The 72089-nt window shown below is 34.6% G+C and overlaps 3 protein-coding genes across 4 annotated transcripts; 1 reads left to right on the top strand and 2 right to left on the bottom strand.

Moving 5' to 3' along the window:
- Positions 1 to 6255: 6255 nt before the first annotated feature.
- Positions 6256 to 10363, top strand: LOC139894545 (probable RNA 3'-terminal phosphate cyclase-like protein). 2 transcript variants are annotated; one of them, XM_071877899.1, is made up of 4 exons: positions 6256 to 6516; positions 7317 to 7514; positions 8244 to 8335; positions 9920 to 10363. In XM_071877899.1, exons 2-4 carry the CDS (start codon positions 7397 to 7399, stop codon positions 9950 to 9952), a joined length of 243 nt encoding a protein of 80 aa, XP_071734000.1. In that variant the 5' UTR covers positions 6256 to 6516; positions 7317 to 7396; the 3' UTR covers positions 9953 to 10363. The 2 variants fall into 2 exon arrangements, with proteins under 2 accessions (XP_071734000.1, XP_071733999.1); XM_071877898.1 differs by having other exon boundaries at positions 7365 to 7514.
- On the bottom strand, positions 10239 to 20777 carry LOC139892831 (myosin-11-like). Its single transcript, XM_071875961.1, has 35 exons — positions 20655 to 20777; positions 20432 to 20577; positions 20173 to 20329; positions 19973 to 20031; positions 19717 to 19876; positions 19490 to 19639; positions 19089 to 19225; positions 18831 to 18977; positions 18399 to 18500; positions 18092 to 18251; positions 17789 to 17826; positions 17513 to 17639; positions 17261 to 17431; positions 16502 to 16633; positions 16300 to 16409; positions 16126 to 16186; positions 15866 to 16043; positions 15504 to 15709; positions 14978 to 15097; positions 14751 to 14849; positions 14093 to 14314; positions 13861 to 14000; positions 13619 to 13727; positions 13481 to 13525; positions 12839 to 13093; positions 12590 to 12748; positions 12279 to 12482; positions 12013 to 12153; positions 11842 to 11912; positions 11645 to 11744; positions 11275 to 11331; positions 11107 to 11163; positions 10945 to 11025; positions 10753 to 10832; positions 10239 to 10628 (listed from the first exon to the last, which is right to left on the bottom strand). Exons 1-35 carry the CDS (start codon positions 20760 to 20762, stop codon positions 10496 to 10498), a joined length of 4422 nt encoding a protein of 1473 aa, XP_071732062.1. The 5' UTR covers positions 20763 to 20777; the 3' UTR covers positions 10239 to 10495.
- Positions 20778 to 35919: 15142 nt separating this feature from the next.
- On the bottom strand, positions 35920 to 39839 carry LOC139892833 (uncharacterized). Its single transcript, XM_071875962.1, has 2 exons — positions 39417 to 39839; positions 35920 to 36493 (listed from the first exon to the last, which is right to left on the bottom strand). The coding sequence occupies exons 1-2, from the start codon at positions 39738 to 39740 to the stop codon at positions 36023 to 36025; spliced, it is 795 nt and encodes a 264-aa protein (XP_071732063.1). The 5' UTR covers positions 39741 to 39839; the 3' UTR covers positions 35920 to 36022.
- Positions 39840 to 72089: the final 32250 nt, after the last annotated feature.

Consider the following 72089-nt stretch of genomic DNA (forward strand, 5'->3'; position numbering starts at 1 on the left):
CACTACTCTACGATTAGGTACACTGCCTATAGTGTTGTAGCAAGGTTTAGGTATATCCCATAAATAAATAAATAAAACTTGTGTAATTTCGTCGTATTTCGTAATAAACAATAATAGTATTTCGTATACCTCCACTCGCACATCAGTTCCTCATGCTTGTTGTTAACAAAAGCTTCAATTTGTATATAACGAAGCTTTACAAGAAAATCGTTAGTAATAGTCATGCGTAACGATCATACTCGTATCGCCAGATGTTGACTCTTTCGACTTAACGCATCCGCAACCACGTTCGCTTTACCTGGATGATAAAGTATCTCACAATCATAGTCCTTTACCACATCCATCCAATCTACGTTGACGATAATTCAAATCTCGTTGATCAAAAAGATGTTTCAAACTCTTATGATCCGAATAAATCATACACTTGACACCATACAAGTAGTGGCGCCAAATTTTCAACGCATGCACGACCGCCGCCAATTCAAGATCATGAGTCGGATATCTCTTTTTTTGTTCCTTTAATTGTCGAGAAGTGTAATCGATGACTTTACCTCGTTGCATTAGAACACACCCGAGCCCATTTAAAAAAGCATCACAATAAACCGTCATATCTTCTACACCTTCCGGTAACACCAAGACCGGATCTTGACATAATTTCTCTTTTAACAATTGAAAAGCAATTTCTTGCTCGTTCTCCTAATTGAATCTCACATTCTTCCTTGTCAACTTCTTCAATGGAGAAGCGATTTTAGAAAAGTCTTGGATAAACCGACGATAATAACCGGCCAATCCGAGAAAACTTCGGATTTTCGTAGGCGTAGTCGGTTGTTCCCAACTCTTCACCGTCTCTATCTTCCCCGGATCCACTTGAATACCTTCTTTGTTCACAATATGGCCAAGGAATTGCACTTCCCTTAGCCAAAATTCACACTTGGAAAGTTTAGCATACAACTTCTCCTTTCGCAACGTCTTCAATACTTCGCGCAAATGACGTTCATGTTCCTTCATACTTTTCGAATAGACAAGTATGTCGTCAATGGACACAATTACCGACTTGTCCAACATAGGTTGGTACACTCGATTCATAAGATCCATGAATGCTACCGGTGCATTCGTAATACCAAAAGGCATTACTACAAATTCAAAATGCCCGTAACGCGTTCGAAAAGCCGTTTTCTCGATATCTTCCTCACGGACCCGCATTTGGTGGTAGCCGGACCGTAAGTCAATTTTAGAAAAATAAGTCGCGCCTTGGAGTTGATCAAATAAATCGTCAATCTGAGGCAATGGATAACGATTCTTGATCGTCACTTTATTCAACTCCCGATAATCGATGCACATCCGCATACTACCATCTTTCTTCTTCACGAATAAAACCGGAGCGCCCTATGGCGAAGCACTCGGTCGGATAAAACCCTTTTCAAGCAACTCTTGGGTTTGATTTAACAACTCTTGCATCTACGTTGGTGCTAAACGATAAGGAGTTTTAGCAATGGGAGTAGCACCCGGAACCAACTCAATGCGAAATTCAACTTGCTTTCCGCCGGAACACCCGGTAATTCATCCGAAAAAATGTCTTCGAATTCATTAACCACCGGAATTTCACGAATAGATAGTGGCTCTTCACGAGTATCAACTACATGGACAAGAAAAGCCATGCCACCACTACTAAGAAAACGACGTGCCCGTGCATAAGTGCATAATGGCACAAGTCTTCTTCGTTTCTCGCCATGAATAATTAATTCTCCCCCACTTGGGGTCTTTACGCGAATGGACTTTTCATGGCATGAAATATCGACTCTATAACGATCGAGCCAATTCATACCAACAACAATATCAAACTCACCCAAAGTCATCGGAATGAGATCAATTTTATAAGTTTCGGAACCAAACACAACATTACAATCATTACACACATCAACCCCTAGCACCGTCTTACCATCCGCTATTTCGACTTCTACCTGATGACTTAACTTAGCTAGCGGTTTATTAAGTTTAGGAACAAATCTTGGAGACACAAACGACAAATTAGCACCGCTATCAAATAGTATCCTTGCCGGATTAGAGTTCACCATGAAAGTACCTGAGACAACTTCATTTGATTGCTTGGCCTCATCATTGGTCATCAAATAGTTTCGTCCCCTAGCCGTACCCGCCGCTTTCTCTAACCTCTTTACTTGATCACCATACAAATCGAGACACTTCATCTTTCGGTGCCCTTCTTTTTGACAATTGAAACACGTGATTTTGTTTGTAGGCGGCTTTGGGCATTCACGAGAGATGTGACCTTTTTGCCCACAATTATAGCAAGTAGGGAGAAAAATTCCGGAACCACCCTTCTTCACACTATTAACACTTTCGGAACCTTTCTTGTTTTTCTTGTTGGAAAAGTTTGAATGACTCGAACCTTCAAATTTTCTCTTAGAGAACGAGAAATCGCTTCTTTTTGGAACCTCCAATTTGAAACCCCGGGCCAACTCAAATAACTCTTCAAAAGACTTAGCCATTCCCCGACTAATCTTACATTTCAACTCATCGTTTAAAGTGCAATAGAAATGTAGCATCAACATTCGGTCATCACCAACATACTCCGGACAAAAACGAGTCTTTGACAAGAAAGTAGACTTGAGAGTAACCAAGTCCATCGAACCTTGTCGCAAATCGCGCAACTCATCCCGGATTGTGTTTAGGTCGGCTTGAGTTCGGTATTCAACAAAGAATTCCTTTTTAAACTCTTCCCACGACAAGCTCATGCATTGTTCTTCCCCATACAATTGAATTTTATCATCCCACCACAACTTAGCCTCTTCACGCAACATGCTAGAACCGTACCTCGTTTTCTTCTCGGGAGGACATTCCGCGGTACGGAAAGCCCCCTCGATGTCGGAGATCCAACATGTACTCTTCAACGGATCTCTTACCCCATTAAACATAGGAGGTTGAGCATCCTTGAAATTTTTGTAATGGAAGTCTCGCCTTCCATGTCCGCCATTCCCATTACCCCCTTCACCACGAGGATAAATGTTTCTAGCCTCGAGTGCCTCTTCGATCGCGACATTCATTCGCTCATTGATTAACTCGGTTACTTGCCCATCAACCGATTTTTGGAAGACCTTTCAGACATCCGCAAGAAATTCCGCTTTTTTGCTTTTTAAAGATGGCCTCAACTTTGGCCGTGAATTCGGAGTCCTCGCTCGGGCCTCCGTCATTGGCGTCGTGTCCGTTTCTCATCTTCATTCTATAAAACGGAATAGATTAAACAACGAAACGATAATACATGACACATACATACCACACCGTCCCATCTTGCTCAACAATCGTCATACATCGCTTGTTTGACATGTTTTGAACCCGTAACAATGGTAGCTAGTCATTGTTACGCGAGCACATCGCATTAACTTACTAATACAACGTCTATCTCGCTTGATGTTTGCAAATACAACACAAAACAATTAGCGCAACGTTAGTTCACATAAACCTAGGCACTAATCAATCCCAGTCCGACCCGTCTCCTACAAGTCCCGCATAAAACGTATACACAATAAAGTCTAAGTCTAGGCACCAACTCAAGTCGCCTAAATCCCTTAGACCATGCTTTGATACCACTTGTAACGACCCAACCCGTTATCCAACCGCAAACAGATTTTTTTTTTTTCACAGAGGAGGGGTGCGCGGCGCGCAGCCCCTTAGGTGCGCGGCGCGCAGGTTGCCTGACAGCCCGCTCTCCAAATTTTCCAATTTTCGCTTAAAGATCTCCGACTTCCCGACACTTTTAGATGAAATGCTTTTCACAACACATTATAATAAGTAAAACTAACACGTTTCAATAATAAAATAAGTTTTACAAAATCGGGCCCACATCGTCCCGAATTACGGTTTCGTACAAAATATAAGTTTCGACCAAATTAGTTTAAATTCCAAACGACACTATAGCATGATGTTTGGGAGTTAAACTACCCAACTCTTGGTCAAACTTCAAAAGCTAAACGTCCAAAAGCTTCTCCTAACATTACGAAGCGGGATCACTAGTCCAAACGAATACCATTTTCCTTGTCCACGCCGGAGCCTATAAAAAGGTAAACAACGAGAGGGTAAGCAAAACGCTTAGTGAATGCAATAATTATACACGTACATATATAATCTACTTACTTGCAATCACTTACACAATTACCTCATACACGCTAGCATTTAAATTAACATACCATCGCAAAGTATAACGCTAAATCCGATAACACAAGCTAGCACAACAATAGCATATAACACGAACAATATAATATGCTACACTACAACTACACAACCATGATTAACTAAAACACAAAGGAAACGATTCTCGCGAATGAACCGTTAGCCACGCAGACGCCACTAGTATGCATCACTAGTCCCTTAGGTGGTATCGACGCCCGAACTTTAAACCCACCCGTCACGTGAAATGTGGTATCGAACGCCCGAACTTTAAACCCACACTTCACGCCCGCACACATACATATGATATGGTATCGAACGCCCGAACTTTAACCCATATCACATGCCATACATGAAGATGAGGTAGCGAACGTCCGAACTTTAAACCCTCATCCCATGCCAACACGATGTGGTATCGCATACCCGAACTTAAAACCCACATCGCATTTCGCACAAGTAAATACATTACATACACACATGTATAATTATTTCACTCACCTTATCGCCTTTTGGTGAATGATAAATCGAGCTCGCAACCTTCAACGTAACGCACCTATTACATTATGCACAATATTAATCATACATTCAAGTTGGTGAGCCAACTTACTCACCACTCAAGTGTCATTTTGACCCATAGTGCAATGTGACCCATTTGCACCATTAACTCTAACACTAGGTCGGGATTACGCCAAACCCCTAACATTAATTCGATTATGGTCTTAATACACTTTTTAACATAAGGTTATCGCATTTTCACACTCATTAGACCACTTAGATCACCAAAGACTCCATTGACCCATCTCAAGGTTAACACACCCATTTTGGGTCATCAACACACCCAAATAACACCCACTTACTTAATATCAAAGTGTGCTAGTGGTTAACTAACCATTTAAGACTCATAAACACCAATTATCATTTTGAAACCCTAGGTTAGTCATTCTTGAGTCCTCATGACTCAATCTTACCCAAAACCCCCAAAATCACCAATAATGAGTTTTATGTTCATCATTAACCCAAAACCCTAACCCTTAAACAAATTAAAATAAGGAAATTAAGATTAGGACTTACCACCACAATCACAACGTAGTTAGTGACTAGATGAACAACTTTAATACTCGCGTTTTGCCCCGAAATCAACTTCTTCCTTCTTGATTTGAGCTTTCTCTCTCTCAATGAGTTTCTCACTCTAGAATTGAATGGGAGAGAAGATGATGTTGGTGGATGTGAACTAAAGACTCCAACCAGCCTTTTAGTAGCTTTAAATCCGGCCTCAAGTGAAAAGATCAAAATGCCCCACGTTTAGATTAAATTAAAACAGGAATCTGTGCACAGGAGCAGTGCGCGGTGCGCACACTTACCCCTGCGCGACGCGCACAAAGGTCTGGGCAGACACTGACCTCTGTTTAATTACACAACGCTTCCCACACTTTATGTATACTATTTACACTGTTGTACAATAATATTCGGGTCTTACATGTGATTTTGTGTAATGAAGCTCAAATTTGAATAAATTGAGTTATTGTGGTCGTTTTTTTGTGGCTGGAAAATTCGTTTATGGTGTGGAAGTTGAGACTAACCACATAGCATATTTTGAATCTTCATAATTTACAGAATATTGTGGTTGCCAAAATTGTGGGTGGAGATGGCCATTTTCGAAATTTAACTATTGTCGGAGAAGGCTTTGATACCAAGGTAATTGTATTATGTTAGTGTGTGTCAAAAAAGTTATTTGAGGGAAGTATATGTAGAATATACATTAACATAAACTTTAACTAATTGTCTAATAGAAACATTTATGCATTAATCCACTTAGGCTGCTGCACCAGAGTAAAATTAATCGCTCTACATGTAAACCCGAACAATATAAGTAAATAAATAAATAAATAAATAAAAACATAAAAGGACTGATAATGAAAGAAAAAAGATAAATATGAGAAATAGTTAATAACTGAGTACATAAAGGACCCATTTGTAAGTTATACATTTTTCAGGGTATAAACCTCAATTCTTAAAACATCAGAGTATGCAAGGGTTTAACGCAAAACAAAAACCGCACATTTGATAAATTCCGGCAAGCAGCCGCCGTTAATCACTAATCGACGGCCGCCGGAAAAACGGATAAAAAATGGGGAAGATATCATACATCAAGGTTAAAGGAAGTCAAAACTTTAGGCAACGATTACTATTATCAACTTTATCTTGAACCTCAATTTTTTAATCGAGGAAATTCGTACTGATGCCACGTCACCTGGTCTTCTTTCTCATTAAGTCTCCTTCTCCGTCTTCTCGAAACCGTTTCCGATGACTGCCACGTCGAAATGAACGAAACTGGTATTTTATTATACTAATCTTTTGTTATTTAATTTTGTTTATTGCATCATTCTGTATTCTATATTCTATATTCTGTAAGGAGCCCATCTCGTACAATGTTACATAAAATTAACCACTAATCTTTATTAAACATCTTCCAGCGAAGCCCTAGTTCTATAGGATTATTAAGTTACTGATTTTTATTTGTTAAATGATGTGGACTAGCATAAGTAGTACGGTACAGTTTATAGGTATGAGAATTTTGTCTCGAATATGACGTTTTGTTACCTATCTTGGTGGTGATTTTGATACTTTTCTTGGCACATATCCAGCCCCACAGGTTGGCCGTGACAAAACAATTTCTTTAATTTTTTTCTTCTTAAATTTAAATACTTCGTAAGCAATATCTTTATCCGTCGAATAGAGAGGGAGGACTTTCTCTACTTCTTGGAGTGTCATCACTCTGGGTGGAGAAATGACTTCTCTTTATTCAAAGATAGTGGAAGAATTGTCTACATCTCACCTCTCCATACACCACACATGTGGTATTAGGTTTTGTTGTGGGTAAAATTTTGATAAATGGGTATTGGTATTCGTATTGAATATGAAAGTTTGATCATGTGAAGTGAATAATTATATTTTGGGTAGTGATGAAGTGATTGTTGAAATCGGTGGTTTGGGGGTATCCGCCCCACCTAGATTTAAAAGGTTAAAATTTTACACAAACAAAAATTACTAAAAAATAAGGTTTTTTCAGTGTTTACCCCTTGCTGAGAATGAAAAATTTATTAAATTTTTACACCTGCCTTATCTGTATTTAGGTTCAAGATCCGCCACTGGCTGAAATTGATATGGTGATGAATATGTAGGAACGAAGTTGAAATACAAGCCAGGGATAGTGATGGGTGGGAGGTATTTGGAGCATGATTGTGGATTGAGTAGGTCAATTGGGTATTTTTTGGAACCTTTGATCGTGCTTGGTTTGTTTGGTAAAAACCCGCTTTCCATTAAACTCAAAGGTACATCACTCTTGTTTTGATTTAGTTGTCAATGTTTTCTTGTTTCTCCCCTGTTTTCTTATAATATGATTGGTTAAAGACTTAGATTATTTGTTTAGTAAGTATGTTGTGAATGTGAATATGAATATGATACTGTTTAACGACTAATTCACTAACCAAGATAATTCTTCTTATGACCATTAACATGTGAATTCGTATTTGAAATATATCGTGTGATTTACTCTTTATTATATATATAAACATTGTTAAAATGAATTATTTCTATATGATTGTCATTGAAAGGTACCATTTTCATAATTACTTGAATCACTTTTTCACACTTTTGTAACAAGCTAGTATAAATAGACGGGTCCTTTATAAGGCCCTCAAGTCAATGTTCTCAATCTGTCTAAGGACTCCCTAAATCTTTGGTATTTGGTTTCTGTTATGTCTCTCTGGGTAATGATAAATCCACCACACTTTTTAATATATCCACACACACATGCATAAATAAATTGTATTGTATAACTCATTAATGCAGGTGCGTGGTGGATCTATCAAAAAGTGTGGTGGATAGATCACCACTCTATCTTTAATTTAATGTAAGAAAATCTTGAATTTGTTGGGGAGATTAATAAAGATTATCAACACACGTTTAAGGGATTACAAATGATCCAAGAGACCCGTCTGTTGATACATTTATATCCACCACCTTACATTTATTGATGCGTTTTGGAGTTCCTTCACAAGGTTTGGAGTTGAAGATTGAAAGCCGTGAAGTTGTCCCCAACGGTGGTGGACAGGTTACTTTATCGGTTCCTATTATTCACAATAGTTTGAAGGTAAGCTTTTTTAATCATCTTTATGATCTACTCCCTCCGTCCCACTACAAGTGTTCACGTTACTATTTTGGATGTCCCATTTCAAGTGTCTACTTTATATATCAACTAATCAGAAGAAGTATTCTGGAGAGAGAATATTTCTAATTGGTGGAGAATGAAGTTAGTGGGATTTCTTAAAACTGTGTGCAAAAAATAAGTGGACACTTGTAATGGGACGGAGGTAGTATGATACAAGTATATATATCTTTTGTATAGTCATCTAAATGGTTGTGGGTTGAAGGCAGTCATATGGACTGATGAAGGTATGGTGAAAACGATACGGGGCATGAGTATCAGTTCAGTTTGAAAATACAATGATACATGCTGCTCGAGGAATCTTTAACCGATTTCTTCTGGATGTTCACGTATTTACTTATCATAAAGCCTGCGCACAAGCTGGAAAGTAAGTATGTGTTATGACAATTTGCCTGACGCACCACCCCAGCTGAAGCGAGGATATAATTGTTTGAGACAAACTTGCGAGAAATAATATAATGCAAAATAAAGTAACTGATAACACGACAATTTAATGTGGTTCGGCAAAACCCTGCCTACGTCCACCCCAAAAGTCTCCTTTATTCTTATAATATAAAAGAACCCGGTACAAAAAAAAGTACACTACGAGTTAACCCAAACCCAAGCCCCTTAGATTTTAGTATAAAATCTAAGTTTCTCGTACACTCTTTTACACTCCTTACAAGAATAAAACTCTCAACCTCACAAAGAAAGGTTCCCGTTGATGTTACTGATCAACTCCCTATCTACTTTGTAATATCCTCACAAATAAACACACTCTGTTGATAATCCCTATCAACTATGTTTTTCTCTCATTTGTGATACTTGATCCTCTCTCTTTGGATCACTTGATCCTTTCTTGGATGCATATAACCTTCTGCATGAACCTCTATTTATAATGCACATTTACATGCATATTCGTTGCTAATTATCACCCATACCTACCCCTTGTGAAAAGCTATAAGAAAATCAGCCTTCTTTCTTTGACTTTCAACATGCACGACACCAAAATGGTTGGGAAACACTATTCTCAATTAGTTAGCCACATGCATTTCATGCAAATGCAATTTTCAACTTTTCTAGCAAAAGACAATTCCAATTTGTCTTAATAAATGTTTGTCACTTATTTGGACCACCGTCCAACAGTATGTGTATGTTTGGATCTGTTTAATATAATTTTGCTGGCTTGGTAGAGGTGGCTGTTTCAACCAATCTATCTTAGAATGGGTTGATTCTGTTTGGTGTTTCGTCATAGATGGGTTAATTAATAAGTTTGTGATTAAACTTTTGTAAATAATTTGCAAGTTTTTCATTTATCTAAAAAGTTATTGTCAATTGGGGAACTAGTCAATGTGTCGACCTTTTACCTGACTCTAACTGGCCCGTTCTAATCCTACCCTACTTGACCTTTTACCAGGCCGTATTTTCTGCCAATGTTGCTACTTTTAAATTGTTCATCGTGTGCTAGTCTGGTACTTTTATCTGACATATTATCTGCCAAATGACAATTTCCGTGTATTGACATGACAGTTCACCTGGTTATGGAAAATCATTAGTTGCTGAAACAACATTTGGGTGTTTTTTATCTGTCGATACCACCATTTCTCATACTCGCGGGAATGATGACATCATGGACCTTGATGAAAAGATAGAGCTTATGCCTGCGGAGGATGTGGGGGAGGAAATTGCCTAAATTTTACTTGGTGAGATTGAACAAGGTGGTGTCGTAGACTCAACACATCGGTTTGTATCTAACTTTGCAGTGTTGCAGAACTCGAGATGACTTGGCGAATACTTAGGATATCGTTCTCAGTTCCATTTTCGTGAGAACTGAATTGTGTTCTTGGGGAAGTTGCATATGATTATTTACAAAATTCTGTTGATCTACATTTTGTGATTTTGGATCACTACAATTGTGTATTTGTGTTGTACAAAGCAATGCTACTTTCTCTACGTTGGTTAATCAATTTTGTTCACAGCGAACATTCTTTTGGTTTGGCGTTAAACCCGCATTTAGACTCCAAGGAGCATGTAAGACAAAAAGTAGGGAAAGTCATCAGGAATCGAACTAGGGCATCGTCTCTTGGGCTTTTGAATGGCTACCGCCTAATGTGTCATGTCGGCTCGTGGCAACAAAAAGCTAAATCCTGAGTTCTCACGGATTAAAGGTGGAGGCTCAACGTCTGAGATTTCTATTTGTTCCATTGACTTCGATATATCATCAACCGAAAATGGAATGCTGCATTAGTAAACTATGAAAAACATTAGCTACATTAAGAAAAAAAGGCATGAAATTGTACATTTGTTCATCATCATATAATCTACATGAAATTAATTGAACTTATTCTGGGTAAAAAGGTAACCTGGAATCATCATCCAACAGGAATGAATTGCTTACAACATTGTTTTCTTCTGTCATCATCACTCTCATGCTAGATATAACCTAAAAGCCAATATCGCAAAGTACAAAATACAATAATTAAAACAACCCAAATTGACCCATTCATCAGAAACAGGAAAAGAATTCCACTAATAACATCTATAAATGAACTTACATCGGGTGACACACTATGTGTGCCGTATTTATCATCCCAATACATTGTACTGATCCTGTACAACTGCTGTACACTAAGAACCTGTAGAACAAACGTACAGGGGTTGAGACCTAATAGAAACAGAGTAAAGAAAAACTGCATTGCAAAGCATATGTCACTCACAGGACAAAGGCCGCGGCTTATTTCCTCAAGTGTTTTCTTCGGCTTTTGATGAATCACCTGAATATCAATAGTTATATGTATGATTATAGTAGGAATAGCACTCTTTAGCATATCACAAAATTATCAATTAAACCAGATTTAAATTGTGAGAAAAAAATAATAGTTTACCAGAAACCCAATAGCTTGCCGTATATGCTTTAGCTCCTCCCATGCTGAACCTGCATACTGCAGTTCATTTTGTTCAGAAAATAGTAGAGGTGACAAAATGGGTCGGGTGGGAATGTTGGGTTGCAAGTAAAAAAGAGGAACATTTTTGTATGGGTCGAACTAGTCTGTGCAGGTCGGATCAGCTCACTAAAAACAATTAATAATCCAGGAGGTTTTATTAAAAAATAAAATTTGGTATACTTTTAACACATTTGATATGTTTCCTATTTACGTATTTATTTATCTCTCTTACAGTCTTACTCCATTTGACACATTATTAATACAAATATAACCCAAATGGACCCATAAGGAATGCCAGACTCCATAATACCTCATCGGTTGCATTATAACACCACTCTTTTAATTCAGCAAGTCCAGCTTTCACATATTCACCGTTGCTGAATGAACAACATTCACGCCTCAAAAGAAGACTGCAGCCAGAAATGGCAAAAAGTGAACCATATTCTTACGTTCATAATGCATCCAAAAATATACTGTACATAATCTTGGCAGATGAAGTATACCTACCTATTAAACAGTTGAACATTGATGAATGAAAATATCTGTGTAAAAATTTTTCGGACCAAAAATGGTGGTACCTGAATAAAACAACACAATCAGACAAGTAAACGATTAAATGTGGATAAACAAAGGCGCAAAAATAAATATGAAATTTATCTTAAACGTATTGCCACTAACATGATTTCTTTTTAATGTGTTTAAGAAATCTCCGAGACTCTTCACAATCCCTTGCCAATGAGCAATTAAAGCTTGTTGAGCGGCATTATTAACCGAGCGTGATGCTCCCTTTACTAGGCTTGCCCTCGACGTTCTTGGTGCCTTTGATTAATTATTAATCAGTACATGAATTAGTATTTAATTGCATGCTATAACCTAAATCTATTGTTTTGGTAGTTTAATTAATAAAAAGAAAAAGAGAAAAAAAAAAAAAGCAATAAGATTACCTGAATACACAACCCAAGCAATGGAGATATCTCTTTCTTCAAATTATCTCGAATCAATCCGTATATCTTTTCGACGTAAGCCGTAAGTTGCTGCTTGAAAAGCAAAGCAGGGTACTTAGCTTCAACTTGGCTTACGGCATCTAACGCACTTAGGCTTCCATTAAGTACCGAAAGGTTCAGTCCTTGAGGAGCTCCACGAAAACTCTAATAAGAAAAATATTAAAACTCTTTTAAATTATTCCATTCAAATAGTTAGGTTATTATCAAAAATAATTTAATTTATAAAAAAAGAGAGACAAATGTGGAATTACAGTATTCATCCTGCCAAAAAGAGTAGCCGATGATCGACGACGTTGTGGGCCCAATCCAGCTGTGGCACCACCTGCTTTGAGAGTACGTTGAAGTAGAAGCAAAAGAGTTGAAGCATTCGATAACCAATACGCCAATATATCATTGTTATCTTGAGATTTCTTTTCATACAAAAAAAAAAAAATTGAAGATGACTTGGCAAAACAAACTTGTAAAACAAAATCTTAACATATTGGGAAAACAGTTTGAACCTCAATTGCTTGACCAATGGTTTGAATGATGCGGTCAAAGACAGTTGTACGTTCAACTTCGAAGGATCTCCATTGAAGAAGGCATTTGTAAATAATACAAGCTGCAATTGGTCTGTTCCCTGAAAATCCTATATGTTGTGCAATGCATTTAATAAGCAACTCCTGATTCTCTATCTGTTTTTCGTTAAGCGATTTTTGTGGTTTGTCATCCATTTCTGAAAAATCCCGTTGGTTCATCGACGGACTATGCAAATCCTAAAAGATAATCAAGCAAACCATATGATTAAAACCAAGCAAGATAATTTACAGTTGAAAAGCTACATTGTTATGACTAAAGGTGGCAATTTCGACCCATTACTTATCATTAGATTGATTTAGGCTGTCCTATTTCCAAAGGTTCAATCATATAAACTTAACTAATTCGTTATATAGAAGGACTTATACTTTTACACTCTCTTTACTCATATGATTAACAACAAATTATTTATTAAAAATGGACATCTTTTTGTGGGTCAGCCCAACCCGTACCAAAATTGACCTTTTTTTTTTTTTTTTAACCTGAACCAGTTTTCACCTGTCTAACCAGCCCATCTTGCCATCTAAAATTACTGAATTACAGATTTTGTTCAAGAGAAACCATACAATAGTCGGCTTTGTCTCTGGATATAGATGACCGCTATCAGACCTCTGCAAAGTTAAAAACTAATATAAAGCACCACCAATTCTTTTTAATCTATTATGTCCCACATTTATCGAGTTAAAATTTTATAAAACAAATACCTGCAGGATAGATTTTGAACGTAAGAGGAATTTATTAGGTGCCATAGACACAGCTTGTTGGCGGAAAACTTTATTCTCCGATTCCAAATTCTGGAGCTTTTCTTCCAACCTGCATACAATTGAAAACTTGAATGAATGAATGAATATGGATGTAGAATGTTTATTTGTTCCTTTCGAATGTTTTTTTCACTATAAACGATTAAACGTGTAAAAAACTGTGAAAATATACTGAAACAGTGAACCTGCTAAGAGTATCCTGTAACTGTTGAACTTTATTTTCTGAATCGTCCAACTTTTTGCGCCTTTCTTCACAGCACTCTTGAGATTCAGCATACTTCTTCTGTAGATCAACCGAGTTTTGCTTTTCTGACTCCAAAAATGCCTACATGAAAGAAAAAAAAAGTTTTGCATTTCAGACATTAAAAAGAACACCAATCAATTATATATATTTTTTTAATGTCGTTGAAATATTACCTTTAATTTAGTGACTTCGGTAGTCAAAGATTCGATTTTTTTAGTATCTTCAATGATAACTTCTTTTTCCTGAATAACAGGAGGTGCTTCGGCAATAGCTTTCCTAGCTGCTTCTTTTTCTTCGATTATTGTCGCATTTGCTTCATTGAGTTTTCGTTGCAAATCATCCAAAGAATTTTGGAATTTACGCGCCTCATTAACTTTTGCTTCTTCCAAGTCAGTCTATAGATATAAGCTCAAGCTTAGCCATTGGAACGTGTAAATCATAACAGTCTTTAAAAGTTGCAATGATTTCAAATCATTATTAGATTATGTGGATTAAGGGTTTGTTTAATCTCCAATGATTCAATTAGTTATAGCTAAAATTTAATAGATTTAATGGAAACGGTCCGAAAGTCACATGAAGTGTATTTCTTATGAGTATACACTCCAAACTTTTCGTATTATGGAAATTACTATATGATTGGACCAAAAATTTAAGAACTTGGACAACAAATGTTTCCGGTCAACCCAACCTATTCTAGAAAAATTACTCATTTTGACCCATTACCCAACCAGACCGACCCACCTGAATTATACACGTCTACTCATATTAAAGAGTTTAACAATAAAAGTGGGAATGATTAAATTGATTAGATATCATTATCAATATCAGTACCCTCAATCTTTTTTCCAACTGTAAGCGCAATGTAAGATCTTCCAATTGTTTTTCAAGCTTATCTTTTGCTTCTTTAAGTGCGCCCGTTTCTCGTGCAGCCTGCAGAAAGCTAAGCTGGATCATATCTAATCTAACTCTATAATGTTAATCAAGAAACTTTTGGTTACTGAATGCAGGAACAAAATATCATCAGTTTTATATCGAAAAATATATTAAAAACCTCGTACCATTTTAAGTTTTCGTAACTCTCTCCTTGCCAGTTTCCCCCTCCATCTGCATTGTGTAACTACAGCTCCCTTCTTTAGCCTTTTGTAGTGTGAACAATATCTGCAACTACGCCATCGAGTCTGAAAAATATATATAAATTTTTAGCCTTTTAGTATATAAGCTACAGAATTTAAGGTGGTAAGTTTGAACCAATTACTAGTAAACGGGTCCCTTTGGCTATACTTTGGCTGTAACTTGCCAAAAGGCTACAGCTTATATAATTGTTTAAAATGGAAATGAGTGGAAAAGAGAGAGAGTGTGTGTGTGTGTGTGTGTGTGTACACATAGTGTAACTACGTGTATATAATCCATTAAATGAGAATGACAATTTTTGTGAGTCAACGCGACGCAAACCTGATCTAAATAGTATATCCTGTTTGACCCAAACCTTTTTCTTACCCGTTACTCAGACCTTCGTGAATCACCCATTTTCCCACCCATATGCAAAAGGAACGGTTACACGTATGCCAGCAATATCACAATAACCTGTATTTTAACTGCGGCTTTAGATTTGTTGCGCAATTTGAATTCCTTGCGAGCCTTTTGTGCACGTATGATCATCTGCACCTTAAGTGCAGACACCCGCAGCCTACGATAGGTCTTCAAAGCACGGTATCTACGTAAGTTCTTCGCGATCGTTATAGCAGCTCTTATTCTTCTTAGGTTCTCAAAACTTTTGCAAGCCAATCTACCTAAAAGTCATTGCAGTTACACATGTACAAGTTAAACATAACACAAAAGCAAAAAGGTCAAACGTGTTTAGGTTGACCTAAACCCGAAGTACCAGTTACGTAACCCACCCATTTTACCACCTCTAAGATTAAGTAATATATACTCCAGATATTCACCTCTAGAATAAGATTGTACTACAATGGAGGCCTTCCGAAGTTCAATAAACTGTTTGTGAGCGATATGAGTTCGTATCAAGCCTTGTATTGTTTGTGCTGCACTACTTAGGACTTCGGTCCTTCTCGCATCTAATTCTGCCATCTGTCCAGCCCTCAAAAATACCTTTGTTCTACCAATCTGTATAATATTAGAGTTTATTCGTACATATAGAGATATATGAAAAATATATACGTGTCTGTATGCATGCATACTAACTTACCTGAAAGCCTTTGATTCCTTTCTTTTCTAAAATCATTCTGCAAGCAACTTTTTCATCAAAGCTGCATGAAACAGTAAGAAATGTTCTTAAAGATATAAACTTACTCATATTGACATGAAAATAAATATGTATAAAAAAAGGAAAGATACATTTAAGGGTGAAGAAAATTTCTACCATCCTGTTAAGGTTTCAGGTGCGAGAAGTCCAAATCGGTTTATAAACTCGAAGAACGGACGCCGAGTAGGGTAACCAGCACAACTAATTCTGATTGCCTCCAAAACACCCTAAAAATTGGGTCATAAACACACACTAGAAAATTGTCTTTTTTCCACCTTAAATGAATAATAAGAACAAAAGGATCAATAAGTGTACTCACACCACAACGTAGTTGTTGCAAGATGTTGATATTTTCAAATATGGCAGGTTTCAGTTGATTATTTGGTTTTACACATCTAATATAGTGAGGTTCCGTTGCATTTAGTGTTTCCATCAGTTGTTGCAGTTGTAACTGCATCGATCAAAGAATGTTAGTGTATTCCATTGCAAGAAAAAATTATATTGAGGTAGTAATTTCAACCCGTATATATACTCATGCATTTGTATGTAATTCATTAAAGTATTGTAATCATTTTCCGAACACTAGATTACAACAACAACAACAAAACCCAATACCACATAAGTGGTGTATGGGGGAGGTGAGATGTAGATAATCCTTCCCCTATCCGAGAATAAAGACAAGTCATTTCTCCACCCAGAGTGAAAACACTCTCAAAAGTAGAGAAAGTCATCCCTCTCTTTATTCGACGGATAAAGAGATTGCTTCCGAGTAGACCTCCGACCAATAAGTAGGAAAAAAAAAATTAAAAATAAAATAAAATTGAGACGCCATGAAAATGGTAAAATCAAATTTCTATGAGTTTTAAATCATGCCTGAAATTTAATTTAGGCTCTAAAAGTCAGTCTAGTCGCCAATAAATCGACGCTTGTTGTCGACTCAATAACTAGAGCCAAATTTCCGAACACTAGATAATTATAGGAAAATATATAATCTTTATGATCATTATAGAAATTCTAAAAAGCTCATGAATTTATGAACAAAAAATATTAAATCAACACATTAAGTAAGTTACTATACCTTAAAACGAGACCCGATTGATGAAAATTTGGAAGATTTTGGAGATTCTTCAAAAATGGGAGGGAAAAGGGCAGCTACAAAGGGACATTTAGAATCGCCCAATAGATCTTGGTGTTCTGGTACAACATAATCTTTATTTTTGTCAAGAAATTGATTAGATTTGTATTGGACCTGAAATTACAATTTACGATTTCAAGTGTACAATCAAGCATATATTTTTACAGCATTTAATAGCACAACTAAAACACATACCTCTCCAGCATAATGTGCAATTGTGAAATCTGTACGAGATAACTTCGGCTTCACAAAGCGTTTGTGATTTTTGAAGGTCTGATAAAGCTTGTTTGAAAATGTTTCATGTGTAGACTTTGGGAACATACTGAAAGTATAAAATCCAGTTGTGAGTGTAACATCCATAATTGTAACGAGTCATAAGAATTTAAAATTTTTTCATAAATGTAATAGGCACTTCGTAGACAAGAAATTGATGTTGAATTATTACAAAAATAAAAACAAAGAATATCTTACCAAGCTTCGTCTAATAACGCAATGATTCCACCCGGTTTCTGTGATACAAACACAACATAACAAAGTTATGAATTTGAAATGGGTCAGGTGTTATAATGACATTTACTATTAACTGTAGGAACATATATGAAAGCTACAATATAAACGTGCCCATGTCATTCTTACTTAACTAATTAAACAAGTCAATTGTGTCGCTCCAGCTTGATCTTTTAAGAATATTGGTTTTAAATATTTGAAATACATTAGTTATGTTCGAAACTATTATGAAATAGATTATGTAAATGGAACTGATATTGATCACACCTTTTCAATGAGATCAAGAACATCTTGGTTATCAACAAACTCAATGTAGCTCCAATCAATAGCCTCTTTTGTATACTCTTCTTGCTCCATCTTAAACACATGCTGGTTAAAGTGTTGTTGCAGTTTTTCATTTGTGAAGTTGATACAAAATTGCTCAAAGCTGCATGTGTAATTTTGTTGACAGAAAATAAAATAAAATTACATAAAGTTCAGAACTTTAAGCATCTTAACTATCTAATTAACATCTGGACTTTTAAATTTCAACGTAGCTTTATTTGGAGTATGAACACAAATGATTCGTTATCACCTGTTGTTCTTGAAGCTTTCAAAACCGTAAATATCAAGGACCCCAATCAGATTTTTAGAGGTACGATCTTGTCCAATTGAGACATTAATTTTTTCCACCAACCTGAAAATATTGAGGAAAGAAAAACATCTTTCACTTTAGAAGTTCATTAAACAGGTTTCCTATGAACAAGTCAATTCAGGTTATATTTTAGCTCTAACAAGTCAACTACAAAAGAGCTTAAAGGAAATGGGTCAAATGGGCTGGAATTATGTCATTTTTGTAATCATATATTCGCATTTGATCACTAATTGTTAATTAAAATTTAGAAAAGGGACCAACACTCTTTGTGGTCAACCCAAATTGACTCGTAACAAAACAAAAGGTACCCACGTTGACCCGTCACCCAGTTCGCCCATTTTGCCACGTCTATTTTTTAAGACAGTTTCTTACCAATCAAATAATCTAGAATATATTGTTTTAGCCAACCCATCCCTGCTTACTGCTGCACTTAGGGGATCGAGACTTCGTCTTATAATTTCTTCAGGAGTAATCATCACTCGTTTACACAATGCATCTTCCAAGCCCACTGGATCACACCTAGAGAAAAAAAACGTTTCATAAACTCATCCGCAACTCAGTATTCATAACAACGTTTAGGACTTTCATAACATTGTTATTATTAAGGAAAAAGATATATATTATATATACCTGAGAAGTTCTGCAGTCATCTTTAGATGAAATTTAGCTTTATCGTCTTTTAAAACTGAAGAATCGACCTCTTTTCCTTTAGTGAATTCGATATTTCCAAGATGAAGAATAGCAGCAGTAACTCTAAAAATTGCTTCCTGTCAGAGTAAGAGAAGGTGACAAAGTGGGTCCCTTGGAAATATAAAATCAATTTATGTTTATATTTTCAAAATGACAAATAAAACCATGTTACTCAATTTTTGAAGATAAATGTTTAGGAGATCATATGCATTTTAATACACTTTGGGTGACTTTCGGTTGCCATTTTAGATCATTATAATCCATATCAACCCGATAACCCATAAACGGGTCAATATTGTCACGTTCAACGGTAAAAAAGAGGATAATTGAAACCAAAGTACCTGCTCATCTTTGCTTATTCCAACAATATCCATAGCTCTCCTCGTTGCAAGATATTCACGAGCATCATTAACATCAGCCAACTCATAGCATTTTGACTGATTTAGATAATAAAAAGATCTCGGATTTCCCAACTTATACTTCTCAATTTCCTAATTAAATTAAATAAAAAATATCACCACACTTGTAAATTATCATGCTATATGTTTTGGCATATATGAAATGTTACCTCTTGTGGTGCTGCACATAGAAGGTAAAAACAATGATAGTTACGCTCGGGATCATTTATTTGACAAACACGAGACCTTTCTAAAAGATAAGTCCTGATAGCTGCTCCTGATATTCTCCCGTGCTTATCAAATTGTATCTCAACAAACTTTCCAAAACGGCTGAAGCATTATTAAACAAAACAAAAACTTAATATTAACTTACAAGTACAACATTATATGCAGATGTTGAAGCCCAATAAAACAAATAATTATAACCTGGAATTGTTATTTCTGACAGTTTTCGCGTTGCCAAACGCTTCAAGAACTGGATTTGACTGCATTCAACAGTCATGAAATAAACTTAATCAGCATGATAAAATGAGGTTCGGTCAACTGTTAAGTGTCAACTGTCAAGTGCTATAAACTACAGAGTAATCAAGTAGTTTTAACATAGAACTATACGTCATTTATCATACTTCTAGAACTTGTTGTTCAACCGTGCGACCTTCGGTAGCTTTCCGGCCACCCAAATAAGCAAGGTACCGCATAAGCATTTTCGTTGTTTCCGTTTTACCTGCCCCACTTTCACCACTAACTAGAATCGAATTGCTTTTTCCCTCCTTAACCATAGCCCTATATTCATTAAATAAAAATAATGATAATCTAAATTATATGTTTTAGGTCGCCACACACTAATAATATAAATTTTCTGATATTGATAATGATAATGTTGACCTGTATGACACATCAGCAACTGCAAATACATGGGGACTCAATTCTCCAAATGGTGCACCCTTATATTCACCCATCATATGGCTATCATACAAATGAGGTAACTTTTGGAACGGGTTTATAGCAATTAGAATATTTCCAGTGTATGTCTGCAATCATTTAAAACAAGTGAGTATCAAACGAAACAATAACAGAAAATAACACGACTAAGTTACTTAATACTTACGTATATTTCGTTGAGTTCGTATCTTGTTCTTAAGTTCTGCAAGACTCCTGGCTCATGTAAATATGATAGTTTTGTCATGTCATCAACACCGCCAGGTGGAGCTTCCATATCCTTTGGATATACGCTCGATAACTTAACAACAACCTGAAAAGCAAAGCATAAAAATTTACCAAATGAAGTTACAACAACATTCAGGGTGCATTTGATAAAACTGAATGATTTAGCGCTGAATGGTTCATAATCTGAAGCATTCAGAGTCTCTGAATAAACTTGGTTCTGAATGAAAATAAGCTGTTTGATAATCATCTTGAATTAACGATATGAAATGGGTAAAATTATCTTATTAACGTGTTAGAAGAATAAACAATTCAAAATACTTGTTTGTTAAGTGTTTTGGATATGATTTGAGGAAGATATTACAAAACATTAAAGTGCTATGGTTCACCAATGAATGTTGAACCATTCAGCATCATATGTCATTCAGAGGTCAGAAACAAACGCACATGATGAATGGTTTAGCATTCAGGGTCGAACCATTCAGTTAAGAGATGAACAAACGCACCCACTGTCAAAATTAAATATATCAAAATATTATATATTTACTAACCTTTTTGAGGTCAGAAGTCTCGATCTCGGCTTCTTGGCCGGTAATTTTAGTAACCTGCCCATCAATCCATGCATCGTTTGGATCTTCAACCCAAACATGGGATCCAACTATGATATTCACCGAAGTGCTCTGTTTCACATACACAATGTGAGCTAAATAACGACGAACATTAACTATTTATGCAAAATTTATACTAACAATTGGTGGTTAAAGTTATCATCTAAGGGATGTTGTAAATTGTACTTGTATCCCATCAACAAGTGTCATACATAACCAAAAAATGTAATGTTTTATATCTTCCTAATTACTTTTAAGATGGCTTAGTAAGTGTGTTTAAAATAAGCACCACTTTAACAACTTATGAAAAGTGATTTTTTCTTCTCAAATAAACAAAAAATGCACATACTATCCAAATACTTAAAGTGATTACTGCGTTTTAACAACCTATACACCTTGTAATGTATATATAAACATTGCTAATTACATTAACATTTACAGTATATAATTACCAACATTTATATAAATTCTGCATGTAAGACATTTATGACTACACAACATTCATATCAATTTTATAGCCCTAATTTATCCAGGTACCTCAATAATCATAAATTATTACAAAATTCTAACAACAAATAGAAGGTACAAAAATAAAAATAGCAGAATTGAATGCACTACCATTTTCAATACGTCAACAAACCCTTACAGATGATTTCCGTACAATTCTTAATTATCGGACTTCACTTTCGCATTCATCTGCATTATTCACAATAAATTCATCGTCAATTTCCTGATTTCTATTTCATTTAAATTGTTCTAAAATTTGCAACAAATTTTTTTTTTTTTTTTTTTTTTTTTTTTTTTTTTTGTATGAATCTATCATCGTTGATTGAGGAAATGACATGGTTCAATGATACCCCGTGAATTCGGATCTTGTGTCTCTCATACGCAAAATTATCGGCGATTCGTGGCGCCATTAATATCAAATACGAAGTTTTGTAATGTGTTTTTACGTAGGTGTAATATGAGTTCTTTCATACTGCAAGACCTTTTTTTTTTTTTTTCCGTTCATCCTCTACCCCTAGTTTTATCTAGTTTTGCAATCATAACCCTTAAACCATGAAGCAGTGCTTCAACGGTACCCGGCCCTTGTGATCCCAATGGTCCCACATATGTAAGTGTTGGAAGATGACACACGCAGGCTCGAATCTAGGTACTGGCATATTGTGATGATTTATGGGTGAAGGTCAAGGCCGGATATTGGGCCGTGCAACCCGTGCAGCCGCACAGGGCCCAATATCTTTAAGGGCCCAAAAAATATATTCTAATGTTGTATATTTAGGCTCATTATTCATACATGAATCAATTTGATAATTAATAATATAAAAACTATAAAAGAAAATACACCATGCTACGTTTTCTATTGAATTTGATACTACGTTTTCTACGTCCGTTATTTTGATTGATGATACTAATTATGACTTTATTAGTATTATTAAACTTGATTATTATATAATTGAAAATTTTGTGTATATAAGGGCCCACTTTTATTTATCGCACCGGGCCCATAAATTTGACAAGACGGCCTTGGTGAAGGTGTTTCGCCAGGCTCCATGCGGCATACGGGGTGCGGCTGGATGGGTTGACTTAGTCAACACAGGGCTAATATGTCCCTACTGATACACATGTTTTGGAAGATCACCCTTAAGTTTTTTGAGCTTTTAGGATTCTTTATTTTTAAAAATGTGTAGTCAGTATCTTTCCGCTAAAATGTCGTCAACGTTTTCCGTTAACTTAAAACATGTGCCAGACTTGTGAGTGTATTTTTAGTCTTTCCCCCTTCTTTTTATTTGACTCTTTTTTTATTCCTTTTTTCTATCTTCTACTTTTTCCCAAACTCAAAAATCTTTCTTTAACTTTTACAAAATCACAAGCATTCCAAAAATCTTACTGAGAATCATCAAAATCTTATTGAGAATCATCATCTAGATCATCATATGCACCTTCAATGATCTTCATACCATCAATATCTTCATCAAGAAAAGATCTCAATTCATCATTCAACATCACCTTTATTGTTTCGAACATGTGTATCGGCAGAGACATGTTAGCCCTGTGTTGACTTTGTCAACCCATCCAGCGGTCCCCGGTAGCTCACTGGAGCCTGGCGAAACACCATCACCCATTTCCCCACAGCATGCCAGGCCCGATAAACGAACCTGCATTGTCATTGTTTCAATCTTCGCATGCGTGGGACCAAGGGATCATTTGGGCCCGGTAAGAATGGTTTTTGATCCAATTATTTGGAAAATCCTCACCTAGTGGGAATTGAACCCTCACCTCCCCTAAGGGAGAGTGAGTCATTCACCACCAGGCTATTGGCCCATTCTTCAACATCACCTTTATAACTACAAAACCTACACCGATTTGTGCATTCATCAATTAGTGTTTATCATTGCAAACTGAGCTCATATTCGTGTTCCTTATCATAATCCTAACCTTCATCGATCATCAAACACAATTAACAAATTCAGATCCATAGCCATATCGTGTTCATCGCTAACTGCAAGGACGAACGACTTACTTGCACGAAAAAATTCATAAACAACTCACGAAAAGTGAAAATGCATATGTGTTAGCAATGATTTCGTGAAAGGTTCTGCAAATTTTCAGGTTGATTAGAAAGTAAAGGAGGTCTCAAAATTATTGTTGGGCTGCTACAGCTAAACACATATGCTTCAAGTATAACTTAGGATGTACACTGGAGTATATGTTTAGATTTTACGAAATTGCGAACTGATTTTTGTAGTGTTTAAATTTTACTTGTTTGTGTTAATTTTAGATTTCAAAGTGTAGAGTTAGGGTGTACGATGTTTAGTGAAATTGCAGAAGATGAAGAAAAAGATAAAAAGACGAATTTACCCTCACATGCAATTCACATGTCATGATTTCACGAATACTTTAAACAGAAGTTTGACGAAGGAATGTTGATTGCATCTTTTTAAAAATAAAAGGACCTTGAAAGCCCAAAAAAAACTTGAGGGATGCTGATTACAAAACAGGGGTAAAAACAAGGGACCAACAGAGGAAAAAAGTCTCGTAGTATGGCCAAATAACCAGCCCACTAAAGGATTCAAGTAAGAGAGCCCAGATAACAGGCGTACTAAATAGTTGTGGTAAGATAGCCCAAATAACCGGCACACTAAAAAATTGTATAAGTGTGTTTGAGTCCGATGTTTATAACTTATTATTATTTTGTTATACCAATTCAAATTATTAGCATTATTTGGATTTGTTAATAAGAGTTTAAAGCTTATAAAAAATAAAATCTAGAAAGAAAAAAAAAACAGTTGAACTAGTTTTAAAATAAGCACTTAATTTAAGTGATGGTAACAAAATTAGAGAGAAACTAGGATAAGACTTACGCAGTATCGAGCAAGGAGTGCTTGTCAAGCACGACCGATAAAGCGGGCATAGCGAGTGAGGAACGCCGAGTATTTAATATCGATCCAATCACGAAATAAAGATAGAGTATTTAAATCAAATTTACGAATTACAATACAGACATTTGATATTATAATGTACAAAATACGAATTATTTCCATCCAATTCAATATCAACCCAATCAAGAAAATAAATATAGAGTTTTAAATTCAAAATTACAATATAAACATTTGACAATCATAAAGTACAAAATACATATAAAAATCAAATATTATATCTACACCCCCTTTCCTCTCGAGATGGAGGATGGGAAGATGACATTTTTTTTTTTTTTAACAGCTAAATTTTTTTTTTTTTTTTTTTTTTTTTTGAACAGCTAAAATTCTAAGCATATGTTCACGAGCTAATGTGGAGAATTACATGAGTTTTAGAAGTTAAAATGAGGAAATTACAAGGTTTTTACGTTTAGTAAAGGTTATGGACAAATGCACGAAAAATAGTTAAAACGAGAAAAAGTGGCGAAAATAAAGAAGATCGCAAATTGTGGTCTTGAAACCACAATTTGCTGTGGGGCAGTTTCGAAACAGAATAGGTTAGGCCGCAATTTTGCGGTGACGTTTTGCGCCAGGATTTGTGAAGACCGCAAATTGCGGTCTTGACACTGCGATTTGCGGTCGGGTCGTATCAGCTCAATTTTTGAAGGCCGAATTTCAGAGAATTTTTGCTTAGTGAACAAGATATATGCCTATAAATACTAAACCCTAGGCTACGAATTTATCATCATTCCTTCCGGTGTTTAGAGCCAAAAACACCAACATTAACATAAAAATCATTCCAAGTTCAAGGATTCAAGCCAGGATCTTCAAGATTCTTCATCAAATCATCATGTTCATCATCTCCAACATGAGCTGCTAAGTTCTTTTTTTTATTTCTTCAGTTGAACAATTATTGTATTTATGATTTCATTCAAATGTTGTGTGATTCATAGTTTATATTGAAAAAGTCGTTTGATTTATAAATTTTGAATTGATTAAGTGATTGTTTAATGCAAGTTTATTGATTCTTTGTAAGACCCGTGTAATTATTGTATATAATGTATAGAAGTTAACTTTGTTGTGGGATTTGTTTTATATTTCAAAAGGAGCTAGGAACCAGTTTCTGTCCATTTGCGCGCCGCGCGGCCTAATGGCGCGCCGCGCAAAATCGTGCAGACAGCCCCCCTTGTTTATTTAAATTTAAATCAAGGGCATTTTGGGAAATTCACTTCAAGGCCGACTTTAAGGCTTGGTTCAGTTGTTTGGGAGCTCATTTACTCCCCTTTTCACCAACCTTATCTTCCTAATTCAATTCTAGAGAGAGAAGTGAGTTCTAGAGAGAGAGATTCCATTTTGGAGAAGAAGAAGAAGGTTTCTTGCTAAAGTCCAAGTTCTAAAGTTGTTCATCTCGTCAATTGCTACATCTTGATAGTTGTGGTATGCCTTAACTTTCAATTCTTGTTTTGATTTCGTGTATGGGTTAGGGTTTGAGTTAGTGTTACTCATAAAACCCATTTGTTGGTAAATTTGGGGGTTCTTGGGTAAATTGGGTCATGTAGACTCAATTGTGTGTAAGCTAAGGTTTTAAATGTATTAATTGTTGTTATGAAACCCTAATTGGCTAATAATTTGCTAGAACACCTTAAGGAAGTGAAAATGGGTGTGATTTGGGTATAAATGACCCAAAGTGGGTGTATTGACTTTTATTGAGTCAAACGGGTCAAAATGGACCAAGATTGGTTAACGTTAGTGTTTTGTGTTAAAACCTAGTGATTTAAAGTGTATGAAGGCCTTGAGTGCCAAGAGTTAGGGTTTTTGGTAAGAATGACCCAAATTAGGGTTAAGTGTCAAAATGGGTCAAGATGACCTAGGATGGTGTGTGTTATGAGATTAGGCCAAGTTGATTGATTAATTATATGCTTGTGAAATAGGTACGTTACCTTGGAATTCAAGCTTGGTTTAATAATCACCGAAGGTTTAAGGTGAGTGGAATAATTATGCGTATGTGTATATAATGTATTTATTTGTGTTGCACGAATGTGGTATTGTCGCGGTGTTTAAGACACCACATTCTAAGTAACGAGTAGCATTGTCGCGGTGTTTAAGACACTACTCATGGTATGATTGACTTGTGGTATTGTCGCGGTGTTTAAGACACCACATTGTCATGGGAGTGGAAGTGTCGCGGTGATTAAGACACCACTCATCGTATTGAATGAAGTGTGGATTCGTCGCGGTGTTTAAGACGCCACATTGTTGTAAGGGTGAGTTAGTCGCGGTGTTTAAGACATCACCCGGGGACTAGTGATTACGCGGTGTGTAAGTAACACTAGTGGACGTTATGAACTCCAACGGTCTTGTAAGTACCGCTTCCCGTGTTCGAATTGGTTAACCAAAGTTATGTGAATTATGTATTGGAAGTATTAATTTATGAATTGTATGCTATTGTATTATTAGCTACTTGTGGGATTGTGATTTATTGGTATATGCTTATTAATGTAGCATGCTTGATGAATTGTTAAACTCGGATATGATGTTGTGTAAGTGATGCGAGTAAGTAGATTATATATGTGTATGTATAATTATTGTGCTCACTAAGCTTTGCTTACCCTCTCGTTGTTTACCTTTTTATAGGTTCGTGTGTGGATAAGGGTAAGGGCATTACCTTGGATTGAGTTTCCCGCTTCGATGATTAGGAAGCACTTTTGGGTTATGGCTTGGAGTTTGACCGAGACTTGGGTAGTTTAACCCCAAACACCATGCTCGTTGTGTCGTTTGGCAATTAAACTTTTTGTGGTCGAAACTCTAATTTGTATTAAACATTGTATTTTAAACTTAGTGGCGTTTTGGGCACGTGTGGGCCCCACCTTGTAAAACTTGTTCATACCTTAGTTATGTGCTAGTTTTACATATATGAATGTATGGTTAAAAGCGTTTTGGTTAAATATGCCGGGAACACGTTCATCTTTTTCGCATTTAAACTTTCCGGTAACAGCAGGGGTTTGGCGCGGCGCGCGGCCCTTTTGGCGCGGCGCGCCGATGGCCTGGAACAACAAAATTTTTTTTTGTTTGAAATTTTCGTCGTGTTTGGTCGGTTACGGTTTGGGTTGTTACAAGTGGTATCAGAGCATGGTCTAAGGGATTTAGGTGACTTGAGATAGGCGCCTAGACTTAGACTTTTGTGTGTGCATTGTGCGGACTTGTAGGACTTTGGGTCGGACCGGGTCTTGGTTAGCGCATAGGTTTATATGAACTAATCATGCGTTATTGTTTGTGTTGTATAGCAATCATCGAGCGAAATGAACGTTGTACTAGCGAGTTAACGCGACGTGCTCGCGTAGTAATGATTAGCTACCCTTACTACGGGTGCAAATCGTGTCAAACAAGCGATGTACGACGGTTGTCGAGCGAGATGGAGTGGTATGGTGTATATGTATATATGTGTCATGTCTTTAGTTTCGTTGTTTAATCTTTTCCGTTTTATAGAATGAAGATGAGAAACGGACACGACACCGATATTGGGGGCACGAGCGAGGACCCCGAGTTCACGGCCAAGGTTGAGGCCATCTTTCAACGCCAAAAGGCGGAGTTTCGCGAAGATGTTAAGAAGATGTTTCTCGAGACGATTGACGAACAAGTCGTCACTTTGGTTAAGGAGCAAATTAAGATTGCTCTTCAAGAAGAAAATGGGGGAAGGCGTGACTTTTTCTTCAAGAACTTTAGGGATGCTCAACCTCCTACTTTTGAGGGCGATCGGGACCCACTCAAGAGTGCCCGATTCATCTCCGATATGGAGGGGGCCTTCCGTACTTGTGAGTGTCCACCCGACAAGAAGACTAGGTATGGTTGTAGCATGTTAAGGGGTGACGCGAAATTGTGGTGGGATGCTAAGATCTAACTCTATGGTGAAGAACAATGTATGGACTTCACTTGGGAGGAATTTAAAGCGGAGTTCTTCGATGAGTACCGAACTTCGGCCGATCTTACAAGACTTAAGGACGAGCTACGTACCTTGAGGCAAGGGTCGATGGACTTGAACACTCTCAAATCCGTGTTCTTGTCCAAGACGCAATTTTGCCCGGAGTATGTCGGGAATGATAAAATGTTGAAAGAAGATTTCTATCGAACCTTGAATGATAGTTATCAAGAAAAGATTAGCGTAAACGTGGTGAAGAGCTTCGATGAGTTGTTTAATATGGCGAAAGGGTTTGAAGCGATTGTGTTGAGGAAGAGAAAGTATGAAGGTTCGAGTCACTCAAATTTTTCAAGCAAGAAGTCAAAGAAAGGCCCAACCGAGAGTGTGGGGAGTGTGAAGAAAGGTGCCTCGGGGGATTTCCCCTATACTTGTCATAATTGTGGGCGAAGGGGGCATATGGCTCGTGATTGTACCAAACCATCTTCTACTACAAAATTCACTTGTTACAATTGTGGGAAGGAGGGACACAAGAAGCCCGAGTGTCCCGAGTTACGTAATGATAATGCTAAGCGGATAGAGAAGGCAGCGGGTACGGCTAGGGGTCGTAACTACTTGATGTCTAATGAAGAAGCTAAACAATCCAATGAAGTCGTTTCAGGTACTTTCATGGTTAATTCTAATCCGGCTCGGATACTTTTTGATAGTGGTGCTAATTTGTCTTTCGTATCTCCAAGATTTGTGCCTAAGTTAAATAAACCGCTAGTAAAGTTGAGTCGTCCGGTAGAAGTTGAAATAGCGGATGGCAAGACGGCGCTAGTGGTTGATGTGTGTAAAAATTGCAATGTTGTGTTTGGCGCCGAAAGTTTCGAAATTGATCTTATTCCGATGACTTTGGGTGATTTTGATGTTGTCGTTGGTATGGATTGGCTCGATCGTTATAGAGCCGATATTGCATGCCACGACAAGTTTATTTGTGTAAAGACCCCAAGTGGGGGAGAGATGATTATTCATGGTGACAAACGAAGGAGATCGGTGCCGATATGCACTTTTGTTCGGGCACGACGTCACGTTGTTACCGGTGGTATGGCTTTCCTTGCTCATGTTGTCGACACTCGTAATGAGCCACCACCAATTCGTGAAATTCCGGTAGTTAATGAGTTTGAGGATGTCTTTCCGGATGAGTTACCGGGTGTCCCGGCGAAAAGACAAGTCGAATTTCGCATCGAGTAGGTTCCGGGGGCTACCCCCATTGCTAAAACTCCTTATCGTTTAGCACCAACGGAGATGCAAGAGTTATTGAATCAAATTCAAGAATTGCTCGAGAAGGGTTTTATCCGACCGAGTGCTTCGCCATGGGGCGCTCCGGTCTTATTTGTGAAGAAGAAAGACGGTAGTATGCGTATGTGCATCGATTACCGTGAGTTGAATAAAGTGACGATCAAGAATCGTTATCCACTACCTAGGATCGACGATTTGTTTGATCAACTTCAAGGCGCAACGTATTTCTCTAAGATCGACCTACGGTCCGGCTATCACCAAATGCGGGTCCGTGAGGAAGATATTGAGAAAACGGCTTTCCGAACGCGTTACGGGCATTATGAATTTGTAGTTATGCCCTTCGGTCTTACGAATGCACCGGCAGCATTCATGGATCTTATGAACCGGGTGTGCCAACCTATGTTGGACAAGTCGGTTATTGTGTTCATTGACGACATACTAGTCTACTCGAAAAGTATGCACGAACATGAACGTCACTTGCGTGAAGTTTTGAAGACGCTAAGAAAAGAGAAGTTGTATGCAAAGTTCTCTAAATGTGAATTTTGGCTAAGGGAGGTTCAATTCCTTGGTCACATTGTGAACGAAAGCGGTATCCAAGTGGATCCGGGGAAGATTGAGACGGTGAAGAGTTGGGGACGACCGACTACGCCCACGGAGATCCGAAGTTTTCTCGGATTGGCCGGTTATTATCGTCGGTTTATCCAAGACTTTTCTAAGATTGCTTCTCCATTAACAAAGTTGACGAGGAAGAGTGCTAAGTTCAATTGGGAAAACGAGCAAGAAATTGCTTTTCAATTATTGAAAGAGAAGTTGTGTCAAGCTCCGGTGTTAGTGTTACCGGAAGGCGTCGAAGACATGGTGGTTTATTGTGATGCTTCCTTAAATGGGCTCGGGTGCGTTCTTATGCAAAGGGGTAAAGTCATTGCTTATGCCTCTCGGCAATTAAAGGAACACGAAACGAGGTACCCGACTCATGATCTCGAAATGGCGGCGGTTGTGCATGCGTTGAAAATTTGGCGCCACTACTTGTATGGTGTCAAGTGTACGATATATTCGGATCATAAGAATTTGAAACACCTTTTTACTCAAAGGGATTTGAATTATCGTCAACGTAGATGGATGGATGTGGTGAAAGATTATGATTGTGAGATACTTTACCATCCGGGTAAGGCGAATGTGGTCGCGGATGCGTTAAGTCGAAAGACTCAACATCCGGCGATACGTATAACATCGTTACATTTGATTATCACTAACGACTTTCTTGAAAAGATGGGTGAAGACCAAATAGAGGCTTATGTTCACGATAAGCACACGGAACGAATTGTGGGCCAATCGGAGTTTATTACTATGGGTCCGCGGGGTTTGTTGTCCTTTCAAGGAAGGGTGTGGGTGCCTAAGACGGGTGATTACCGACGGGTGCTACTCGATGAAGCACATAAGTCGAAATATTCCATTCATCCGGGCGCGACGAAAATGTATCATGACTTGAAGAAAGATTATTGGTGGCCGGGCATGAAACGCGATGTTGTAAAATACGTCGAACGATGTGTTACTTGTTTGCAAGTTAAAGCCGAGCATCAAAAGCCGTATGGTAAGTTGCAACCGTTAGAAATCCCGAAGTGGAAATGGGAGCACATTACCATGGATTTTATCACTAAGTTACCTAAGACGGCGAGAACTCAATATGATTCGATTTGGGTGATCGTGGACCGGTTGACGAAAAGTGCCTTGTTTCTTCCCATTAAAGAAGCAATATCGTCGGAGGCCTTGGCTAAGTTGTTTATCAAGGAAGTGGTCTCGCGGCATGGCGTTCCTATATCTATTATTTCGGATCGAGATACCCGTTTTACATCTCGATTTTGGGAAAAGTTTCATGAAGATATGGGTACACAATTAAAGTTGAGCACGGCGTATCATCCTCAAACGGACGGTCAAACCGAGCGTACGAATCAAACTTTGAAAGATATGCTACGGGCGTGCATCATTGATTTTGGTGGTAGTTGGGATGAGCATTTACCTTTGGTGGAATTCTCATACAATAATAGTTTTCATACTAGTATCGGGATGCCACCTTACGAGATGCTTTATGGCCGAAGGTGTCGAACTCCCATTTGTTGGGGAGAAGTGGGTCAAAGAGAAATCGGAAGTACCGATTTGGTTTTAGAGACGAATAACAAGATTGATATTATTCGGGAGCATTTGAAGAAGGCTCAAGATAGGCAAAAGTCGTATGCCGATAAACGTAGACGAACGATCGAATTCCAAGAGGGCGACATGGTTATGCTTAAGGTTTCGCCATGGAAGGGTATTATTCGATTTCGAAAACGGGGAAAGTTAGGTCCTCGGTTTATTGGACTGTTTAAAGTTTTAGCTCGTGTTGGTGAAGTTGCATATCGATTGGAATTGCCCGAAGAGCTTGCGGGGATCCATAACATGTTTCATGTTTCTCACCTCCGTAAGTGCCTTGCGGATGATTCTTCATGGATGCCTTTAGATGAAATTGAGCTAAACAATAAGTTGGAGTATGTTGAAGAGCCAATTGCAATACTTGATGAAAAGGTCAAACGGTTGAGACATAAAGAGGTTAGGACCTACAAAGTTCAATGGCGACGGAATAAAGGTTCCGAGTTTACATGGGAGCCCGAAGAGTTTGTGTTGGTTTATCTTCCCGCTTGTCATGCGGCTTGGATCGCGAGGACGCAATCCGAATAAGTGGGGGAGAGTTGTAAGACCCGTGTAATTATTGTATATAATGTATAGAAGTTAACTTTGTTGTGGGATTTGTTTTATATTTCAAAAGGAGCTAGGAACCAGTTTCTGTCCATTTGCGCGCCGCGCGGCCTAATGGCGCGCCGCGCAAAATCGTGCAGACAGCCCCCCTTGTTTATTTAAATTTAAATCAAGGGCATTTTGGGAAATTCACTTCAAGGCCGACTTTAAGGCTTGGTTCAGTTGTTTGGGAGCTCATTTACTCCCCTTTTCACCAACCTTATCTTCCTAATTCAATTCTAGAGAGAGAAGTGAGTTCTAGAGAGAGAGATCCCATTTTGGAGAAGAAGAAGAAGGTTTCTTGCTAAAGTCCAAGTTCTAAAGTTGTTCATCTCGTCAATTGCTACATCTTGATAGTTGTGGTATGCCTTAACTTTCAATTCTTGTTTTGATTTCGTGTATGGGTTAGGGTTTGAGTTAGTGTTACTCATAAAACCCATTTGTTGGTAAATTTGGGGGTTCTTGGGTAAATTGGGTCATGTAGACTCAATTGTGTGTAAGCTAAGGTTTTAAATGTATTAATTGTTGTTATGAAACCCTAATTGGCTAATAATTTGCTAGAACACCTTAAGGAAGTGAAAATGGGTGTGATTTGGGTATAAATGACCCAAAGTGGGTGTATTGACTTTTATTGAGTCAAACGGGTCAAAATGGACCAAGATTGGTTAACGTTAGTGTTTTGTGTTAAAACCTAGTGATTTAAAGTGTATGAAGGCCTTGAGTGCCAAGAGTTAGGGTTTTTGGTAAGAATGACCCAAATTAGGGTTAAGTGTCAAAATGGGTCAAGATGACCTAGGATGGTGTGTGTTATGAGATTAGGCCAAGTTGATTGATTAATTATATGCTTGTGAAATAGGTACGTTACCTTGGAATTCAAGCTTGGTTTAATAATCACCGAAGGTTTAAGGTGAGTGGAATAATTATGCGTATGTGTATATAATGTATTTATTTGTGTTGCACGAATGTGGTATTGTCGCGGTGTTTAAGACACCACATTCTAAGTAACGAGTAGCATTGTCGCGGTGTTTAAGACACTACTCATGGTATGATTGACTTGTGGTATTGTCGCGGTGTTTAAGACACCACATTGTCATGGGAGTGGAAGTGTCGCGGTGATTAAGACACCACTCATCGTATTGAATGAAGTGTGGATTCGTCGCGGTGTTTAAGACGCCACATTGTTGTAAGGGTGAGTTAGTCGCGGTGTTTAAGACATCACCCGGGGACTAGTGATTACGCGGTGTGTAAGTAACACTAGTGGACGTTATGAACTCCAACGGTCTTGTAAGTACCGCTTCCCGTGTTCGAATTGGTTAACCAAAGTTATGTGAATTATGTATTGGAAGTATTAATTTATGAATTGTATGCTATTGTATTATTAGCTACTTGTGGGATTGTGATTTATTGGTATATGCTTATTAATGTAGCATGCTTGATGAATTGTTAAACTCGGATATGATGTTGTGTAAGTGATGCGAGTAAGTAGATTATATATGTGTATGTATAATTATTGTGCTCACTAAGCTTTGCTTACCCTCTCGTTGTTTACCTTTTTATAGGTTCGTGTGTGGATAAGGGTAAGGGCATTACCTTGGATTGAGTTTCCCGCTTCGATGATTAGGAAGCACTTTTGGGTTATGGCTTGGAGTTTGACCGAGACTTGGGTAGTTTAACCCCAAACACCATGCTCGTTGTGTCGTTTGGCAATTAAACTTTTTGTGGTCGAAACTCTAATTTGTATTAAACATTGTATTTTAAACTTAGTGGCGTTTTGGGCACGTGTGGGCCCCACCTTGTAAAACTTGTTCATACCTTAGTTATGTGCTAGTTTTACATATATGAATGTATGGTTAAAAGCGTTTTGGTTAAATATGCCGGGAACACGTTCATCTTTTTTCGCATTTAAACTTTCCGGTAACAGCAGGGGTTTGGCGCGGCGCGCGGCCCTTTTGGCGCGGCGCGCCGATGGCCTGGAACAACAAAATTTTTTTTTGTTTGAAATTTTCGTCGTGTTTGGTCGGTTACGGTTTGGGTTGTTACATTCTTATTATTGTAAGACAAATTATTTCAATTTAACAATTGTTCTAAGTCCAAGTAGTTCTAGTTTAGATTAAGGATAAAGACACTTGTGTGAATTGAATAGTTTGTGCCCAAGGTAGTGGTTTTAATGAACTAAAGAAATCTTGTCTATGAGATTTGAACATAACTTGATAGCATAATGTTTGTTTGAATGAGTACATGCATGATTTGGATTCGGAAGAGATAAAGGGTTTTAATTCATTGTTACAACTCAATATTTTACTTTTTTGTTGATTAAAGCTCTTGTTCAGCCGTGAACATCTTTTTAGTTAAAATTGCTTAAGATAGTTAATCACTTAGTTAATCTAGAAAGCAAATCCTAAAAATTGCTTGCTCTTAACCATCATTTCCCGTGAAACGAATACTGCTTACCCTTGCTAGTTAAAGGCAGTTAGGTGATTTTTGATTGGTACTTCGACACCGATCAAATATCTTGGTAAGAAAGTCACCAAGTTGATTTTGCGTAGGGAGATAAGAAAGTTCAATCAAACCTTCCATGACCTTTTCCTGCGTAAACTAACGATCGGACTCAATGTGTTTCGTGCGTTCATGAAAACTGGATTCTTAGGCAGGGGCGGAACTTAGTGGTACCCAAAAGGGGTACCCGCCCCACCCATGAAAAAATTTCTAATGTAATATTTTATTATTTTTAGTGGTAGCATTTTTATACTATTCGCTCCTAGATTATTAATATAACCATTGTTATTACCAATGCGAAGATGATACTAATTATCACAAAGGATAGTGGAAATGGATTTTTTGAACGTTAAGGTGTATAAAAAAAATTGTACTTTTAACAACCGCCATGTAAAAATCATTTGTATTTGTATAACACATTAAAATGCATTTTAACGATAACTTGAAGATAAAAATAATTTAAACAACGAACATATTGAATCACAAACAGGTACTTAGTGGCCAGGACACATATGACAATCAAATATATAGAATCAGTTAGTAGGGTAGCTATATCTTCATTGAACAAATTGACCCTTTTATTTATTTTTATTTTTTTCTAATTTATCATAAAGATACCTCCGTTGGACCTTTAAACATGGAACATTTCGAAACAAACTCACGTTAGTAGGCTTACTTGCATTTTGGCATAGTAGGTTAAATATAACCTGTTAAATAACTAAATTACACTACAAAATGAATCATTAACCAACAACTGCAGTCAAATTATATCCATCACAGGGAAAAAAATATAACAGTGATTAAGTACTTCATAATATCTATTTATTCAAAAAACATAGGGGATCACACACTTAACGTGCTTGGGGAAATCTTCAAACTTGTTTTCGTACCATTTTCTAGTCGCGTAACTCCTTGCAATTAGGTACATGGAGTCGCCAAAAGTACAGGCAAAAGCCACCGGTGTTTGGCTAATACAAGTTATCCCGACAAAGATTATGATTTCAAATAGATAATGGGGACAAATTACCAAATTAAATAGCCCTCCTCGCGGGATCTTGTATTCTTTTTCGTTGTTTTTTCTTAACTTGGACAGAAGACTGTGGTGATAAAAGTTTCCAAGTATTCCAACTATAAAAATGGTCAAACCAATGTACTTTAGATCGATGGAAGGTTCTGGAAGCCCTAAGGTTAGATAGTGTACGCCGATTAAGCCTACAGCCGCAGAAAAGTAGAATCCGGAGATAATAATAATTGAACCTAGAACCATGTCACCACTATACTTGTGAACAAATAGTACCTGCAAAAAGTGGGGGATTTAGCATCATCAATTCATTGAATACAATAATACACTATCTAAAAGTATAAAATAATATAAATAGCGGTATATACATTAAAAAGTTCAAACGATAACAAAATAATTATACAAAGCTGTGAGAACATTAATATTACCATTGATTTTAACATGTGAAAATAGGTTAAGTCATCTAAGAATAGTGATATTGATGGAGATTAAAATCGAACATAAAATATTTTGATAAAACCTTTAATTTTGATTTACCTTTATAATCAAATATTTCGTATATAATTTATCATTCACATTTGCACATTTTTTATTTTTGAGTAAAGGGTAGTACCGGGCAAAACTTATAAAACATTTGAACATGTGTTTAAAGAAATATACCATTTCAGATAATTTACAATTTTAACATCTAATTTGTGAGTTTTAACTTTTGTTTAATAATGATATAGACATAAAATAACATTAATATATATGACAAAATTTCATTACTCGTCCCTGAACTTTACATCGACTTTGACTTCCTGTCCTTTTTTTTTTTTTTTTTTTTGTGCATTCCTCGTCCCTAAACTATGAAAAGAGTACATCCCTCGTCCCCCGTCTACTTTTTGTCTATTTCAGCTGTTAAGTCAAGCATGTGCAAAACATGTGAGGGTATTTTGGTCTTTCTTTCTCTTTATTCCTTTTACCCATTCCTTATCTACTTCTCCCCAGTTCATCCCTAAAAAAATATAAACCCTAATTTCTAATAAGGAACCAAATCAATTAACTAACACCCTTAATTAAATCAGTAACACAAACACAATTCATTACACGATTCCACTTTCTGATCTTCATTATAAATTAATCAAAATCAGATTACAGTATTAAAAAAAAAACATCGGATTCATTTATATTATCTTTTCATATCTTTAAGATTAAGGCGGCCACTTTGAGGAATCAATGAAGTACGCTCGTAGAAGTGTTAGTGATGATGACATTCGAAAGTACCAGGCATTTGTCAGACATTGAAGCAATCTCGAGGATTTGGGTCTGAATTCTGGAACCCGGATACTACATCTGGGGCAGCTGCAGCTGATCCATTTGCTGCGTCTTCTGGCGGAGCTGATGATGATGACTTATACAGCTTGACTTCAAAAATCATGTTTATATCATGTGATACGAATCATCTGACATCATCAATTTGAAGTAATTAAATTTATTTACTTTTAACCGAGAGTTGATTTCAGTCAACACCTTGAATACCATGGCATATTTATCAAATCTTAAAGATTCGGGATAAACCATTATTTTATTTTATTATTGATTTTTATTTTTTTTTTGAAAATTTCCAAACAGCATCAGATTTATCATCGTCTTGAATATTCATCATCCCAATTTTGCGAATATGTTGATCTCTAGATTTGGTTAACGATGATAGCGGTGGTGGTGGTGGTTGATGGTGGCGGTGGTGGGAGTTGAATATAGGTTTGGTCTTGATTTTATAGAAAGTATAAAACTAGGGTTTTTAATTTGGGGATGATTAATATGAAATGATAAGGATGAGGGTGAAAATATTAGTTAAATAATAAAGAAAAGAAATAAAATAAAAAGACTAAAGTACCCTCACATGATCTGCACATGATAGGTGTTAACAGAAAAAATAGACGGGGGGACGAGGGATGTACTCTTTTCATAGTTTAGGGACGAGGAATGCACAAAAAAAAGAAAAAGGACAGGGAGTCAAAGTCGATGTAAAGTTCAGGGACGAGGAATGAAATTTTGTCAATATATAATATGTAATTTGTTGCACTTAAATACATAAAAACTTATGTAATTAAAAAAAATACTCATTATTGTGGCTGCAATAATTAAAAGATTTTTCATGTTCGGACTATCTGGGAGAGCGAGTAATTCGACATCATACTCTGATGTACGCAACCCAGCAGGATTACTCCCTTGCTGTTTTCAACCTTTCCCTAACCGCTACAAAATATATTTCCTATACATGATTCGAACCCGAGTCCTCTTATAAGGAACTCAAGATGCAATAACTACGGCGCAAACACATACTCCTTCCTCCCAAATTTATTGACGCACACAAAAAACGCATAGTTTAGTTTAAGAAACTATATCATCACATTGTACTTTTGTCAGTGTACTTACTAATTTTTATCTATCATTTTATTTTATATACATGCATTAAGGGCATCAGAGGCACCTAGTGTGTAACACCTAGTAGCACGTGCTACAAGTGAATACGCGATTTATTGAAAAATAAATTGAGCTTTTAACTAGCGACACCATCGGATAGCATTAATTTATTTGAGAAACACCACTGAATAGTGTAAATTTATCCGAGCTTTAACTAGTGATATACGTGACTATAATTCTTACATCCGCCACTGAAGAAAATAATAAAACTTCACGTTGTTACTTTTATCTATTTATGAAAGTTGGAAGTTAATTTAGAACATTCCTAGAGGGAATAGTGGACACTAAATTATGTAAGAAGGGAGTATATTGTCTATATGATGATATTCGGACGCAAACACATCCGTTTATATCAAATTCAGATATATATTTTGGATCCGTCATACGATATTCCATTGTATACTGTGAATGCAAATACATTTATTATATAAAATTCAGATACATGTGACTTAAATAAATAATTTGTTATTCTCACTAAATCTTAAATTAAGAAAGTTTTAGATCTATACCCAATTACCTAATACCTCTAATCTTAACATAAGAAAGTTTTAGATGTGTACCCCTAACCATATAATCTGGTAAAAATGATAGATTAATACTTGATGAATAGACATAAAAACAACATAATACTTAAATAATTAAGTGCATAGACTTTGAATCCATACCATTATGTCATGTTCTAGGAAGACTAATAATTACTAATTTAATTAAACAAATGAAAGTTTCATACCTCTAGATCTCTCTTGAAGAAATGAAAGGTAACAGCAAATTTAAGCAAAAAGAATCTAAGATCGCCACCGGGTAACAGGAAGAACGTAACAACTCCGGCCAAGAACGCCGGCGTGTATAATATTAACATACCTGTTTTACTTGATACCTTAATACCCTGTTTTTGGACGGGTTTAGAGTTTGTAAACTTTGAGTATTGAAGATGATTCCCTATCATTTCGTGAATACTTAAGTAAACCGTTGCTATTAACGTCATAACGGTTGTTGCTGTTACCCAAATCGATGGTTCATCGAACATGATCTTTTCTAATATTGGTATCTTCATGCTTGTACACAAGGAATTGAATATTTTGGTACTATTTGTCTTGTGAAATTGTTTTAGTCTGGGGATGTATATACGTATATGTGTATATGTATAAAGATGAGGATGATGATTGAGAGGTCAAAGACAAATTGAATTAGTATTTCCTTAACTATTTGCGGATAGTCCAAAAAAAAGTTAGATTAAAAAATGGTTCTTGTATTTCTAACATAAATAGTGTACACGGCTATCCAATTAATGATTGACATTTAGTAGGACCAATATGGGTAAGATTAAAACTTTTTAACTTTTTTTTTTTTTTTTAAAGTAAAAGGTTACCCGGTAAATATTATTAGAAATAATAAAGAATCGAGTACAATAGAGTTCAGAGTTACTGGTGAATCTAGCAACCATCAAACAACCAACTAAGCTAATTCAACAACCTAGACACAATGAAAAAAAAAAAACAACATCAATAGATCACGGCACCTTCCATTTATCTTTCAACACTCGCACTTGCGGGGACTCCTTAAATTTCAAAGATAATATCTTCAACCGAACAGTCGAAAATATTATATGCCAAAGTTGATCGACATTTCTTGGAGATTTACCAAATAACCTTGAGTTGCGCTCTTGCCAAATGAAGTAAACCATAGATCCAAACAAAAGTTTTGCAACAATGATCTGTGCCAAGTTTCAATTAGCCAATGGAACCAATGAGTCTCTTATGTGCTGCCACTCCAACCCCCCAACTTTGCATATTCAACAATTGTGCAGCTCTTTTACAAATTGAAGCAGAATATGAACACAAGAAGAATAGATGAGAGTGTGTGCCTTGATGTTGTTTGCAAAATGCACAAACAAGACTAATATTGGAGCTTAAATTCCGTTCCCAAACTTTAAGTATATCTTGAGTCTTCAACCGTTCTCCCATGAGTAACCATACCATAAAAGCATGCCGCGGTATACACTGCGAGAACCAAACAACATCCACCCATGGAACCGATCTGCTTGTGGGCGGATGGTGTGCCAGACGACATTGACCGAAAAATCAACCACATTGCCATTCAACATTCGCCACGGCACAAGATCATTACCACTAAAGGAAACTGGACGAACTGCAGTACAAAGAGCCGGAACCGAATCTTCCCATTCACGAGGCCATATCCAGTTACCATTATGGAACAATTCACAAACTCTCTCTTTTGTACTAAACCCAGCTCTGATGATCTTTCTTCGAGACAAAACAATGATCAGACTAGTTGGCGTAACCTAAATATCAACCCATGCTGCTGTGTTTTTACCATTACGAATAGAGTGAATAAAGTGATTGTAGATTACGTCTCGAATTTTTAAGATTTTACGCCAGCTCCAACTTGCATCCGGTTGAACCACAACTTCCCAAAAATTATGATTTAATATACGATAGGCATGAATCCATCGAACCCATAAAGACTGTTTATTCGATAAGGTGCGCCATATATGAGAAGTCATTAAAGCAATATTCCACCCTTTTAGACATCTGATACCAAGGCCTCCTTCCTCTTTCAGACGACAAACATCATCCCATTTAACCTTCGCCTTACCTCTTTTCATGTCTCCTTGGCAACAAAGAAACCCTCTTAACATCTTCTCAATATCATTTATAACATTATCCGGGAGTATAAACACCAAATACCAATAAACTTGCATTGATATGAGAACGGACGAAATTAATTGTACTCTACCCGCGAACGATAAAAACTTATTCTTCCAATCTTGGATGCGGTTCTTTACCATCTCAACTAGCGGTTTGCAATCACGACTTAAAAGTCTAGTAGAGATTAAAGGCACCCCCAAATATCGAACAGGTAAGGAACCTTCTTCAAAGGGCATGAGCTCCAAAATCTGATTCTTTACATGTACTAAAACATTTGCAAAAAAAACCCGTACTCTTCAGGATACTAGGAGTGAGACCAGAGCATCGCTTAAATTCATCAAGGGCCTCAAAAATAACCTTAATTGAATGAATATCCGCAGGTGCAAACAAGAAAAGATCATCAGCAAAACATAAATTAATAAATTTTAACTTATCGCACCTTGGATGGAATATGAAATTATCATTTTGTTGCGCGTTACGCTGAAGCATAAGAGAAAGCACTTCCATCACCAAAGTGAATAAATAAGGTGACATTGGATCACCCTGTCTGAGCCCACGCTTCCCCTTGAAGTATCCATGAATGTTACCATTAATAGCAATAGAGAAGAAAGTAGACGAAACACACTTCATAATCCATTTTACCATAACATTGTGAAAGCCAAAATGGATTAATATCTCACGTAAAAAAACCCCAGTCAATAGTATCATAAGCTTTCTGAATGTCAACTTTAAATGCACATCTTGAAACTCCCCAATTCAGATGATAATTACGCATCAATTCCTGAGTTAAAAAATATTATTAGCAATTTTTCTACCCGGAATAAAAGCAGACTGATTCTCATTCACAATATGTGATGACCCAGAATTTTTCCACTTTTTACGTTAACTTTCCGTTAAATACTTAATGACCGTTGATTAAATTCTATGATTTTCCATGTAGGAATTTTTTTTTTTAAAACAAAGAATATACTATTTCGATATGTGTTACATAAGTTTATAATGGAAAATATGCACTAACGTTTATTTTTTTTTAAATAATAAAATCCATGAGGTAATTATTAAACCTTCATAAATATTTGTCATTTAACGACATAGATGAGATGTAGTGGTCACCGATGACAACCGAATGTCGTCTTATGCCTTGTTTTCTTGTCTTCTACACTTGTTGCTTTCGAAAGTCCATTTTTGTTTAAATATTTTATTCATTTTTTAAAATGTTTATTTACTAAAATAACACTACTTTTGGATGTAACTGTATAGTATATAAAAAAATCGTTTATGGTGTCGGCAACACAAATTAGAAAAACCATCACCACTAATCAACTTTAGAATTTAAAATTAAAAGTAGGACATAGTCTTTACTTTTTATTTGCTATTAATTACAATAAATATTACTTAACAAATAAAGAATGAACTTACTATACGTTTGTGAAGTCTTATGTGTAAACTTTCAACTAAGAAAGACGTCAAAAAATTTCAAAAAAACATAATCATGCTATTAGATATGGCCTATTATCCTTATCTTTATAATATTATAATAATTATAAATAAATATCACAATATTATACATGTTATTACTCGTTGCACATTAGGTAACATAAAAACAAAGGCACAAAATAATATATTATGTAATTAATTGGATTGCATTCCACCTGTGACTCGATTTAAATTTAAAATCCACGATCTTATCAAGTAGTCAGGAAAAAAGGGTTCAAGAACTATCACCAATTATTTGCATATACGTCATTATTTTTGCTTATTCGACCCACTTTAATAATTCTACCTACTACCAATTATCACATTCACATAATTAATTATAAACTACTGATCATATACAAATACTACTTATATTAATAATATTATTAACATATTAATAAATCTATATGAATTCAGTTGAATAATTATTAAATAATTAAATGAATGTAGTAGTCATATTTTTTTTTTTTTTTTTGTGAAATAATGATCCGTTAAAAAAACATTAAAGTTTAAAATTAATAAGTTGTATGGAATGTGATGGGGCCAAGATTTAGTCAATAAATGAATTCTTATCCCCACTTAGTATATTGATTGATTAAAAACGTACAAAAGAAAACCACATTATGGTTTTAATAAATATTGTGGGCCGGTTATGACTTCTCCTTTCACCATCCCTATCAATTTACATTACTCGAGTAATGAAAATAATAATAATAATAATAATATTTTATTAATATTGATATTTGCTATGTGTTCATATCTTGTCATAAAAAGAATCACCAACAGACTATTAAGTCCGTGAACATAATTTGTATATATATGTTAACTATTAAGTCTGTGACTATATGAAAAGCAAAAAGGAAAGAAACAATCCATATGTGTTTTTGGGTCACTGTATTTTGTTTACATATAATATATATACTCTGTGATTCTTGGTTTTAAAAAAAAAGCGAATTTTACTTTATGAATAAGTTAAAAGGATGCATGTCCCTAAACCTACTTTTGATTGTCGGTGACCTATTGCCAAACTTAATTATATATGCTAGCTTTTGGTTTTGAGAAACACACAAATATTTAACAATAAATATTCCAAGCTGGTATTCTTTGGTTTTGCTGTGACTTAAAGATACGAAAGAAGAAAGCCCAAAACCACTTCACCTCCATTTAAGCAACATCACCCTACGACTATTAATGTTGCTCGTTTGTTGTTGCTTCTTCTCCCTGTTCCTCTTTGATCGGTCATCTCAAGCCATCACGAAGATGATGTTGGTCGAGCCTAGGTGTTGGGTTTAAGCGAGAGGTAGCGGGTTCGAGCCCGAGCAGGGGCGTTTATTTTTTTTAAAAGGCCTATTACATTAAGGTTCGTGAATCCGAGGCCAACCCTGCATTGTTCAGTTCTGTCGTATGTATATTTTACTACAAAATATCGTATTGTGAGTTTCATTTGCTCCCTTTTTAATTGCTTTTACAATCTATATTTTTGGGCTGAGAATACATGCACTTTATTTTAAACGCAATGGATACAAGTACATACTAAATTCTACACTGAGTTTGAACCAAAAATCCCTTAGCATTGGTAACTAGTAACTGTCGGTTATAAGAACTGGTGGGCGTGAGTAGTTATATATGGATCCATAGGGCTTGACATCCCCGTCTGTTCCAGGTATAGAAACCCTAGCCTGAACTATAAAACAGACGTATGCTATTTGAGTTTAGTACACGTTGGATTGCGTGTATTGTACATGTTAGCTGCATGTATGTTAAAACAGGGGTACTTATTATAGACGTTAAAGTTTAGTTACCAGGGTGCTCAATTTCGTAGAATCTTTTGATAAACGTTTCTGGATGAAACAACTGAAATCTTGTGATCCACATTTATATACAGATTATGCGCAACATTAAAACTATGAACTCACCAACCTTTGTGTTGACACTTTTAAGCATATTTATTCTCAGGTTCCTAGAAGTCTTCCGCTGTTTGCTTATTTGTGATACAAGCTATGTGCATGGAGTCATACATGTTTTATTCGAGAAAACGTTGCATTCACAAAATCATCACCATGTATCTTATTTCGACTGCATTATCAACGAATGTAGTATTGTAAACTATTAATTACGGTGATTGTCTATATGTAGAAATAATCAAACATCAAAAACCTTGGAATTTGATATTCAATTTTGGTGTGTCTTTGCAAAAGAATGCAATGTTTAAAAAACGTATCATGTAGAGGTCAGTACCTCACTGTGAAATCGATGAACGATGTATTCGTCCAAAGGGATTTGGAAGGATCATCACAGTTGGCATCAGAGCTTGAGGTCATAGGGAACCAGAATTTGCATTAGTGTGTTTAACTGGTAATTGTTAGGATGCATTAGTGAGTCTGGACTATGACCGTATCTTGTCAGAAATTACATGCTTATCATTCTTAAGTCTAGACACGTTTCCTGCATTTATTACATACATAGTGTACAGACGAATTCAAATCTTAGCATATCTATTACTGTAAACTTTGCTTGACATCTTCCTAAAATTCCTCCGTGATTTATGGAATTTTGGTATTATATATACATATGTAAATTATGTATTGTGTGACGACCCGGAAATTTCCGATCAAATTTAAACTTAATCTTAATATGGTTTCGACACGATAAGCAAAGTCTGTAATGTTGAGTCTCAAAAATTTCTGAACTGTTCACATGGATTCATTTTACTTTGACCACTTCCGACGATTCACGAAAAATTATTTGTAAATAAATATGTATAAATATTATATAAATATAAATATAAGTATATATATATATATATATATAATATTTTGAATTATTAAAGTATACTTTAATTAATTGGAATTAAAAATGTAAAAATAATAATTAGAATAATTAAGTTATTGTCAAAATATATATATGTATATATATATGTATATATATGTATATATATATGTATATATATGTATATATATATATATATATATATATACATATATACATATATGTTATATTGAAACTATATATGACTCTATTATATATATAAAATATGTAAATATTAATTATTCAATAAACGTCATCAAATAATATAATATTACATAAATAATAAATGATATTAAATTGAAAGTTTGAATATAATTGTTATATTAATGTTATTATCGTCACTTTTATTATTGGTAATATTAATATCAATAATTTTATTATTAATATTATTATTCATAATATAAAATATATGTATAAAATTGTTATGTATAAGTTATTATATTAACTTGATTACTAAAAATAATTATTTTTATTTAAAGTTATTATTATCAGTATTCTTATTAATATTATTATGATATTAATATCATTATTATTTATATTATCATTATTATTATTAGTTTTATTAATATTATTAATATTAATATTAAATATTAATGTTTGTATTATAAATATTAATATGTTCCTTTACATATTCAATAAACCAATACAGATATATTATACAGATAATTACAGTTATATATAATTAGATATATATACACAAAATGCAGATATATTCATATATAATTACATATACAGACACCGTATATACTTGTATAATTACATAAAGGAACGTATTCTGTTTCCTATCATTATCAAACTGCTTTTAATTTTTGTTTCTGTCCCTAAAAATCGTTTACAGCTATATCATTCGTACCAATCTATGAAGAATCAAAATCTAAAACACTAGGATGAATCCAAAATTTGTTAGCAATCGACATCGTTCTATATTTTTTGTGTACGATTAATTCCTCCTGTCGAGCTCCATTGTTATAAAACTCAAACAAATTCATTGTATATGATATCAATTGACTTTACCTTATCAATTTTCAATCACTTTCACTCTTGAACACCCATCTTCTTCTCTTGTTCTTGTTTCCTGTCCGAGACCCAACACCATCCTCCACTCATTTAAACTTTCACAAACCACAGCAAACCATCAACACCTACAACAATCGTTTTCTGTTTTGATTCAGAATAACAACAACATCATCATAACAAACATAACCTTCGTTCATCCTTTTCTCTCTTTCTTTTCTTTTCATGACCACAAACCGCCACCACACAACACCATCAAACACCGGAGAACCACCACCTTCTTTAGTTTTTTTTCTTTCTTCAACCGATCACCAAAACCACCTTTAATCACTTATCATTGCTGCTACTGCCTTACTATCGAAACTGAAACACGCCTACAACTTTTTTACTAATTTTATGTCGAAAAAAAAAAACCAAGACCCACACAAAAATTTTGTTGCCTTTCTGGTTATTGATATGGCAACTTGATCAAATATATAATATGGCAAGATGATAGTGATGTTATCATTTTTAAAGCGTTGCTATTCCACTTTTGGCCGAAAGTCCCAAACAAACCACCCACTTGCGAAATTACTTTCTTGGCTAACCCCACTTTTGACAAATTTTTTTTTTGTTGGCCGAAACTAGATAACTCCCCTTGTGAATTATGTCGGCTATAGTTTTTTTTTGTTATTAATCAAAATCATTTAACATTTCAAATAGGGCCGAGAAGAATAATAAAGTTGATGATGAATCCATTTTCTAACATGATGGGCGTTCCTTTTTCTAACATTGATGATGAGGATGCTTTAATATTATATTTCTGTTTATTAGCCAAAACAGCCCCCTATCAATGGTATCCCATGTTCGCTGCTGTGATTATTTTTTTCGTTCCTTTCTGTTCCTGCGTTTGATCAGCCCATCGAACAACGAGGCCTAACATAGATTAGTTAGGCCCAATTAGAAACTCCTGGCCCAACAAGAATAGCAGCTAACGGCTGTTATTTTTTTGTAACTTAATTAGCTACTGCTAATATCAATTACTCCTGCTACTGTACGACTTATTTTTGCTGCTATTTAACAACAAGAACGATGATGGTTACTGTTGCATGATGATGGAAGGATATTGAACATGAGGTTATATTATGATTTTATATGGATTCAAAGAAGGAAGGATAACAAATAAATGATGATAAAGATAAAAAAATCGATGATGATGATATGTTATTAATGGCATAAGATTAATGATACGATTAGGGTTTTAAGTTGTGATGGTAATGATGTGTTTGGAGAAGAAGGGGAACACAGAAAAACGACTTAAATAGAAATAAATCGCGTGTTAAGTCAGAAAGAAAACAGACGGAAGAGTGGTTTAGGGGTGTTTGCGTTATTCGGGAGGTCACGGGTTCGAGCCTGCACTCATGCATTTTTTTTAGGAAAAGCTTTTAAAGGTAGTAATTACATTTTATTATTATTATTATTATTATTATTATTATTATTATTATTATTATTATTATTATTATTATTATTATTATTATTATTATTATTATTATTATTATTATTATTATTATTTATCATTATTATTTTTATTATTATTATTACAACAAATATTCTTTAATAAAATATAATTATTACATGTAACATAAATATAACTAATATTACAAAATACCATGTTTTAATCTATTAACTAATATGTTATAACATTAATTAAAATTATATATATCATATATATAATATAACCTATTATAAGTATTAATATAATTATATATAAATATATTAATCATAATACATTATAAAATTTGTAAACTTAGTTGATTAATATTATGTGTTAATATATATATATATATATATATATATATATATATATATATATATATATATATATATATATATATATATATATATATATATATATATATATATATATATATATATATATATAACATAGGTTCGTGAATCCGAGGCCAACCTTGCTTTTGTTCAATGCCATCATATGCATAATTACTACGAAATACAGTATTGTGAGTTTCATTACTCCCTTTTAAATGCTTTTGCAATATATATTTTTGGGACTGAGAATACATGCGCTTTTATAAATGTTTTACGAAATAGACACAAGTAATCAAAACTACATTATATGGTTGAATGGATCGAAGCCGAATATACCCCTTTTTACTTGGTAGCCTAAGAATTAGTAAACCAGTCTACTAATTGACGCGAATCCTAAAGATAAGGTCTATTGAGCCTAACAAACCCCATCCGTTGTTGCGGATGCTTTAGTACTTCGAAATTTATCATGTCTGAAGGATGTCCCGGAATGATGGGGATATTCTATATGCATCTTGTTAATGTCAGTTACCAGGTGTTCAATCCATATGAATGATTATTTTTGTCTCTATGCATGGGACGTATATTTATGAGAAATGAAAATAAAAATCTTGTGGTCTATTAAAATGATGAAAATGATCGATTATGATAAACTAATGAACTCACCAACCTTTTGGTTGACACTTTAAAGCATGTTTATTCTCAGGTTTGAAAGAAATCTTCCGCTGTGCATTTGATCACTTTAGAGATATTACTTGGAGTCATTCATGACATATTTCAAAAGACGTTGCATTCGAGTCATTGAGTTCATCAAAATTATTATTAAGTCAATTATAGTTGGATATATTATGAAATGGTATGCATGCTGTCAACTTTCGATGTAATGAAAGTTGGTCTTTTAAAAACGAATGCAATGTTTGTAAAATGTATCATATAGAGGTCAAGTACCCCGCGATGTAACCAAATATAATGTATTCGTCCAGATGGATTAGGACGGGTCATTAAATATTGAAGAGTATCAATCTAAATTCTATAATCTATTTCATATCAAAAATCATCTCTCTAATTGTACAAGATGGATCCCGTATCTAGTTCAAATTCCTTAAACTCCGACAGCTATTCCTATATGGATATTCACCTGAACTCCGAAGACAGTGTAACCGGAATGGATCAACCAATCAGCCATCACCTATTCTGGATGAATTGGGGATGGGTTCGTAGCATACTTTGTCATTGGAGACAAGAAGAAGGTGATCCCTTTCATCCACCACATTCCCCTCTTAGCGAAGAACCTGAAGCACTTACTGGCGAACCTGTTCGAAACACCCTTTTCTCTCTCATTTTCAGAGTATCTCGTCACGATTATATACTATCTCAAATTCCAGATCTTATTCATCCACTCATCCGAACTGACAATCACCCCGGTGTAATAGAAGAAGTCAACGAGCTTCGCGCTCGAGTAGTGACTTTGGAGAATATGGTGCGAAGGTTACAAACACTAGTAGCATCACCGGCATCAACAGTACCACCATCAGCAACATCAACAGTACCATTACCACCACCAACAACAACGTCCGCATCACATGCGTCAACATCACAATCTGTACCTCGAGCATCAACATTATACGCACCGTAGATACCAACGAGTACCAGCAACAATAAACGATGAAGTATTAATTCATAACTTAATTGAAGAAATATTCTACGGCGATTATGTAATATCAAAAGTTTTAGAGATTATATATTCTAGTCCTAATCGAAAACCAGATGAGATTAATATTATGTTAACTCATTAAATCCATGATTACATCTAAAGAAAATATACATGTAGGTATATTTTCATAAAGATTTTAATTAAAAATTCTTTTGTACAAACTATTAATGGTGAGAATATTTTAACGGGTAGGTAATACCCGAGAGATATATAAATTCACAATTAATATGTTACATTCTTCGATTCTAATTCAACAAATCATCAACTATACTCACTACTTTCACAACGAGATATATTCTTTCATAGAAATCAAAACAACCGTGCTCATTCAAATTCAATTACATATTCTGATTTTAACATATCAGAATCCAAGTCGAGATATAATCGATATCATCACTCTTAGATCCCTACATTTTTCAAAGCTGTACTTTGATTTTAAAACTATGCTAGAACATCACTCCTATTCATAAAACCCAGAAAAATAATTATGTCATTCAAAATTCTAGAACATCATATGACGATTACAACCTGCGTTCAAACCCTGCATGATTCTTGAAAATATCTCAATTAAGAAGCAACCAAGAGGATGATCCAACCACACGTTACCTACGAAAGGAAAGACTTATGCATATAGTCATGCACCTGGAAAACTCTTGGAATTTAAGTAGAAGTTTAACACGAATCTATGATCCATTGGCGTTGTTATTACCAAAAATAACTTTGCAATCTCTTTCTAAATTAGCCAATTTTTTCACACCTCCAGCAAATCAACTTTGACTTTTTCTTTCGGATTAACCTCATTGTAACCTTGATATATACGTTTGCCCTTTTCGCCGTCGTTACCGGGGAACCGTTTATGTCCCATCACATTAGCAGGAAACTTACCAACAATTTTGTTGATCTTTGACTTTCTGAAAAATCATTATATTTATCAAAACCCCATCATATGCCCATCCGCATCTTGTAATAATAGTTGTCATATCAAAAAGCTTCAATCATTATTCTCGAATTTCGCAACAATTTTACGCCAACAGTTATATATATATATATATATATATATATATATATATATATATATATATATATATATATATAACGTCTATCTCCTAGACTTAAATACTTCGAATGTGAAGTTTATGAAAAACGCCCAAACTGCGAACTAGTTCTCCGAATTTTGGAAAAACGCTGATGAAGCAGCAAAAACTGTAAACGACCTTAACATCTAAAAGTTTAATGATAAAGAATAGTGTGTTGGCAAAGCTCAGTAAATAAGAAAATTTGGTACTGAAAAATGAATCGAGCAAAGCAAGAAGGAGGTTGTGGATAAATCACAAAGGCTAAACCTGCCTTCAAAGAATCCAAATGATTCAGTATCTGCTGAAGTCATTAACGAATACCTTGCTTCTAACTCTAAATCTTTACGGACCAATCTTTTTTATTGTCCTTTGATATTAGAAATTCTAAGATATCATCATATCTTTCATTATAAATATCCTCGATATTTCTGAAGATATTTTCATAACTATTCTTATCTGAAATCATTTATCTCCTCGCGTTATCCGTATTAAATAATAAAGGAAACTGTTTAGTTTCTATATGCTGTAAACCTTCGAGTTTAAATTATGAATATTTTTGAAGCAGTGTTGGGAACTGAAGCATGGGTTAGTATAATATGACACTTGATCAATGTGATTATATTACAGTAAGTCATGCTGAGTTTCTAATGGAACGTGATAAAGGTTCATAGATCATACCCTCATCATGAACCATGTTACATAACTCTTTCATTCTATTTAACCTCTAAACATATCAAGAAAATATTTTTCTTGATGATTCGGTCTTTTCCGGATATTCTGGTAATTTGAAAAATCAAATCGTACTATTACCTTTCCTTTCTACTTTGTATATTATGATCATTAGAAACTCCATACCTACGAATTCTGGACCATTATTCGCTTGACTTGAAGTCGAGAAGAAGAAAATAAAAGCATGAAGCTCCGAAATAGAAATGGGAGTATAAATTGCAGCAAATAGGAGAGAGCATTAACTGTGGATGTCAATGATTATAGAAAGACAGAAACATGGAATCCGAAATATAAGGGAAGATATAAAACCCAATAACAACCCAGAAATTACAAACCGTATATATCAATGCATATAGCAATATAAAGACAGATGAGGACTAAAAACACTATAAAACCAAGAGTATAGTAGAAGTAAATAGATTCTTCCGGCGATAGATGAAAAAAAAGAATGACAGATATCAAAGTTAGGAGTATATCAAGAATCAGAACTGGATGGAGCATATTGACGAATGCTTTAAAGTATGAATTGAGGGAGAAAGAATAGAAGGTATGATCTGTGAAAATAAGGAAACAAAGAGGGTAGATTTATAGTAAAATATCAGACATAGCAATCAAGGCAGATTATCGCATTTAATAGGATCCTAATTTCCTTAATTACTGAAGAATCAAATCTTATATAGATCACGAAGATTTTCTTTAATTTCCTTGAATTCCGGAAATCAACCGCGGCTACATCAAAAGTTAAGACGAATCCCTATTTCCTCATTTCACTCATCTGCGATAGCTTCTCTCATACGCTTTGAATAATCGAATTGTTTTAATTACTCAATGATGATAAGACTCTATTTATCAACTCATTTTCGTCATGTAAGCATTTTTATTGTTAGCCATGACGACCTCACTCAAATTTCGAGATGAAATTTCTTTAACGGGTAGGTACTGTGATGACCCAGAATTTTTCCACTTTTTACGTTAACTTTGCGTTAAATACTTAATGACCGTTGATTAAATTCTATGATTTTCCATGTAAGAATTTTTTTTTTTAAAACAAAGAATATACTATTTCGATATGTGTTACATAAGTTTATAATGGAAAATATGCACTAATGTTTATTTTTTTTAAAATAATAAAATCCATGAGCTAATAATTAAACCTTCATAAATATTTGTCATTTATCGACATAGATGAGATGTAGTGGTCACCGATGACAACCGAATGTCGTCTTATGCCTTGTTTTCTTGTCTTCTACACTTGCTGCTTCCGAAAGTCCATTTTTGTTTAAATATTTTATTCATTTTCTAAAACGTTTATTTACTAAAATAACACTACTTTTGGATGTAACTGTATAGTATATAAAAAAATCGTTTATGGTGTCGGCAACACAAATTAGAAAAACCATCACCACTAATCAACTTTAGAATTTAAAATTAAAAGTAGAACATAGTCTTTACTTTTTATTTGCTATTAATTACAATAAATATTACTTAACAAATAAAGAATGAACTTACTATACGTTTGTGAAGTCTTATGTGTAAACCTTTAACTAAGAAAGACGTCAAAAAATTTCAACAAAACATGATCATGCTATTAGATATGGCCTATTATCCTTATCTTTATAATATTATAATAATTATAAAAAAATATCACAATATTATACATGTTATTACTCGTTGCACATTAGGTAACATAAAAACAAAGGCACAAAATAATATATTATGTAATTAATTGGATTGCATTCCACCCGTGACTCGATTTAAATTTAAAATCCACGGTCTTATCAAGTAGTCAAAAAAAGGGTTTAAGAACTATCACCAATTATTTGCATATACGTCATTATTTTTGCTTATTCGACCCACTTTAATAATTCGACCTACTACCAATTATCACATTTACATAATTAATTATAAACTACTGATCATATATAAATACTACTTATATTAATTATATTATTAACATATTAATAAATCTATATGAATTCAGTTGAATAATTATTAAATAATTAAATGAATGTAGTAGTCATATTTTTTTTTGTGAAATAATGATCTGTTAAAAAAAACATTAAAGTTTAAAATTAATATGTTGTATGGAATGTGATGGGGCCAAGATTTAGTTAATAAATGAATTCTTATCCCCACTTAGTATATTGATTGATTAAAAACGTACTAAAGAAAACCACATTATGGTTTTAATAAAAATTGTGGGCCGATTATGACTTCTCCTTTCACCATCCCTATCAATTTACATTACTCGAGTAATGAAATAATAATAATATTATTTTATTAATATTGATTTTTGCTATGTGTTCATATCTTGTCATAAAAAGAATCACCAACAGACTATTAAGTCCGTGAACATAATTTGTATATATATATGTTAACTATTAAGTCTGTGACTATATGAAAAGCAAAAAGGAAAGAAACAATCCATATGTGTTTTTGGGTCACTGTATTTTGTTTACATATAATATATATATACTCTGTGACTCTTGGTTTTAAAAAAAGCGAATTTTACTTTATGAATAAGTTAAAAGGATGCATGTCCCTAAACCTACTTTTGATTATCGCTGATCTATTGCCAAACTTAATTATATATGCTAGCTTTTGGTTTTGAGAAACACACAAATATTTAACAATAAATATTCCAAGCTGGTATTCTTTGGTTTTGCTGTGACTTAAAGATACGAAAGAAGAAATCTCAAAACCACTTCATCTCCATTTATGCAACATCACCCTATGACTATTAATGTTGCTCGTTTATTGTTGCTTCTGCTCCCTGTTCCTCTTCGATCGGTCATCTCAAGCCATCACGAAGATGACGTTGGTCGAGCCTAGGTGTTGGGTTTAAGCGAGAGGTCGCGGGTTCGAGCCCGGGCAGGGGCGTTTATTTTTTTAAAAGGCCTATTACATTAAGGTTCGTGAATCCGAGGCCAACCCTGCATTGTTCAGTTCCATCGTATGTATATTTTACTACAAAATATCATATTGTGAGTTTCATTTGCTCCCTTTTTAATTGCTTTTACAATCTATATTTTTGGGCTGAGAATACATGCACTTTATTTTAAACGCAATGGATACAAGTACATACTAAATTCTACACTGATTTTGAACCAAAAATCCCTTAGCTTTGGTAACTAGTAACTGCCGGTTATAAGAACTGGTGGGCGCGAGCAGTTATATATGGATCCATAGGGCTTGACATCCCCGTCTGTTCCAGGTATAGAAACCCTAGCCTGAACTATAAAACAGACGTATGCTATTTGAGTTTAGTACACGTTTGAAATGTCCCGTTCATATTGATTATAAACGTTCCATATTAATTGATTTCGTTGCGAGGTTTTGACCTCTATATGAGACGTTTTTCAAAGACTGCATTCATTTTTAAAACAACCATAACCTTTATTTTATCAATAAAGGTTTCAAAAGCATTACGTAGATTATCAAATAATGATAATCTAAAATATACTGTTTACACACGACCATTACATAATGGTTTACAATAGAAATATATTACATTGACATATGTTTCTTGAATGCAGTTTTTACATAATATCATACAAACATGGACTCCAAATCTTGTCCTTATTTTAGTATGCAACAGCGGAAGCTCTTAATATTCACCTGAGAATAAACATGCTTTAAACGTCAACAAAAATGTTGGTGAGTTATAGGTTTAACCTATATATATCAAATCGTAACAATAGACCACAAGATTTCATATTTCAATATACATCCCATACATAGAGATAAAAATCATTCATATGGTGAACACCTGGTAACCGACATTAACAAGATGCATATATAAGAATATCCCCATCATTCCTGGACACCCTTTGGATATGATACAAATTTTGAAGTACTAAAGCATCAGGTACTTTCGATGGGGTTTGTTAGGCCCAATAGATCTATCTTTAGGATTCGCGTCAATTAGGGTGTCTGTTCCCTAATTCTTAGATTACCAGACTTAATAAAAAGGGGCATATTCGATTTCGATAATTCAACCATAGAATGTAGTTTCACGTACTTGTGTCTATTTTGTAAATCATTTATAAAACCTACATGTATTCTCATCCCAAAAATATTAGATTTTAAAAGTGGGACTATAACTCACTTTCACAGATTTTTACTTCGTCGGGAAGTAAGACTTGGCCACTGGTTGATTCACGAACCTATAACAATATATACATATATATCAAAGTATGTTCAAAATATATTTACAATACTTTTAATACATTTTGATGTTTTAAGTTTATTAAGTCAGCTGTCCTCGTTAGTAACCTACAACTAGTTGTCCACAGTTAGATGTACAGAAATAAATCGATAAATATTATCTTGAATCAATCCACGACCCAGTGTATACGTATCTCAGTATTGATCACAACTCAAACTATATATATATTTTGGAATCAACCTCAACCCTGTATAGCTAACTCCAACATTCACATATAGAGTGTCTATGGTTGTTCCGCAATATATATATAGATGGGTCGATATGATCGGTCGAAACATTGTATACGTGTCTATGGTATCTCAAGATTACATAATATACAATATAAGTTGATTAGGTTATGATTGGAATAGATTTATTACTAACTTTCACGTAGGTAAAATGAGTAGTTTTTATCAATCTTGTTTTACTCGCCATTTCTTCGTTTCTAATCCGTTTTGAGTGATTCCAGTGGCCACAATTTCGTATTGAACTTAACTTTATGAATCTAAATAGAAAAAGTATAAGTTTATAGTCGGAAATACAAGTTACAAGTCGTTTTTGAAAGAGGTAGTCATTTCCGTCGAAAGAACGACATCTTGATGACCATTTTGAAAAACATACTTTCACTTTGAGTTTAACCATGGATTTTGGATATAGTTTCATGTTCATAAGAAAAATAATTTTTCCAGAAGTATAACTTTTAAATCAAAGTTCTTCTTAGCTTTTAATTATCCCAACCAAAACAGCCACCGGTTTTACTACGACGGCGTATATCCAGTTTTATGGTGTTTATCGTGTTTCCGGGTTTTAAATCATTAAGTTAGCATATCATATAGATATAGAACATTTGTTTAGTTGATTTTAAAAGTCTAGTTAGAAGGATTAACTTTATTTGCGAACAAGTTTAGAATTAACTAAACTATGTTCTTTACAAGTTTATAACGTTGAATAAGACAGCTTTTTATGTATGAATCGAATGATGTTATGAACATCATTACTACCTCAAGTTCCTTGGATAAACCTACTGGAAATGAGAAAAATGGATCTAGCTTCAAAGGATCCTTGGATGGCTTGAAAGTTCTTGAAGCAGAATCATGACACGAAAACAATTTCAAGTAAGATTTCCACTCGAAATAAGATTGTTATAGTTATAGAAATTGAATTAAAGATTGAATATGAGTATTACCTTGTATTAGAAAGATATATTACTGTAAATAAGAAAGATTTCTTGAGGTTGGATGATCACTCTACAAGATTGGAAGTAAGCTAGCAAACTTGGAAGTATTCTTGATTTTATGAAACTAGAACTTGTAGAATTTATGAAGAACACTTAGAACTTGAAGATAGAACTTGAGAGAGATCAATTAGATGAATAAAATTGAAGAATGAAAGTGTTTGTAGGTGTTTTTGGTTGTTGGTGTATGGATTAGATATAAAGGATATGTAATTTTGTTTTCATGTAAATAAGTCATGAATGATTACTCATATTTTTGTAATTTTATTAGATATTTTAATGCTAGTTGCCTAATGATGGTTCCCATATGTGTTAGGTGACTCACATGGGCTGCTAAGAGCTAATCATTGGAGTGTATATACCAATAGTACATACATCTAAAAGCTGTGTATTGTACGAGTACGAATACGGGTGCATACGAGTAGAATTATTGATGAAACTGAACGAGGATGTAATTGTAAGAATTTTTGTTAAGTAGAAGTATTTTGATAAGTGTCTTGAAGTCTTTCAAAAGTGTATGAATACATATTAAAACACTACATGTATATACATTTTAACTGAGTCGTTAAGTCATCGTTAGTCGTTACATGTAAGTGTTGTTTTGAAACCTTTAGGTTAACGATCTTGTTAAATGTTGTTAACCCAATGTTTATAATATCAAATGATATTTTAAATTATTATATTATCATGATATTATGATGTACGAATATCTCTTAATATGATATATATACATTAAATGTCGTTACAACGATAATCGTTACATATATGTCTCGTTTCAAAATCATTAAGTTAGTAGTCTTGTTTTTACATATGTAGTTCATTATTAATATACTTAATGATATGTTTAATTATCATAATATCATGTTAACTATATATATAACCATATATATGTCATCATATAGTTTTTACAAGTTTTAACGTTCGTGAATCACCGGTCAACTTGGGTGGTCAATTGTCTATATGAAACCTATTTCAATTAATCAAGTCTTAACAAGTTTGATTGCTTAATATGTTGGAAACACTTAATCATGTAAATAACAATTTCATTTAATATATATATATATATATAAACATGGAAAAGTTCGGGTCACTACAGTCCCTACCAGTTAAATAAATTTCGTCCCGAAATTTTAAGCAGTTGGAGGTGTTGACGTATCTTCTGGAAATAAATGCGGGTATTTCTTCTTCATCTGATCTTCTCGTTCCCAGGTGAACTCGGGTCCTCTACGAGCATTCCATCGAACCTTAACAATTGGTATCTTGTTTTGCTTAAGTCTTTTAACCTCACGATCCATTATTTCGAAGGGTTCTTCGATGAATTGAAGTTTTTCATTGATTTGGATTTCGTCCAACGGAATAGTGAGATCTTCTTTAGCAAAACATTTCTTCAAATTTGAGACATGGAAAGTGTTATGTACAGCCGCGAGTTGTTGAGATAGCTCCAGTTGGTAAGCTACTGGTCCGACACGATCTATAATCTTGAATGGTCCAATGTACCTTGGATTTAGTTTCCCCCGTTTATCAAATCAAACAACGTCTTTCCAAGGTGAAACCTTAAGCATGACCATTTCTCCAATTTCAAACTCTATATCTTTTCTTTTACTGTCCGCGTAGCTCTTTTGTCGACTCTGGGCGGTTTTCAATCTTTGTTGAATTTGGATGATTTTCTCGATAGTTTCTTGTATTATCTCCGGACCCGTAATCTGTCTATCCCCCACTTCACTCCAACAAATCGGAGACCTGCACTTTCTACCATAAAGTGCTTCAAACGGCTCCATCTTAATGCTTGAATGGTAGCTGTTGTTGTTGTATTGGTGATTCTTATCACCATTTTCCTCCCACTTTATTTTGACTTGCTTCACATTGGCCTCTTCAGCCGTCTGTTCTTTAATTCTTTCCTCAATCTGATTCACTAGTTTGTGAGCCATTCTACATGCCTGTTGTATGGAGGTGGGCTCGTGTGAACTTATATCTTCTTGGATTCTTTCCAGTAATCCTTTCACAAACGCGTCGATCTTCTCTTCCTCATCTTCGAACGCTCCCGGACACAATAGGCACAATTCTGTGAATCGTCTTTCGTACGTGGTAATATCAAATCCTTGGGTTCGTAACCCTCTAAGTTCTGTCTTGAGCTTATTGACCTCGGTTCTGGGACGGTACTTCTCGTTCATCAAGTGCTTGAATGCTGACCACGGTAGTGCGTACACATCATCTTGTCCCACTTGCTCTAGATAGGTATTCCACCATGTTAACGCAGAACCTGTGAAGGTATGCGTAGCGTACTTCACTTTGTCCTCTTCAGTACACTTACTTATGGCAAACACCGATTCGACCTTCTCGGTCCACCGTTTCAATCCGATTGGTCCTTCGGTTCCATTAAATTCCAAAGGTTTGCAGGCAGTGAATTCTTTGTAGGTGCATCCTACACGATTTCCTGTACTGCTAGATCCAAGGTTATTGTTGGTATGTAGCGCAGCCTGTACTGCCGCTATGTTTGAAGCTAGAAAAGTACGGAATTCCTCTTCATTCATATTCACGGTGTGTCGAGTAGTCGGTGCCATTTCCTTCAAAATAGTCAAATGGAACAAGTTAATCATACATAATATTAAGAGTAGTTAATAGTATTTCGTAGCATAATATGAACTCATTTATAAAAGCTTTTTCTTCATATTAGCGTTTTATAAATTTAAATTCGGGTAGTACCTACCCGTTAAGTTCATACTTAGTAGCTAATATACTATTCAACTACTACAATTCTATATGAAAAGCTGATTATAATAATATTTCGCGTTCAAACTTTTATACAATATTTTACAAACTTACAATACCGCTTATTTTACATAAAGCATGAAATATAGCACACAATAACTTTGATACAAGATAGTTGTGAAGATAATTCTAGCTAGTACACAAGTCGTTCAGCAAAGGCAATAAAGACACGTAATTCATACGTCCAGAAACAAGTCATGCATTCTGGTTTTACTAGGACTACTTCCCATCCTTGGTCTTGTGGAACATAACCGTTATGGCCGTTGATAAGACAGCGTGTTGTAACGTCGTCAAAGGAACGAGGGTTACGTAATGACCAACAGTCTCGTAATAACCTAAAAACCTCATTTCTTACCCCAATTACCTACTCCGTCACTTGTGGGAACGTTTTGTTTAATAGTTGTAGCCCGATGTTCTTTTTCTCACTTTGGTGAGAAGCGAACATTACTAACCCGTAAGCATAGCATGCTTCTTTATGTTGCATGTTAGCCGCTTTTTCTAAATCATGAAGTCCTATATTCGGATACATTGAGTCAAAATAATTTCTTAACCCGTTGCGTAAAATAGCATTTGGGTTCCCCGCAATATATGCATCAAAGTAAACACATCGTAACTTATGGGTTTCCCAATGTGATATTCCCCATCTTTCAAACGAAAGTCTCTTATAAACCAAGACATTCTTGGAACGTTCTTCGAATGTCTTACAAACTGATTTCGCCGTAAATAGTTGTGCCGAAGAATTCTAACCGACTCTAGACAAGATTTCATCAATCATGTCTCCGGGTAGGTCTCTTAAAATATTGGGTTGTCTATCCATTTTGTGTTTTTATACTGTAAAATAGACAAGAGTTAGATTCATAAAAAAAATACTTATTAATACAAGCCATTTTTACATATATCATAAAGCATAAGCACACTATATTACATATATTACACCACACGAATACAACTATCTTATTCCGACTCGCTCGTTTCTTCTTCTTCGGTTTTGGTTCGTTTTGCCAAGTTTCTAGGGATATATGATGTTCCCCTAATACGAGTTGTCATTTTCCACAACGGTTTAGAAAAACCTGGTGGTTTAGAAGTTCCCGGGTCATTGTTACAACTTAAGGGCTTCGGGGGTTGACGATACATATAAAGTTCATCGGGGTTGGAATTAGATTTCTCTATTTTTAGGCCCTTTCCCTTATTATTTTCTTTTGCCTTTTTAAATTCAGTTGGGTTAATTTCTATAACATCATCGGAATTCTCGTCGGAATCCGATTCATCGGAGAATTGGTAATCCTCCCAATATTTTGCTTCCTTGGCGTAATTAACCTTGGTCGGTTGGTTGAGGATTTTTTTTTACTTAACCGTTTTATTATTTCCCCCACCGGTTCTATTTCCTCCTCCGGTTCCTCTTCTTCCGGTTCTGATTCTTCTTCCGGTTCTGATTCTCCTTCCGGTTCTTCTTCGGGAACTTGTGAATCAGTCCAATATATATTCGACTCTTCGTTATTATTAGGTGAGTCAATGGGATTTGTGCTAGAGGTAGACATCTATCACACAATATCAAACATGTTAAGAGATTAATATATCACATAATATATACATGTTAATAATATATAGTTTCCAACAAAAATGTTAAGCAATCATTTTTAAAGAAAACACGGTCGAAGTCCAGACTCACTAATGCATCCTAACAAACTCGATAAGACACACTAATTCAAATTTCTGGTTCTCTAAGACCAACGCTCGGATACCAACTGAAATGTCCCGTTCATATTGATTATAAACGTTCCATATTAATTGATTTCGTTGCGAGGTTTTGACCTCTATATGAGACGTTTTTCAAAGATTGCATTCATTTTTAAAACAACCATAACCTTTATTTTATCAATAAAGGTTTCAAAAGCATTACGTAGATTATCAAATAATGATAATCTAAAATATACTGTTTACACACGACCATTACATAATGTTTTACAATAGAAATATATTACATCGACATATGTTTCTTGAATGCAGTTTTTACATAATATCATACAAACATGGACTCCAAATCTTGTCCTTATTTTAGTATGCAACAGCGGAAGCTCTTAATATTCACCTAAGAATAAACATGCTTTAAACGTCAACAAAAATGTTGGTGAGTTATAGGTTTAACCTATATATATCAAATCGTAACAATAGACCACAAGATTTCATATTTCAATATACATCCCATACATAGAGATAAAAATCATTCATATGGTGAACACCTGGTAACCGACATTAACAAGATGCATATATAAGAATATCCCCATCATTCCGGGATACCCTTCGGATATGATATAAATTTTGAAGTACTAAAGCATCCGGTACTTTGGATGGGGTTTGTTAGGCCCAATAGATCTATCTTTAGGATTCGCGTCAATTAGGGTGTCTGTTCCCTAATTCTTAGATTACCAGACTTAATAAAAAGGGGCATATTCGATTTCGATAATTCAACCATAGAATGTAGTTTCACGTACTTGTGTCTATTTTGTAAATCATTTATAAAACCTACATGTATTCTCATCCCAAAAATATTAGATTTTAAAAGTGGGACTATAACTCACTTTCACAGATTTTTACTTCGTCGGGAAGTAAGACTTGGCCACTGGTTGATTCACGAACCTATAACAATATATACATATATATCAAAGTATGTTCAAAATATATTTACAATACTTTTAATACATTTTGATGTTTTAAGTTTATTAAGTCAGCTGTCCTCGTTAGTAACCTACAACTAGTTGTCCACAGTTAGATGTACAGAAATAAATCGATAAATATTATCTTGAATCAATCCACGACCCAGTGTATACGTATCTCAATATTGATCACAACTCAAACTATATATATATTTTGAAATCAACCTCAACCCTATATAGCTAACTCCAACATTCACATATAGAGTGTCTATGGTTGTTCCGCAATATATATAGATGGGTCGATATGATAGGTCGAAACATTGTATACGTGTCTATGGTATCTCAAGATTACATAATATACAATATAAGTTGATTAGGTTATGGTTGGAATAGATTTATTACTAACTTTCACGTAGGTAAAATGAGTAGTTTTTATCAATCTTGTTTTACTCGCCATTTCTTCGTTTCTAATCCGTTTTGAGTGATTCCAGTGGCCATGGTTTCGTATTGAACTTAATTTATGAATCTAAATAGAAAAAGTATAAGTTTATAGTCGGAAATACAAGTTACAAGTTGTTTTTGAAAGAGGTAGTCATTTCCGTCGAAAGAACGACATCTTGATGACCATTTTGAAAAACATACTTTCACTTTGAGTTTAACCATGATTTTTGGATATAGTTTCATGTTCATAAGAAAAATAATTTTTCCAGAAGTATAACTTTTAAATCAAAGTTCTTCTTAGCTTTTAATTATCCCAACCAAAACAGCCCCCGGTTTTACTACGACGGCGTATATCCAGTTTTATGGTGTTTATCGTGTTTCTGGGTTTTAAATCATTAAGTTAGCATATCATATAGATATAGAACATTTGTTTAGTTGATTTTAAAAGTCTAGTTAGAAGGATTAACTTTATTTGTGAACAAGTTTTGAATTAACTAAACTATGTTCTAGTGATTACAAGTTTATAACGTTGAATAAGACAGCTTTTTATGTATGAATCGAATGATGTTATGAACATCATTACTACCTCAAGTTCCTTGGATAAACCTACTGTAAATGAAAAAAATGGATCTAGCTTCAAAGGATCCTTGGATGGCTTGAAAGTTCTTGAAGCAGAATCATGACACGAAAACAATTTCAAGTAAGATTTTCACTCGAAATAAGATTGTTATAGTTATAGAAATTGAATTAAAGTTTGAATATGAGTATTACCTTGTATTAGAAAGATATCTTACTGTAAATAAGAAAGATTTCTTGAGGTTGGATGATCACTCTACAAGATTGGAAGTAAGCTAGCAAACTTGGAAGTATTCTTGATTTTATGAAACTAGAACTTGTAGAATTTATGAAGAACACTTAGAACTTGAAGATAGAACTTGAGAGAGATCAATTAGATGAAGAAAATTGAAGAATGAAAGTGTTTGTAGGTGTTTTTGGTCGTTGGTGTATGGATTAGATATAAAGGATATGTAATTTTGTTTTAATGTAAATAAGTTATGAATGATTACTCATATTTTTGTAATTTTATGAGATATTTCATGCTAGTTGCCAAATAATGGTTCACACATGTGTTAGTTGACTAACATGGGCTGCTAAGAGCTAATAATTGGAGTGTATATACCAATAGTACATACATCTAAAAGCTGTGTATTGTACGAGTACGAATACGGGTGCATACGAGTAGAATTGTTGATGAAACTGAACGAGGATGTAATTGTAAGCATTTTTGTTAAGTAGAAGTATTTTGATAAGTGTCTTGAAGTCTTTCAAAAGTGTATGAATACATATTAAAACACTACATGTATATACATTTTAACTGAGTCGTTAAGTCATCGTTAGTCGTTACATGTAAGTGTTGTTTTGAAACCTTTAGGTTAACGATCTTGTTAAATGTTGTTAACCCAATGTTTATAATATCAAATGATATTTTAAATTATTATATTATCATGATATTATGATGTACGAATATCTCTTAATATGATATATATACATTAAATGTCGTTACAACGATAATCGTTACATATATGTCTGGTTTCAAAATCATTAAGTTAGTAGTCTTGTTTTTACATATGTAGTTCATTATTAATATACTTAATGATATGTTTAATTATCATAATATCATGTTAACTATATATATAACCATATATATGTCATCATATTGTTTTTACAAGTTTTAACGTTCGTGAATCACCGGTCAACTTGGGTGGTCAATTGTCTATATGAAACCTATTTCAATTAATCAAGTCTTAACAAGTTTGATTGCTTAATATGTTGGAAACACTTAATCATGTAAATAACAATTTCATTTAATATATATATAAACATGGAAAAGTTCGGGTCACTACAACGTTGGATTTCGTGTATTGTACATGTTGGTTGCATGTATGTTAAAACAGGGGTACTTATTATAGACGTTAAAGTTTAGTTACCAGGGTGCTCAATTTCGTAGAATCTTTTGATAGATGTTTCTGGATGAAACAACTGAAATCTTGTGATCCACCTTTATATACAGATTATGCGTAACATTAAAACTATGAACTCACCAACCTTTGTGTTGACACTTTTAAGCATGTTTATTCTCAGGTTCCTAGAAGTCTTTCGCTGTTTGTTTATATGTGATACAAGCTATGTGCATGGAGTCATACATGCTTTATTCGAGAAAACGTTGCATTCACAAAATCATCACCATGTATCTTATTTCGACTGCATTATCAACGAATGTAGTATTGTAAACTATTAATTACGGTGATTGTCTATATGTAGAAATCATCAAACGTCAAAAACCTTGGAATTTGATATTCAATTTTGGTGTGTCTTTGCAAAAGAATGCAATGTTTACAAAACGTATCATGTAGAGGTCAGTACCTCACAGTGAAATCGATGAATGATGTATTCGTCTAAAGGGATTTGGAAGGATCATCACACAATATCCTCTAGACTAGAGGTAATCCGATTCGTGATGATTTTGCTTATGAATTTGTACAAGACGTTACAATATGAGATCGGGCGATAGTCTGTAACCTTCGAAGGTGTAACGACCCTACTTTTTCCGTTATCTTTTACCGTTAATTATTTAACGACCGTTAACTGTTATTCATGCCACGTCATTTCTATGACCTATATTATTATTTTTGTAATAATTTATTAATTATTATGTGTTAAATGAATATTTGTATTCATATTTTAAATCGTACGTTTCTACGTGTCGCGGATTTCTATCCGGCGAATCTTTTCGGTTTTCAAACCAACGGTCGAGCTTTTGGGATTTTTAAGTCCTAATTATTTTAAATATGATATTTTAATGTCATATGAATATATATATAGTATTTATATATATTTTTCGTCGCGTATTTGTTATCTTTCCGAATTTTCAATCGCGTAGTCGTGTTTTCGCGTTCCGGGCTTCGTTCGGGCTTTCGGGCCACAAGCAATGAACCATAAGATCAAAGTGTGCCAAAGGGGCCCACCTCCATGCAAATATTTGGCCGAATATGGCCTTGCTCCCCTCAGATTTTTATTTTTGCATTTTATTTCACACTTACACATTTATTTCCTAAAATCCTAATTTTCCCTCAAGACTTTTTCTCTCCCTCCTCTCCTTTTCTTGTTTTGGCCGACCACCACCAGCAAAAATCATAATCATCATCATTTTTTCTTCAAATATAGCTTGGATCATTCAATTGTTTGCATAATCGGATTGCTCTCTTCTTTCTATACGCGATTACATCCTTTGTTCTTCGATTTGGGTATACCTATGAACCCTAATTTTTCAATTATTATTCATTTCTACTGATTATTTTGGTATTTGATGTTATTATGATAGTATAGCACTTGTGTATTGTTGTATTGATGATTGTATGCGTAGAATTGTTCGATTATACATGTTTTCGGTTTGATTGAATTGGGACAGCAGCATATTCGTTCATTTCTGGTTATGTAACTGTTATAAAAGTGAAATTAAAGTATCTAGATGAGTTCCTCTCATCAATACATTAATTTTAGACTCCGGATTCATGTCATTTCGATTCCCGAAGCTCTAGATATGATTGAAATGGTGTTTTGTTGAGATTAATTTATGAAAACGAATTGACTCAGGTATAGTCTGACTTTGTGACCATTTTTGGAGTCTTTAGGGTGTACTAGTGTGTTAGGATTGATGATGGGATGAACTTTTATGTTTGGGTCATCTAAATTCGAGCCACGGATCACCCGTTATGACTAAAACACGTTTTTGAACGGATTAAAGTTCCAAGTGGTGTAATGGCTGATCATCATGGCTTGGTTACTGTTCTTGGAGTGTTCTTGAGTGCACCAATGTGTCGGGTGGTTTGATTAGGCGGAGATATATATAAGGCTCGCCGAAAACCGACACCCGGGGCTCAAGATACGACCCGATGAACTTTTGATTAAAACTTATGGTTAATTATTAAAACTTATGATAAATAATGATTTTCAATATTATTAAATTACTTATGATATAAAAAGTAATTATTATAATTTAAGACTTATGATATATATTTATTATATCATTATTGAATTACTTATGATTTAATTAAACTTATGATTAATAATACTTTTATTATTAATGGAAAATACTTATGATAAGTATTAAACTTATATTATGAAATTATTATAATAAGACTTATAATAAGGATTAATTAATTATTTAATTATTATAAGGCTTAGTTATTATTTAATTGTAATTTAATTATTAAATACTTATGATTTAATAATTACAATTAGAAACTTATGATATGATTAATAATTCATTATTAATTAATAATACTTATTATATGATTTAAAATTTATTATTAATTAATAATACTTATATTATGACTAATATTTAATTAATTAATTAAATACTTATGTTATATTAAATATATCATTTAAACTTATGTTAACTTTAATAATTCATTTTAATTTAATTAAACTTATGTTATGACCTAATTATACATATTTAACTTTAATTAGCATTATAACTTATATTATTATTATAACTTACACTTTTAAAATTAATGTTGACTATGTTTGACCGAGGTTGACTTTTGTGTTGACTTTCGGTTGACTTTGACTTTCAGTTGACTTTTGTTGACTTTCTAAATAAGGAAACTTTCCTAACTTAAAACTTTCTAAAAATAGAAACTTTCTAAATATGGAAACTTTCCAAAAATAGAAACTTTTCTAAAATAGAAACTTTCCTAAAATAGAAACTTTCCAAAATAGAAACTTTCCAAAAATGGAAACCTGCTAAAAATAGAAACTTTCTAAAAATAGAAAGTTTGTGTCCGTACGCTGTTCCGATCAAACCGATGCATGTTGAGTATTGTTCTATGTCTACTTGCAACATGTACAATAGCTATTATACTAAGACTTGACATAAGTTAGTTATTTATATCGACCTGCTTTATTTATAGGTCGGCGTTGTGATTATTCCTTATCACTTTACTTCATTTGCTGTTCGCATATTTGTGTGGGTACTTCGTTTGCTATTAAGGTGAGTTATAGTCCCATTTTTCTATTTTAACTCTTTTGGGATTAGAATACATGCAATTTATTTTATATTTTGGACACAAGTGGAAGTTGGTTTAAATTATTCATTGTGATTCGAACAAAATATTCCCTAATATGGTAATTGTAATCACTGGTTTCTACAGGTGAACGCGAATCATATGGATAGATCTATCGGGTTTGACAACCCCATTTCGAGCTAGTCGCGCTAGCAATTTATAATCGGAATGTTTAGTACTTCGTATTTAGTTGAAGATCACTTGTTCGGTGTATATTATTTATTGTGTTTGGCAAGGGTAAATAAAGGGTTAAGTGGTTACCAGGTGGCTCACGGAAAATGGAATAATGTTTTTATATGTTTTCTTGCATATAATTTTGTCGTCCAAAAAGGAGTTTTTATGTTTTCAAACATAAATTTTTATGGTTTACATTAAATATTGTTTGCAATATTAAACCTATAATTCACTCAACATTTTTGTTGACAGTTACTCGCATGTTTTATTCTCAGGTTAATGATTGATTGCTTCCGCTGTGCTTAGAGAGTCTGCATATTTATGATGGCAGCTTTTGTTAAACATTAACTTGCATTCTATTTTGATACATTTAATAGTGGATGTTGTTGACTTGTTATGGTCAACTTTTGGTTAAGTAATAATGTATGGTTTTTCTAAACTTACACATTTTGATAGATTTCCTTTATAAAAAATCATTTTTAAATAAAGAATGCAAGGTTGTTTTATTAAATTCATATAGAGTTTCGATCAAACTGTGGGACCAAGATAACGATGGTCGTCAAGTGTACTTTGATGGGTCATTAAAGTTGGTATCAGAGCTTTGGTTGTAGGGAATTAGGCTGCATTGATGTCGTTGCCCGAGTCAATAGGGTGCATTAGTGAGTCTAGTCTACAGGTCGGCCTATAATATATTATTATATGTGATTATTTGTATCTTATTGGTATGTATATTGTTATCATACATACATCTCTGTTATGTTCTGAATCCGGGAGGAACTCCCATTCAGATTTAAACATATTCTCCGACTCATGCGAGTTTATCTTTACAAGAACACCTCAGATAGTGAAACCGAGAGATGTCATTCTTGACTTCTGAAATTCTCGACATTCCTATGTCAACTGTTATGGATATGTGTTTGACGTTTGAGTTATATTACGCGAGATGTCATTCTTGACTTCTAAGGGCTTGGCATTTCAATGTCAGCTATTATGTTTAGGTATATAACATTCTTGTTATATTATGTGCCTTTGTGCCGCTATGCCTATGTGCTTTGGTTTTTGAATCGAAAAACGTCATTCTTAACTTTTAGGGATTCTTGGTACTTCGAAGACATTTCTATGTCATCGTTACTGCTATTCATTACTTTGGATGTTTTGTCTCTTGTGCTATCCTTAGCACATTGTTTAAGAGATCATTTTAGAGAAATTGTGTGGAAATTCGAGGTTGATCGCGTGTCCTGACCTCATGTAGTGCTATTGGAATGGAACTATGAATTAGTGAAATATAATGGCCTCATGCCAACGTGATTATATTACGTTAATTTATAAAGAAGTCCCAATATTGTGACATGAGAAATAGAAAGCGAGTTAAAGAAATTTTTTACACTACTCATTTAGAAATTCCGATGTATTACATGGGTAGGAAAAATATTCATTATCTTAATTATTGATATACGAGAAGCTCGTTTTAACCAGATTATCTATCTCATGCTAGAAGCTCGTTTTAACCAGATTATCTATCTCATGCTCTATCTTTCATAACTCGCTTGTTAGCAACAGCTTCGCTCGGGAACAGTTTTGGCCCAAGGACTTATGTCCCGATAATAGTCAAAACAACATTTAACTCATTGGTTTTCATGACCTCGTAACATTTGTTGGTCAAATGTCGCACGACGATTCAAGTCCTTTACTCGATCTTCCACGGTCTTACTTCAACTTGTAACCTATGAAATATAGAAACTCTGTTATCATCGGGAGTTTTACACATTTGTTTAATTGGGCGGTCCTCATGGGATTATGGGTGAATAGAAGTAATGAAATATTTTGTCATGTATACAACTTATAAAATCATATATGTACGTATGGATTCAAATGAATAAATTTACCCTTACCTATTTTGGCTAGTATATATACTAAATCATACCTTCAAAATTATTTTTAAACCACTAATTTATTGAGCTGTTTGACTAAGTCAATTTGTTTTATATAAAATGGTACACGTTGTACATACTTCTAAATTTACTAAGAACTTCGTTCTGTTTATGTTGTCACATCAAACGTTTAAAGCTTTTTCAAAACTCCTTTGATTGATTTTATCAAATTTTCGCATTACCCTTTGGATCACAGTTCTTCTCATCCTCCGTTTAAGGATGAAACTTACCATTAAGTTCATTGATAGAAACTCTTACACCACCTTGGATGCCGGATTTATAAAATTTGTGGGAAAGTCTTTGAACTCATAAAATTTTCCCTCTTATGGTTGGACATGGCCGAAAAGCGGACCGATAAATCAATTTTCTGGGGTACACTCGGTGGTCACCCTATTGTTGAAAAGGTGCTAGGTGAGTTTCTACCCCAACTGTGTTATAGTGGGTATCATGGATATATATTACACTAGACCGTTTGAGGAGTTTCTGCTCTCAATATTCGCTGTTAACCGTAACACCCTCGTAAACATCAATCCTAGGATTCAATACTTTGAGGTACACGAATTTTTTTTTGGAGATTCATCTCACCTGGAGTCGACCATTATTTATAACCCATGATTCGCGTTCTTTTCATCTGCACATAAATTTAAGGATATAGATGAATCCTAGATTTCCTCGCTCATTGTACAACGAAGTTCACTCTCATTGAAATATCACACCTTTCGTACGTCTTCCTTTCGGAAATGTAATGAAAATTTACTTTGAAGTCCATGATCCTCGTTATCTCCTTTGAGAGAATTGCCTTAAATATCTATGCCACCGATGTGACTACTCCATATATTTCTTCCTTCATTGTTGCAACTATATTTCATTCGTCCCAGTTCGTCCCATCGAGGAGCTCCTATCCTGTTTGTTAAGAAGAAAGATAGTTCGTTTCGTTCGTGTATTGATTATCGTGAATTGAGCAAGCTCACTGTTAAAAACCGTTACCCTCTTCCTAGAATCGATGATCTGTTCGATCAGCTTCAAGGTTCGTCTGTTTATTCTAAGATCAATCTTCGTTCCAGTTATCACCAACTGCGGGCTAAAGAAACCGATATTCCGAAAACTACTTTCCGTACCTGTTATGGTCACTGAGAATTTCTTGTTATGCCGTCCGGATTGACTAACGCACCTGCTGTGTTCATGGACCTCATGAATCGTGTATGTAGACCTTATCTGGACAAGTTCGTTATCGTTTTTATCGGTGATATTCTTATCTATTCCAAGAGTGATCAAGAACACGAAGAACATTTGAAGTCGCTCCTTGATTTGTTGAGGACGGAAGAGCTGTACACTAAGTTCTCTAAGTGCGCATTCTGGTTGAAAGAAGTTCAATTCCTTGGACACGTTGTTGGTAAGAAGGGAATTCAAGTTGATCCTGTTAAGAATGAGGCGATTGAGAAGTGGGAAATTCTGAAAACTCCTACTCAGATTCATCAGTTCCTAGGTTTGGCAGACTACTATAGAAGGTTCATTCAAGATTTCTCTCGTATAGCGAAACCTCTGACTGCTTTAACGCACAAGGGGAAAAGTATG

Source organism: Rutidosis leptorrhynchoides, chromosome 2 (genome assembly GCF_046630445.1).
Source record: "Rutidosis leptorrhynchoides isolate AG116_Rl617_1_P2 chromosome 2, CSIRO_AGI_Rlap_v1, whole genome shotgun sequence".
Classification (NCBI taxonomy): Eukaryota; Viridiplantae; Streptophyta; class Magnoliopsida; order Asterales; family Asteraceae; genus Rutidosis; species Rutidosis leptorrhynchoides.

Bases quoted from the DNA above. Each gene is read 5' to 3' on its own strand.
- LOC139892831 (XM_071875961.1), bottom strand. From the start codon at position 20,762: ATGGAAGCTCCACCTGGCGGTGTTGATGACATGACAAAACTATCATAT. The intron at 15,710-15,865 runs GTGAATATCTGG...AATGACTTTTAG, and splicing joins AGTACAATCTTATTCTAGAG to GTAGATTGGCTTGCAAAAGT. The intron at 11,745-11,841 runs GTAGGTATACTT...TTCTGGCTGCAG, and splicing joins AATGTTCAACTGTTTAATAG to TCTTCTTTTGAGGCGTGAAT.
- LOC139894545 (XM_071877898.1), top strand. The intron at 7,515-8,243 runs GTACATCACTCT...TTCCTTCACAAG, and splicing joins GCTTTCCATTAAACTCAAAG to GTTTGGAGTTGAAGATTGAA. The intron at 8,336-9,919 runs GTAAGCTTTTTT...TTGACATGACAG, and splicing joins TTATTCACAATAGTTTGAAG to TTCACCTGGTTATGGAAAAT.
- LOC139892833 (XM_071875962.1), bottom strand. From the start codon at position 39,740: ATGAAGATACCAATATTAGAAAAGATCATGTTCGATGAACCATCGATT. The intron at 36,494-39,416 runs GTATGAAACTTT...CACTTTTTGCAG, and splicing joins TCTTCAAGAGAGATCTAGAG to GTACTATTTGTTCACAAGTA.